The sequence below is a fragment of the Euphorbia lathyris genome, chromosome 3 (assembly GCF_963576675.1).
Source record: "Euphorbia lathyris chromosome 3, ddEupLath1.1, whole genome shotgun sequence".
Classification (NCBI taxonomy): domain Eukaryota; kingdom Viridiplantae; phylum Streptophyta; class Magnoliopsida; order Malpighiales; family Euphorbiaceae; genus Euphorbia; species Euphorbia lathyris.
Window position 1 is genome coordinate 25589937 of NC_088912.1, and position 72089 is coordinate 25662025.

The 72089-nt window shown below is 35.8% G+C and overlaps 2 protein-coding genes and 1 long non-coding RNA gene across 9 annotated transcripts; 1 reads left to right on the forward strand and 2 right to left on the reverse strand.

Annotated features, from left to right (window-relative positions):
* Nucleotides 1-4231: 4231 nt before the first annotated feature.
* LOC136223920 (uncharacterized) lies at nucleotides 4232-12058 on the reverse strand. Of its 2 annotated transcripts, XR_010686203.1 has the most exons (4): nucleotides 10357-12058; nucleotides 9941-10072; nucleotides 8895-9011; nucleotides 4232-4648 (listed from the first exon to the last, which is right to left on the reverse strand). It is a non-coding gene; the product is annotated as an uncharacterized lncRNA (long non-coding RNA). The 2 variants fall into 2 exon arrangements; XR_010686202.1 differs by having other exon boundaries at nucleotides 4233-4648; nucleotides 9941-12058.
* Nucleotides 12059-13722: 1664 nt separating this feature from the next.
* On the reverse strand, nucleotides 13723-17150 carry LOC136223919 (uncharacterized). 4 transcript variants are annotated; one of them, XM_066012091.1, is made up of 3 exons: nucleotides 17019-17150; nucleotides 16337-16481; nucleotides 13723-16233 (listed from the first exon to the last, which is right to left on the reverse strand). In XM_066012091.1, the coding sequence occupies exon 3, from the start codon at nucleotides 15954-15956 to the stop codon at nucleotides 14061-14063; it is 1896 nt and encodes a 631-aa protein (XP_065868163.1). In that variant the 5' UTR covers nucleotides 15957-16233; nucleotides 16337-16481; nucleotides 17019-17150; the 3' UTR covers nucleotides 13723-14060. The 4 variants fall into 4 exon arrangements, with proteins under 4 accessions (XP_065868163.1, XP_065868165.1, XP_065868164.1 ...); XM_066012093.1 differs by having other exon boundaries at nucleotides 13723-16272; XM_066012092.1 differs by having other exon boundaries at nucleotides 16332-16481.
* Nucleotides 17151-39803: 22653 nt separating this feature from the next.
* Nucleotides 39804-48065, forward strand: LOC136222269 (CMP-sialic acid transporter 2). 3 transcript variants are annotated; one of them, XM_066009851.1, is made up of 16 exons: nucleotides 39804-40138; nucleotides 40572-40781; nucleotides 41369-41485; nucleotides 41676-41732; nucleotides 42650-42727; nucleotides 43105-43149; nucleotides 43776-43835; nucleotides 43971-44093; nucleotides 44249-44326; nucleotides 45180-45249; nucleotides 46367-46474; nucleotides 46613-46746; nucleotides 46839-46909; nucleotides 47233-47278; nucleotides 47372-47453; nucleotides 47540-48065. In XM_066009851.1, the coding sequence occupies exons 2-15, from the start codon at nucleotides 40614-40616 to the stop codon at nucleotides 47420-47422; spliced, it is 1206 nt and encodes a 401-aa protein (XP_065865923.1). In that variant the 5' UTR covers nucleotides 39804-40138; nucleotides 40572-40613; the 3' UTR covers nucleotides 47423-47453; nucleotides 47540-48065. The 3 variants fall into 3 exon arrangements, with proteins under 3 accessions (XP_065865923.1, XP_065865922.1, XP_065865924.1); XM_066009850.1 differs by having other exon boundaries at nucleotides 39805-40134; XM_066009852.1 differs by having other exon boundaries at nucleotides 39805-40134; nucleotides 47569-48065.
* Nucleotides 48066-72089: the final 24024 nt, after the last annotated feature.

The following is a 72089-nucleotide window of genomic DNA, read 5'->3' on the forward strand; positions in this document are numbered from 1 at the left end:
AAAATAAAAGATTTAAGTAAAGCTCAGGTTTTACGTAAAACTTTATTTTTTACAAAGTTACTGGATTTTTTCTTATAAAATAACATGTTTACGTAAATTTAATCTAACTTTACGTAAATTATGTCCAAAAATAAAAGATTTGCGTAAAGTTTAAAGGTTTTACATAAAACTCTATTTTTCACAAAGTTTGTGAAATCTTTCAATAAAAATAACATGTTTACGTAAATTTAGTCCAACTTTACGTCAATTATGTTTAAAAATAAAAGATTTACGTAAAGCTCAAAGGTTTTACGTAAAACTTTATTATTCATAAAGTTTGTGGATTGTTTTAATTAAAATAACAGATTTACGAAAATTTAGTCCAGCTTTACGTAAATTGTGTCTAAAGATAAAGAATTTACGTAAACTTTGATACTGAGATTTAATTTTGTCACAAAAAAATACCTGAACTTAAGATAATTGGACAATCTAGTACCTTTTGACCTGCTACAGCCGGTTAGCCATTAAAAATGTGGATAAATTGTGGTACCTGAACTTTAACTACTTTCATATTTTGGTACATATACTTCATTTTTACATAAGAAACATAGTTTGACAATATCTCGTACTTAAATGTGGGACCCACTTAAGTTGTAAAGGCAATTTATCCCTTCCTTTGTATCTCTAATCTTCTCATCTCTTTCATTTCTTTTCTCTCTGTAAAACAATTTCTTTCCATATTAGAACCTAAAGTTTAGGTACTATAGTTATAATTTACCTATATTTTTAATGGTTAACCAAATGTAGCACATCAATAGGTACTATACGGTCGAGTTATCTTAAGTTCAAGTATTTTTTGCGACAAAATGAAATCTAAGTATCAAAGTGTAAAAAAGAAAAATTTCAGATACTATGGTTGTAATTTATCCAGATATTATTTGACTTCTCTACTTTCCATCCTAATTAAGTATTTTTTATCTCTTATTTTAAACAGAAAAGCAATTTAGTTCTATTTAGAGCCTATCATACACGTTGTGATATTCTCAATTAGCAAGCTGGGTAAGTATTTGAATATATTTCACTAGAATTAGGTCATTAATTCTTTTATAAAGAGTTTCTTAAGAGAAGAAAGAATTTAAGGGCACTTGGGTCTCCCATGGTGGGTCTTCATATTAGCATAGCAAGGACAGACTTGCAGGGTAATCAGTATATGAATGATCTTTTACCTAATCCAAAAATTAAAAGGAACAATTACAACCTCAACTCAACAAGTGACATATACTTATTTCATAATGACTTCAATATGCATACTTACAGGGGAGGAACAAGGGGGGTTGGGGTGGGCTCGAGCCCCGACATGCCATCGAACAATTTAGAAAAAAAAAATTAGTATTGATGTCTGGTAATATTTTGGAGAGAATTATATTGACACTATGTAGTATTATTTTAATGTTTAAAGGCAGATGTTCAACTCCCTCCAACCTCATTTTTCTTTTTAAAAAGTTTTTATTTATTTTAATTTTATTTTTCAATAATTATAAAAACATGTTACCATTATTAATTAATTTAAATGGACTCTTTATTTTTATTTTGATAACACTTTTGAATTCATTTTTAATATGTCTTTACCATTAAAAAAAATAAACATATTTAATTTTCTATTAGTTCAATGCTAGTTTCTAAAAAAATGATAACATTTTTACAGTTTTAACGTTTTAGAGGCTAAAAAAATTTTGCCGAGCCCGTCGCGTTGGAGGCTAAAAAAAATTTGCCCATCCCTAACGGATTGGACTTTGAAAATTTACCGTCAACCGCACGGTTAATTTTGAATTTTCTTTTGATGTTTCGAAATTATTTTTACTGATATGTTTGAGCCCCGGGTCATCTGGGGTCCTGGTTCCGCCACTGCATACATAAATAACTGCAAAAACAAAAAGCTTCACAGAATCCCCATCTCATGCATGGGCATTAACAGCTTCCCAAACGGAATTCTTTGAAACTGGGTTTGTGAGATCCCTAGCTTGCCAGGCGACAGTTTGGAGAGTCTTCAATGTCATTTCGTTAGCCTTGAAAAAAGATGCAGAAGTGTCAGGAAAGTTATGCTTCTTGCACAGCTTGACGACAAACGACGAGATTTTCCTAAGATTGCGTCGAGGCAATCGGGGAAACAGATGGTGTTCAATCTGAAGCTGTAATCCACCATGAAACCAATCCATCAAAGTTGAGCAATTTATATTAATTGTTCCCATTGTCAGCTTGTCAAACCAATCATTCCCATTGGGAGCACCAAGATAAACTCAAAGTTAGAATATAGTATATATAATCTACCGTAAGAACACAACTACATAGATTCAATCATGTCAATTCACATTACTACAAAACAACACAACTCAATTATGTCCAAATCTCGCGGGAAAAAATATATGTCAAAATCTAATGAATTGCCACCAGTAAGGATGCATACTACAGAGGAGAAAATGATTCACTTCCTTGGAGAAAAAAAAAATCAATCAAGTAGCCATTGATCACTAAGGCGGTCACGGTGAAATATGCAAATACAGAAAATGAAGTTCGCTTTCCCAAAATCCGAACTTCAATTATTTTCTCGATAATGAAAGAAGCATGGACAAATTAATATATGACACGTTTCTGTTAAATTAAGTAATTGATTAAAACAACCATAATTCAATAAGTTGTCTAAACATGAGAGTCTAAGCAAACAAGCAAAGAATCAACACAATATATAAAAAATAAAAAATAAATAAAGGTTTAAGTTGCAAAAATACCCCTAATGTTTTGGGTCAGGAGTAATTTTACCCCTAACATCTAAAATGGTACAATTTTATTCCTAATGTTGGAAGTCAAGAGCAGTTTTACCCTTAATGTTGATAAATTGGGTCAATTTGAGAAATAATTCATCAAACTATCTTCTCGGTCATGAATCTGGTAATGTTTTGGGTCAGGGGCAATTTTACCCTAACATCTAAAATGGTACAATTTTATCCCTAATGTTGGAAGCCAAGAGCAGTTTTACCCCTAATATTGATAAATTGGGTCAATTTGAGAAATAATTCATCAAACTATCTTCTCGGTCATGAATCTTGTCATTTATACTTGAGACCATGCGTTATTTTATCAGTAACAAATCACAAACATATGTTGGGATGTGAAAAAAATAAAAAAAAATATTAAAAATATACTGCCTTTTATACGAATTAGAAAAAAAAAATTCAAAAAATTCACCGAATTTATAAATATTAATCTCCAATTTTATTATTAAATTACAAAAAAACATTATATCCTTTTTTAGAATTGTTCTTGGCTACAAACATTAGGGTAAAATTGCACAATTTTAGATGTTAGGGGTAAAATTGCTCCTGACCCAAAACGTTAGGGATATTTGATGCGTAACAATCCGAGAATCCCGGAAATAGATGATTACGAGTCGGAAAAATTAAAATTTATGTTTTTTATCAAACAAATCATGAAAATAATGCATGATAATTGAACGATTTTGCATTTTTCGTCACACAAAATTGAACAATTTTATATTTTTTGTCATAAAACATTGAACAATTTTGCATTTTTTATCAAAAAAAATTTACGTAGAATTTTGCCTCCTCTCCCTCAAATTCTGGATTCGCCACTGGTTGCAAAACACACCAAATCATTTAAATTGGAAATAGGTTCGGGTATTAATATTTAAGAAACTAGTAGAGTTATTTGCAAAGGTGTTTAACAGTGAAATTTTTATTTGTACACCATGAGTATTAAAGGTCAATAAACAAATACCAGTGGAAGTTGATAAAGGAGCTGTAGAAATGATACCAGAAAATCCAACACTACAAAAAAAAAAAAAAAAAAAGGTTTTTACCGACGGTTTTATTTCACTGGACGGGTTTAGCTGTCTCTATTTTTTTACTACGGTTTTCATAACTGTCACAAAAGTGTTGTAATTGCCTCTGTTGCTACATTAAGACGGTTTTTCTCAGGCGCCGGTGTCAGGTTTTTCTTAGGGACGTTTTCTTACGTGCGGTTAAACCGCCTCTAGTAATGATTTTTAAACGCTTCAAGAAAATCTTCACGGACAAATATTATCGATAAACCGTCAGTAATCCGCTTCATACTTTTCGACAAATATTTTCTTTTAAAGTAATTGCCTTAAACGGAAACAATGAGCCGCATTACTAACTTTTTAAGGTCATCTCATTCAAAACTGAATTCTTTGTCAATAATGATAAAAAAAAATTGATTTTTTTTTAGATTTTAATATATTGTTATTGGTAGCAAACATATATTTACATTCAAAAACTCAGTACAATCAACAATCTATTTAGAAAGTACAAAGACCTTTTTCTCTTAAGAGATACACTGAACGTTTTTCTCTTCGTAAAAGGAATACAACCTATACCTATTCATCATCTATTTGTATTGTACTGTACTGGTTTCATTTCCTTGGTTAACTCACATTTTACCTGTGCAGCACATCTCACCAAGTGTCCGTCCATCTGTCTGGGTCCGGGTCTGTCTTAGAATTCCTTTAAATTTTTACAGTAGAAGAATTTAAAATATCTGGAAGAATAAAGTGGTTGATCCATAGCCAAATGATCTCAGATCTGCAGGTTTCACCAACACCCTGCACAACGAGCACGTTCTCTCTCTTTCAAACCTGAAATCAGAATGTCACTCAGCAAAATGATACTAACAACAAAAATAAAAGAATATTATTAACTAACCATTCTGATACACAATCTTCACAAAGTTAGATATCTAGCTTATACGACTTTATCACTCAAATGAACCTTTAATTGGTAAAGGTGTGTTTTTCTATATTAATAATTCAATATATCATCCTCAAGGAATTAAATAACCATAAAAAAAAAAAAAGTACTGTTTCTTTTAACATAGCTTAGCTTAACACATTGATATGAAGCTGTAAAATAAAGACACATGTCAAAGAACTTTGCTTGTTTCAAAAATAAAGAACGTCAAATGATTTGTAAAGGCACAAAGTATCACAGCAACAACAATACAAGCTAAATTTCCAACAGACTTGTGAATTAATAGAAACAAGAGGAAAATTTGGGAGTTAATTTAACTCCTTGATAATTTCGAGTTCCCTTTCATTGGCAGTATTTTCAATTATTGGGACCACAACCTCTTCATAATAACCGTGACCTCGAATTTAGTTAAAGCAATTGAGAAATCAAGGATGCACCTCATACTTGTTAGTACCATACCATGGGGAAGGATACACTTGTATGCCCAGCTCAACAACAACAACAACAACAAAGCCTTAGTCCCGAAATGATTCGGGGTCGGCTAACATGAACCATCATATAAAACCGTGAAAATCAAGTCGTGTCAGCGACACAGATTCGCTCCCTCCACTCCGTCCTATCCACTACCATATTTTCCTCAATTCCCAATAAACTCATATCACTCTCGATCACCCTCCTCCAAGTTTGCTTAGGTCTTCCCCTACCCCTCACCACTACATCCCTTTGCCACTCTTCGGTTCTCCTAACCGGCGCATCAAGCGCTTTACGTCTCACATGGCCAAACCACCTTAGTCGGTTTTCTCTCATTTTATTCTCAATAGATGTGACCCCTACTTTTGTCCTAATTATTTCATTACGCACCCGGTCCTTTCTCGTGTGACCACACATCCATCTCAACATACGCATCTCCGCCACCGACATCTTATGGATGTGGCAGTGTTTCACTGCCCAACACTCCGTACCATATAACAATGCTGGTCTAATTGCCGTCCGGTAGAATTTTCCCTTCAATCTATTAGGCATGCCGGGATCACAAAGGAAACCCGTAGCACTCTTCCACTTCGACCAACCAGCTTTAATCCTATGAGCAACATCTCCATCTACTTCTCCATCCGTGTGGATAATAGATCCTAAATACCGGAAGCAATCCGAGGCCTGAACAACTCTCCCATCTAGGGTGATTGTCCCTGCCTCCCTACTCCTACGGCCGCTAAACTTACACTCCAAATATTCTGTCTTACTTCGACTCAACTTAAAGCCTCTAGATTCTAGAGTTTGCCTCCATAGTTCCAACTTCATCTCCACTCCTTCTTTCGTCTCATCAACCAACACAATATCATCTGCAAACAGCATGCACCATGGTATACCATCTTGAAGTGAACTTGTTAGTTCATCCATAACGATGGCAAAAAGAAATGGGCTTAGTGCGGAACCTTGATGCACTCCAATCGTAATAGGAAACTCTTCAGTCTTCCCAACACTAGTACGTACACTCGTGCATACTCCCTCATACATGTCCTTTATGATGTCAATATATTTCCGCGAAATGCCTTTCCTTGTCAAGGCCCACCAAAGTACTTCCCTTGGTACCTTATCATATGCTTTCTCCAAGTCAATGAAAACCATATGCAAGTCTTTCTTCTTACTTCGATAGTGCTCCATTAATTGTCTCATTAGATGGATGGCTTCCATAGTTGATCTTCCCGGCATAAAGCCAAACTGGTTTTCCGAGATCTTCACCGTCCTCCTTAGCCTTTGTTCAATCACTCGCTCCCAAAGTTTCATAGTATGACTCATTAATTTGATTCCCCGATAGTTGGCACAATCTTGGACATCGCCTTTGTTCTTATACAAAGGGATTAAGGTACTTTTCCTCCATTCTGATGGCATCTTATTGTTTCTCCAAATTTTGTTGAAGAACGTCGTCAACCATTCGATTCCTCTTTCTCCCAAACATCTCCAAATCTCAATAGGGATGCCATCAGGTCCTACTGCTTTCTTCAACTTCATCTTACTTAATGTCATTTTGACTTCACCCTTTTGAATTCTCCGCAGGCATTCATGATTTATCATATCGTGCTGGATACTTATATCTCCAACATCTTGTTGGCGATCTCCATTAAATAAGTCATCAAAATAGGACCTCCATCGTTCCTTGATATCCTTATCTCCAACTAGGACTTTCTGGTCCACATCCTTCACACATTTAACTTTTCCGAGATCTCGCGTCTTCCTATCTCTCATCCGAGCAATTCTATATATGTCTCTTTCCCCTTCTTTCGTATCCAATCTTGTATACAGATCCCGATTCACCTTTGCTCTAGCATCTCGTATGACCTTCTTTACTTCCCTTTTAGCCTCTTTGTATTTTTCGTAGTTCTCGTCACTCCTACATTTCCCCAATAGTTTATAGGATTCTCTCTTACTCTTTACTGCTTGTCGTACTTCTTCTGTCCACCAAGATGTGTCCTTACCCGGTGGCATGCTACCTTTAGATTCCCCTAGAACTTCCTTCGCTACTTCCCTTATACTATGCTCCATCTTATTCCATATCGAATCTATATCTGAATCCATATTGCAAGTCCAAATATCTTTTTTGGTCATCTCATCCACAAATTTTTGTTGATTCTCCCCTTGCAATTTCCACCACTTAATCTTAGTCTCTACTTGAGGTGTTTGTTTTCTTATACATTTCCTACTTCGAAAATCTAGCACCACCACTCTATGTTGGGTTGTCGTACTCTCACCAGGGATCACCTTACAATCAATATAACTCTTTCTCCAAGCACTCCTTACTAAGAAGAAGTCAATTTGGCTCGCATTACCGCCACTCCGATAAGTCACTAAGTGGGATGTTCTCTTCATAAACCATGTGTTCATGATACTCAAGTCATAGGCTGATGCGAATTCCAAAATATCATTTCCTGCTTCATTCTTATCTCCAAAGCCATACCCTCCATGAACACTCTCAAACCCATCTCGCCTAGAACCCACGTGTCCATTGAGATCACCCCCTAGTACCATTTTTTCATCCCTAGGAACCTGTTGCACCACTTCCTCTAAGTCATCCCAAAAAGCTTGTCTTATAGACACATCTAATCCTATTTGTGGCGCATATGCACTAATGACATTCACAACCTCATCCCCTATCACTAGTTTAACACTCATAATTCTATCGCTCTTCCTAGACACCGCTACTACCTCATCAATATACTCCCTATCAATAAGAATACCTACTCCATTTCTACCCTTATCCTTTCCTGAGTACCAAAGCTTATAACCCCAAGGAGCTATCTCTCTAGCCTTGGCTCCAACCCACTTGGTTTCTTGTAGGCATAATATATTTATTCTCCTCCTCTTCATAACATCTACAATTTCAGCTAATCTTCCTGTCAAAGAACCTATGTTCCATGTCCCAAAGCGTAACCTACTACCCTTACCCCTACCCCTACCCCTACCATTACCGTGGACTAGCTTATTTACCCGCAACCCTTGCATATTTGACACCACCCCCGGGTCCTGGGGTGGCGCGCCGCTTCGGGGCGACGACCTAGCAACCCTTGCACATTTATCACTACACCCGGGTCTAGGAAGTGCAGCGCGTCGCTGAGTAGGGAACGCCCCAACGGTATTTATATTATGGTTCATGTCATAAGATGTGGCTAAGTTTTACGCTGGCCGCCACAAACCTACCGCAACCCTCCTCCTTTGTCCGGGCTTGGGACCGGCTGTAAAGGCCACCAAGTGACCCTCACAGGCCACTTGTATGCCCAGCTCATGAAAAAAAAAATCAGAAGCAGATCTTGAAGGGAAAAAAATCTCTAATTGGAGTACTTGTAACATGATAGTCTCATATATGTATGAGAAGGATAAAACGTAATTTAAAAGTCACCTTTGAAATACCAAATCCTCTTAAGTCTAAAATTCATTTCTCAAGGAAATGATGAAAATCAGTCATAAAGTTTGGTCTCGCAACTGCCAACGATAACGAACATCCCATTAATTGAACAAACGAATCAATTAAAATTTTGAGAGCTGAAATTGTGCTAGTATCGGTAATATAAGCTAATGCTTATACATACAGATATATATAAATAAAGTAAGGCATGTAAAACAGAGAAGATGGAAGCCTACCTGAGCAAAGGGCTGCCAAAGCCCATTTCTTTTGTAGTGTCTGCTAATTCCTACGGTGTTACTGACTTTTTTCTTTTCAAGATGCTCAACCCAAACAAACGCTAACAGCGACGGATCCTGCACCATGAGAAAAGTGAATTTATTAGCAATCGAACTGAAGGAAACATCAATGGAAACAAAAGTAAAAATAACCCAAATTTGAATATATTTCTAAGAATGAATTAGCAAATTAGAAAAGACTAGTCTTTCTGCATACAAATGTGATGTTTGGACTTCCAAGCTTCCACTGTATTCTATCAATCTAGTGTTCCAACCCCAGCAAAACACTTGCCCCTCGAGAGTTAAGCGGTCAAACTTATGCAAATGCAGAAGTCAAATTTAAAATGAAGAACTTTAAATGCATTTGTTGAAAAAAGCTTTTTAGTTGTTGCCATCATAATTCATTCTCCACAAACATATTAACTAATGAAGGCCAAATGCATGCTAAAATAACATGGTTTAGGCAATATTTTCTTTGGAGTGATCCAATATAACTAACTTTAAAGAACTCATGTATTTGGATAACGGGTAGGGATATAGGATTTGGGTTTTATCCAACCCAACCCGTTGACTAGTAAAGTAACCTAGTTGAAATGTGAACATTGTTGTTAAAACACTAGGTGAGAATATCAATAGCTGTTTACCTCCTTCAAAAACATAAAATGGTTCCAGAGTCAGGTCTACTTCATTCCTAACGGACGAAGCACCCTTATTGAAACTTAGAAAAGTATGCTTCACATACGCATTCATGCCACTAAGAAAAATGTGGATTTCCTTCTCAATCCCCACCACAGGATAAAAACAAATCACCAGTAAAATAAAGGTGGTTCAACTTCATAGTTTTGCACCCTTTATAAATTTAAAATAAAGGGCAGCCATACATCTTAAGTAAATGGCACAAGTGAGCAACCATACATCTTACTCGGTCCAGAATTTTCAACAATGAACAAAAAGAAAGGTCACAAACAATTTGAAATTAATTTAACTAAAAGGAAAATTGAGCTCACATTGTCACAAACAGGAGCAATACGGCTAAACAAAGCCTGATATTCGTTACTGCAGAAAGTTGTGCGAGAAATTGAATGGCTAGGCATACCTTCTACTCACAGAGTCACAGCTATATGCATACCTTCTTCACTCTGAAGAAAACATTAAATTCAAAATTCAAAAACATTTCAACATCACATAGATCATTTTATAGTACACAATAATGTCTCTGAGGAAGCTGAGATTTCCAATAAAAGGAGATATGGAACCAATCAAGGCTTTTGAGGTTAGATTGATAATTTGTCCATAAAAGTTAAATTAGAGATATATGCATGTCTAGAAACCTCAAGCATAGGAACTATAACATAGCTGAGAATGAAGAGGCGTGAAACAAAGAAAAACGAAAACAAAAAAGATAAAATGGAGAGACCCAAACCTGGAACCTTTAGCAATCCAAACTGCAAATATCTTATCCAAATTGCAAATTGCTGTAAACCAAAGTTTGAAATCTAAAGTAGAAATTTCTGGAGCCTCCTTAAAGAGCATTTTGAAGATCAGATTGCATCAGCGATGTCGCCATTTTCGCAGTTTCCTAAACTCTCTGTGGACGGCGAGGCAAAGAGCCGTTATAGTTAAGAGAAACGATAAGATAAAAACTCGTCTGTCGAAGATGATGAAGGTTTTGGAGAAGAGAACGATGAAGGTTTGAGAGAAGAGGGACGAAGGTTTGTCGGCAGAAAGAGGAAGAAGACGGGTGAGGTGGTGAGGTAGCGATCGCATGGAACTGGACTATTAGGTTAGAGATTATTTTGGGTTGGGCTTCATACACATTTAGCCCAAAACAATTATCACATTAAAATAGAGTATTTTGTAGCTACATTTAAATAAAGTGCTGCTACTAAAATGTTGGGGAAAGAATACTTTTTTTGTAGTGCAAGTGACTATATGATGCACACATCAGACGTGAACCAGCTGGAAACTAGACTACATGCTCTAGAAAGTGAATGAAACTCCTGCTATATTTTTCTATGAGGTATGTAAGAATATGAGAATTATAAACACATTGCACCTATGCATCATAAAATGTAAGAATTGCAACAATTAGCAAATTATACAGATGGCATATAGGCTGATTATAAGTGAAAATGAACATTAGAGTCCATTAATTCCAAATAAGCCTTAGGATCAACAATAACTACGGTGCTTAATTTTGAAATTTACTAAACTTTTAAGCACAGAAAAGACTTCAAAATTGCACAATATAGAGTATGTACCATAGCAGACATGTAATACTAATTTACACTATTTGAAATACCCAACTGAGCTAGGCAATAACACTAGGGGTGTGCATCGGTTCAAAACTAAACCGAAAAACCCTTTGGAATAGTTGTTTACAAGCTCTCGCTATTGAGACTGAAAGAGCCTGGAGGTCTTTTCAGCTAGTTATATCAGTTAAGTCTCCACAATGGCATCGTCATTTAGCATAACTAGAAAACAGAAGTGTCAGAATTTTGACAACAACAAAATTTATGGCAATAGATAACATTGCTTGAAATATGTCATCAAGTTCCTAATTGATTGAAAAATAGATGCATGGAAGGACGACCGAAAAATGCCTAATAGCTATAAAGACGAAGATAAATATGACTTTGATTACTATAACTACTGGAGTAGCATTCCAGCCAAAAATTCAAAGCTTAAGTGAAAATGAACTTCCTTGATTCTCTTGTGGTGAATTGAAACATAGTACCACATTGACTATATAGTTAATACACTCTACTCGCTGAATTGAAAAGATTAACACCGTATTGTTGTAAAGGGAAACAAGATCAACTAGCTATAAAACATCATATCTACCAACCAAAAACAAAAATAATTCTATAAATATGATACTCAATGAAGAATTTTACTACTATAATATTTATGCAAAGAGATCCAACAGTACCACACAACTAGCAAAGTGAGGGTCCTCCACCTCCAACGATTTTCTACAGAAGGTATCATATCAAATGTTCATTCTTAGAAGGCTCAATCAAACTTATATTCCTAACAACTTGCAAAGATACTGCAGACATTAGTGAGTTTGTTATTATGCACACACAACTTCCTTTTATAACTTATCAAGAGAGAAAGCGGAAAATTACCCAAGTCCTTAATTTGCAATACGTCCAATATGACAGCAGGCACATAAGCCTCAAGAGGATCAAGCCTTTTCCTGGTAATTATCAAACAGAAACTCAAAACTATCAGTAATTAAATGCATTTGGACTAGAAAAGCTTGAAACTTTGTCACAGTGAAAAAACTCAAAAGAAAATTTAAATAATCAATCCTTACTTTGTTACATACTTATCCAAATAGCAAATGTAATTAAGAAAATGTGAATCTCCTTTGCAAAAACAACAAATGGTGAAAGATGAGCAAAAACTAAACTACCTCCTTTATGAAGCCATGAATAAGCATCCAAAAATCGATGAATTTAAGTCATAAAGAGAAATTGACAAAGTAAAAGCTAACCTTAACTGCTTCAACAATCGGTGGAGAAGGCATGGCTTCATCTTCCTCAACAATCAACGAGGTTTGCATCTTCAGTAGAGAAGGCAGGGCTTCGTCTTCCTCATTGCTAGTACAGACATGCCAATAGCTCATACTATTGCTCTGCTCAGGAAAAGTTGGATGTGTAGAAGAAGAAGCAGCAGAAGCAAAAGACGAGGTACAATTAGAACAGGAAGAAGACCATGACATGAAGCCCCTATGTTTTAAATCAATTGTTAAGATGGCTCACCTCAGAATTTTTTTTCGAGTACATGATGACTCGGAGGGGACTTTTTCTGGCGGAGCTTCACACCTCGGTCACTGTGGTATGATTGCTCAACACTCCTTGTTCCTGACAAATTTCTTCCTAGGAAGGGTTAAAGCTTCGGCTCAAAGAATTAATGGAAGATGAAGATGGATTTCTGAAACTCCGTAATGACTGGAATCTTAGCATCGAAGTCGAACGTAGAAGATGGAGGCGTTTAGCAGTGGAATTGAATGTCGAGATGAACGTGTAGAGTCGAGAAAGAAAGAGAAGTTGAGTTGGAGAAGAAGAGGCGTCGTGTGGAAAAGGGATGAGAAATATGAAAGACGGAAGAAAAGGTAACCAGTTAAAATAATTTGTATAAACGTTTAAAGAATTGAATGGTTGAGATTAACTCTAATTATATTGTACTGTTAGTTAGACAATGTAACTCTTACTTTGTTTTTCAACAAAGTAACCATAGCCTACACCTCTCTTTAATCCTTGATAACCAAAAAAAAAAAAAAAATTTGGACATAAAACTCGATTAATAAAGCGTTATTCATTGGACTTGCATTTGAAATTCGTACTTTTTTCACTGTTTAAAAGCAGTTTTGGATGTGTAATGTAGTTATAGGAAACATGTAAAATCTTTAATTCAAACTGTAAAAAACATATATTTTTATAATTTCAAATACATATGAAATTAATAACGTATTTTTAACAGAATTAGATGTTCACAACTTACTAATTTGGTAAGCAAGGGCTTAATGGGACTAAAAATAAATGATCAGAGACAAGGACTTGGTGTATCCAAATAAATAAAAGATCAATGGCTTAATAAACCAAAAAATGATACTTTTTTGCCTAAAAACAATCCATTGCTACTAACAACAGTGCATAACCCAACATTGCATAATAATCCATTAGTCTGATTAAATTTGAATATAAAGTTTGAAGCATTCACCACTTTCCATAGTTATTACTCAATCTATAAATAATCAAACTTGAAGGAGTTTCACACCAGACAAAAAAACCATCTCGAGCATAAAATCTTTTGAGACAAAACAAGACACAGAGAAAGGAACTCTCAACTCATTTAAAATGAATTCATGTCCCAAAGATGTCCCACAAAAGGCGAAAAACTGTTATTAGCAGAAGTTGCACAAAGAAAGGAACTGTTATTAGTTCACTTGATCGTATAAAGCAGTTGCAACTTCAGAAAAAGAATCACAATATAATCATTATATGATTATACAAATAACCCCTTAACTCTTCTTTATCTACACAAGTATACTTCATATTCAGGGGAAATCATGCTGAAAAGCATAAACTAGTATCTAAAGAAGAGAAAAGTCATACCCTATTGCATCTTTATTTTCCTCAACCTGTACATGAGTGATTCTATGGCTTTTTGTACTCTTGTGCCATCTGTCTGTTCCATGTTCTGAGATGCCCGATGCAAATTTTGAATTCCACGACCCAAACTAGCAATCGATGTGGCTGCAGGAGCAGATTCAACTACACATTCAATTCCCTCCCCATGCATAAGTAACCCTGAGCAAGTGGCAACACTGCAGCCAAATGTTGCCCATGGTAGGAAACCCACAGGTTGTACCTTCCGTTTTCTCATTATCTCGTAGAATGCTGTTCTCATAGCTGAGAGACTCGTCTTCTCAGCAGAGGCTATAACGCTGTGCACCACTGCTCGGATTTTCTCAGCAGAAGCAGTTGCTTTCAGGATAGATGTAGTATTGATCCCAGACTTTGCCAATCCTGGGGCCATCACTTTTGATGAAGCAAGCGTCTTGCTTAGAGATATAGCAACTGCTCTATGGGTTTGGCTTAGCACAAAATTAACAGCAGAAGGCAACTTAAATGTTAAAACCTTGAATAATGATGATGTGGGAACTGCCTTAGATAGAGATGAAACTCCTAAAACTGCTGTTGCTCCAGCTCCAACTGCCATCATAGGCTTCTTAGAAAATAACTTCTTTTCTGCTTGATTTGAATCCCCATCCATCTCGTAATAAGTGACAAGCTGGCCAACTAATTCCTCAACTTCTGGAGGGATAGAAGTGCCCCAATGTTTCCTGAGACCAGCTAAGCCACTACTATCTACTACAGCTACTACAGTCTTGAACTGCCTAGTCTGACTTTGAAGGGCGTGAGCAAGGAGTGCACTTGATTTGTCTTCAACTGGAAGCTCTGAAAACAGAGTCTTAGCCTTGTCAAGCTTCCTTGTGCTTTGAATTGGTATTCGGCCAGCATTGTTAAGAGCAATTCTTAGCCCCTCAACTGCAACTCGGAAGGTGTACACTTCAGAAATAAGTTGGGCATCCACATTTTCCCCTCTACTTACATCATAAAGCATCTTCTGTGAAGAAGCTAGAGCCCTTCCCATTGAAGGAAGATCAACAAATATGTTATGCAAATCCAAGAGCAATGGGAAAAAAGATTGGGCAAAGGACGGAACCTGATAAAGGCTTCCCGGGTCAATATCTTTTGGTCCTGCCTCTGATACAGAACTTGAAGTACCTAACTTCTGCAAAGCTACATCCATATAGGAAGACAAAACCTTCACCATCCGCAACTGATCATCATCTGTGATACAAAATTTCCTTGAACTTGACGAAACAACTGAAACAACATTATGTGGAATCAAATTATTAACAAAACCATGAAACTTGCTGCTCAAATCAACTTCAGGAGAATAATTATCCCTAGAAGATGTCAGAACATCCGGTGTTTCAAGCAACAAAAAGGATGAACCAACCTCCTTAGCCACCCCCTTAGCAGCCATGATATGGCCATAGAAACCAGTCCCAAATACTTCCTTCAAAACCAAGTTTCCAGCCACATTTTCATATCTGTCCTTATTGATCTTATCAGTAAAACATCTTCTAAGCACTTCAAATGACGAAGTAGGAAATTGATCACCAACATTGCTTCCCAATTCCCTCTCTTCTGATTGAATTTCACTCACCGCAGCAGGAGACACCTGAACCACAACGGCTTCAGGTCGAATCTCCCTAATAAGGAACTCAGCATCTATAGCAGACCGCTCAGACAAATTCTGTACACAAAGTATGTAGATGACTGATAGGGATTCGGGATCACGAACTGCATACACGAATCTCTTGGTATTTTCAGGTATAGATAGTTTGCTAACTAACTGATCAGATGCCCTCAGATCATCATACTTGAAAATTGATAAAGGCCATAAATTTTGTAGGCTGTAAATAAACGCCACCGCCATTTACATTCGTCTCAGGCATTCATTATCCAGAAAAACCCAACTGACGGCCCCAAAAAAGTAAAATTACCTAAACCCAATTCAAAACCCTAATAGCACTGATACTTCAATCTTCAATTACAGAGAATAAAAAAAGAACGAATATATCCGGATGATTCAACAAAAAGAGAAATTAATGATAAGATAAGATAATCTTGAAATTAATGATAAGATAAGATAATCTTGAACATGATCAAGCATGAAGCTCCAACAGAAACTCAATGATGGTACCCCTATTTCACTGCAGACGTGACCAGAAAACAACAAGAAATGAGATTTTCTGCAAGAAAACCCGGAATTAAATCGAATAGATGAGAAGAATCAGATAAAGAACATTACATTACCCGAGACAAATTAGGGTTTTGTTTGGGGCAGATAGAAGTAACTCTCGAATGTAGAACGAAAACAGGTCAGAGAATCGTTCCGTCTCGAATCCTCAACTCCTTCCTCCTGCGCTCGCCTACTTTCGATTCCAGAACTTTTCTTTAACTGTTTAAACTCCAAAAAATACTAATAATTTCAGTAAATAAATGGATGGAAAAAGTACAAAACTAATCCATAATATTTGTCATATTTGCAAACATATACATGTAAATTAAAATTTTATAATTAGATATCTACAGTGGCGGACGCAGGATTTCCGAATAGGGGGGGCTAATTTAAACCCAACATTAAAAAAAAAATCTTACATATATGAAAAAAGTAAAATCAAACAATACAAAATGTTAATTGTATTGATAAATAAATGCTAAAAAGTACTTGTTACATGTACTATAGGGGTGGAAAATATACCTATTTTTTGACAACAGATTAGCTATAAATCCCCAAATCAAAACCCTAAATTAAATCCCCAAATTAGCTAAATTAATAAGTTTAAAACCCCTAAATTAGGTCCCAATCAAAACCTTTAATTAACTTCACCTAAATGAACAAGTTTAATTTATATCCCTAAATTAATTTCACAAATTAAAAACCCTAAAAAAGATAAACCTAATTTTAATTTTAAAAAAAAACAAGAGAACTTACTTTGTTGCGGTTGTGGCCGGCGGCGGAAATTGAAGGAGGAGATGGTGGGCGGCCGGAAATTGAAGGAGGAGAGGAGGGGGAGAAGTAAAATTAAAAGAAATGGGGGGAGGAGGTGGGCATATAGAAGAGAGCTGTGAGAGAGAAGGGATTGGGATCGATCCCTTTTTATTTTTCAATTTGCCCAGACAGAAAACGACGTCGTTCGGGTTTGGGCAAATTTGAAAACATAAAATAGATCAGGGACCTCCTGATCTCTTTTATTTTTTTAATTCGCCCCATATAAAAACGACGTCGGTTTGGGTCTGGGCAAATTAAAAGAAGAAGCCCAGCCCATCCCTGGACTTAATTAACCTATCTCCTTCTCTTATATTATTAGTGTGTGATTTACAAATGACATGTTTTGTTAAAAAATAGTATTAGGGCATCTTGCAAATTTTTAAAATAAATTTCAATGTTTGCAAATACATCAAATCACAATTTTTTTTATAAAGTGCAAAAATATTCATAAGATTTACAACCAAAAGCAATTTTACCTCTAACGTTTAAAATTGTGTATTACCCCTAACGTTATCAATTTGAAAAATAATTCATCAAACTGTCTTCTCGATTATGAATTTTGGTATCTACACTTCACATGTCAGTCGTTTTATCACTTGTTGGTAACGGATCATAAATATATAATTAGACGTGAAAAAATTACAAATAAATAAAAATATATTATCTATTGTACGAGTTGGATAAAAAAAATCAAAATATTTCGGCGAATTAATAAATATTAATCTTTAATTTTATTATTAAATCACAAAAAATATAAAATATATTTTTTTAAACGAGCTGATATACAATTGATGCAGAACAAAAATCCCAACTTGTCAACGTTAGGGATAAAATTATTCTTAGCTGCCAACATTAAGAGTAAAATTACACTATTTTAAATATTAAGACTAAAATTGTTCCGACTCTAAATATCAATGATATTTTTGTATCTTATCCATGTTTTTTCCAATGTTATCAGAATCGGACAGGACATCAAATCGGATTTGTAAATGGGTCACGGGTCATATCGGATGGCTCGAATTGGTCGGACCGGATGACGTAATAGATAAATAAATATATATCTTTTAATTTAATTTAAATTATTAAATATATTAAAAGTTTTAAATTTTATTTTATGTATATTTAAAATTTAAATACCAGGTAAACTTTGTTTATATTGTAAAAATCAATAAAAAAATTAATACTAATATTTATTAAAATATATAAAAAATAAATACTAAATAATATTTTAAGTTTTAAAATTTTAGTATTAGTATAATATATAAGTATATAGTGTTGTTATAAAATGTAGGTTGAAAGTTAGCTTAATGGTAAGGTGTATATTGTTATAACTAATGGCCTAGGTTCAAATCCCTTCTTCCACATATTTATTTATTTTAACTAAATATGGATGAATGGTTAACCGAACTAATTCAGGGTTGATCCGACTGGTTCACATGGTTCAATCTGGTTTGTCCAGCCTCCTAATAATCAGTTTCAATCGGATCGGACACTTCGACCGGTCCTGTCCGATTTTCATTGATTTTTTCATACCTTTTCCTAAAATGATTGTGCCTTAAATGTTTGAAGAATGAGATAAAGTCAAGGGCTACCTAATTTTATTATTATCTTAATATAAGCTTTTGAACTTGCTTTAAAAAATCGACTTGTCTTCCTAAATTTACAAAATATTTCATTAACTTTCTGAACTTGCTTAAAGTGATATGAAGTTCAATTGGCATAATGAGAGATGACTTAAATACTGTAAATTGGAATTTATATCATTTTATGTAAGTTAATACATTAATGTAAGCAAGTTCATTGAATTAATAGGTCAATTTAAACAAATTTAAGTGGTGAATAAATTACTTTAAGCAAGTTCACATGTATAATAATATATTTAATAAGTTCAAGAGTCCATTAACTTTTTAGATCAAGTTCAAGTCCTTATGATTTTAGAAGTCGTTATTTATTTTCTCATTTCTTTTAGCATCGGTTTGGCTAGTTAAAAATTGAATTATCAATTAATGAAATCAATTTTTTTTTTTTTTGTTATTTAGGTCTGGTTATTCACAAAAAAATTATTTAATTCCTTTTTTTTATTAAAATCTAGATTTCATTATTTGTAGGAAAATATTGTGTTTGGAAAATACTATGTGAGAAAAAATGTTGAAAAATAAAATATCTTTTGGTGTTCGAATGTGACAACGGAAAATATTTTAAAATGCTTATTTGTATCATAGAAAAATATTTTACTATCATCAACTTAAAATAAATAAAGTTATATATATTCATAATTTTTATTTTCAATTAAAGTTTATATATTATGGTAAACGAAAAAACTTGAGAAAGTGGAAAAAAACGTGGAAAAAATTAAACAAATAAGATAAAAACACGAAAACATGTGAAGAATGTGAAAAACGAAAAAAAAAATATGAAAATTTCAGAAAACATGAAAAACAAATGAAATGTGAAAACGATAAAAAATCTAAAAATGGTAAAAACATGAAAGAATTGTAAAAACACGAAAAACTGAAAAATGGTAAAAACTTGTAACACTAAAAAAAATCGTGAAAAAACTTGAAAAGACGAAGAAAAAAAAAACATGAAAATAGGATAAACGTAAAAGCAGTACAAAAGAGGTTTTTTCGCATTTTACTATTTTTCTATTTTTACATTATTATTTTTAACATTGGTTGAACCTTTAACCTGTTGACCTTTTATCTTTGCTAATTCTTTTACCGGTCTGGTTTTAACAACCATGTTAAAGACAAGCTCAGCAAAAACATTAGCACTTGCGTTTTAACATGAAAGACTTTTTAGGATATTATACACTAGTTAGAAGACAACAACTATAAAGGATCATACCAAAATAAGAATCATCTTCAACAATAACATCGAAGCTATCCACCACACTCTTAGCATTCATTTCCCTCCAAACTCCTTCCCCATGAGATCATTAGGCATATTTCATTTAGGTTTAGTTGGGTTCTTAACATGAACATGATAAACTTTAGTGTATTGAATTGTTTGCAGTAAAATGAGTTAGTTTTAAGATATATATATATATATATATATATATATATATATATATATATATATATATATATATATATATAATTATGTTTATTAACTAAGCACTTCACCTCTTGTCGCCTATTTATCACGTTAGGATCACACATTCTCTTATTAAGTAGTTTTATGAGATTTATCCTATATTCAGTTCAGCCACCATAGACGTCTTATTACTATTAGTATTTTCATCAACATTTGATTATAATTTATTATATTTCTAGATTGAATAATTTTGTTTAGGTTTAAGTGAATATTATAAATTGATTAAATTGAATTTTTATCTATTTCTTTGATTATGGGATTTATGATAGGCTAATAAAGGGTAAATTTCATCAATGGTGTACTACCTTTGGCTCATTTCACACTTTGGTATACAACCTTCGTTTTGTCTCACTAATATGTAAGATCTTATGGGTGACATCCCAATATGGTGTACAACAGGTAAAAATGACCGGTCAAACCTGCCATGTCATATTTTTTCAACTTATTCCTTATAAAATATAGGACCCACTTTATGTTCAATTACCATTATACCCATCCCTTATTTTCTTCATTTCTTTCTCTCTCCCATTTCTTAATTCTTTACTTTCTCTTCCAAATGAACCATCTCCTCACCTTCCCCTCCTAAATCCAACGACAATCAACTTCCATTGCAAAGAAAACCACTGGTTCTTCTAATTTCATAACAATATATGCTTTCCACCCAAAGTAAACTACTAATCATATGTCTTCTTCATTGTTTACGACAACTAATCTCGGATTTGATTATCCTTCGAATCGACTGTATCATCGTCCCCTTCAAAAGTTGTAGCAGAAATCTAAGTAAGTCTCATTGACGTTCCTGTAACTGCACATGAGAGGAAATGAGATCGAGACTCCGACCGACCAGAGGATGAGACGAGATCGTAGCACTGATTGGAGGAGGAGACTAAATCGATTTAGGTTATTACTGCACAAATTTACTAATAATGGTGGCTGGCCAATTTTTTTTTATAAATTGAAATTCATTTTTTATAGGGTAAATTCCAAAAACAACCTCTGTGGTTTGATGTTGTTCCAAAAAAACTCTTGTGGTTTGTTATTACAAAAAAAAGGACTGTGGTTTGCGCCGTTAACCAAAAAACGGAAAATGACTTAACGGTGTTAAAATGCTGACGTGGCACAGGGGTAAGATTGGAAATTCGATTTTTTTTTTCTTTTTATTTTTATTTTTTTCTTTTTCTTTTTCTTTTTCTTTTTCTTTTTCTTCCCTTCTCCCTTCTTCTTCCTTCTCTCCTCCTCCTTCTTCTTCTTCTTATTCTTCTTCTTCTTCTTCTTCTCTTCTTCTTCTTTTTTTTTTTAAATTTCTGAAATTTTATTTTTTTTAATTTTTCTTTTTCTTTTTCTTCTTTTCCTTTCCCTTCTTCTTCCTTCTCTCCTCCTCCTTCTTCCTTCTCTCCTCCTTCTTCTTCTTTCTTCTTCCTTTTTCTTCTTCCTCCTTCTTCTTCTTCTTCTTTTCTATTCTTTTTTTTTAAATTCCCTTGCTCGAAGAAATTTGGAATTTTCCCGAAATCTGGAATTTCCAGATTTCGGGAAAATTCCAGATTTCTTCGAAAATCTGGAAATTTTCCAGATTTCTGGTCTGGAAATTTCCAGATTTCTTTGATTTCTGAAAATTTCCAGATTTCTGAAGAAATCTGGAAATTTCCGAAACTTAAAAAAAAGAAAAAAATAAAGGAAGAAGAAGAGGGATGAAGAAGAAGAAGAATGGAGGAGGGGAGAAGAAGGAAGAAGAAGAAGAAGGAAGAAGAAGAAGGGAAGAAGGAGGAGGGGGAGGAGGAGGAGGAGAAGAAGAAGAAGGAGGAGGAAAAGGAAAAGAAAAAGAAAAAGAAAAAATAAAAAAAATAAAATTTCAGAAATTTAAAAAAAAAAAAGAAGAAGAGAAGAAGAAGTAGAAGAGAATGAAGGAGGAGGAGAGAAGGAAGAACGAGGGAGAAGGGAAGAAAAAGAAAAAGAAAAAAAGAAAAAGAAAAAAGAAAAATTAAAAAAAAAATAAAAAAAATCGAATTTCCAACCTTACCCCTGTGCCACGTCGGCATTTTAACACCGTTAAGTCATTTTCCGTTTTTTGGTTAACGGCGCAAACCACAGTCCTTTTTTTTGTAATAACAAACCACAAGGGTTTTTTTGAAACAACATCAAACCACAGGGATTGTTTTTGGAATTTACCCATTTTTATATTGAAATAAAATCCCTGGACTGGTTAGCTCCTTGTTTCTTCATCTTTCACTTTATTCTGAAAATACCCATGAAGATCCTCCCACAACCACCGCAAAACCCCTTTGAACGACAAGATCCGGCGACGGTGAAAAAGAGAGCCACAATTGAGAGAAGGAGAACAATGGAGCCGGAAATGATAAGAGTCATAAAACTAAATAATTGGCCGGATTTAGGGGTGTAAGCTTGGGGAGAGAGAGAGAGTTTAGAGAGAAAAATGGAAAATGAGAGAGAGAGTATTTGCAGGTTTTGAAGTTCTTACTTTACAGAAAAAACAAAAAAAAAAAAATTACATCCATGTTCGTAGCATTTCAACTTTGGCCACTTTGAAAATTTAATGATCAATAGCATTTCAACCTGGTTTAATTTGAAAATTTTAACTTACTTGAAAAAATGACATCGCATGGAACTTGAAACCTTTTTATAAAACAAAAAATACTTGCAAAATGGATAAAAATGTTTTGAAATATAAAGACTTGTTTTTTTGAAGGTTGAAATATAAAGCTTATGAAATATAATTTGTAAAATTAAAAAATGAGGGTATTTTAGGAATTATATATGTGGTGGTTAATTTTTGACTTTTTGACATTACGAGTTGACTTTGCGTTGACCAGTCACTTTTACCTGTTGTACACCATATTGGGAGGTTACCCATAAGGTCGTACATATTAGTGAGACAAAATGAAAGTTGTACACCAAAGTGTAAAATAGGACAAAGGTTGTACACCCTTAATGAAATTTACCCGGCTAATAAATAAGATGCAACTTTATTGATTTTACATTTAGGTTTGTGATTGAATTTGTGAAGAATAGTTTGAGTACTGTGTGTATTTAGGGGGTGTTTGTTTACCTATTTTTCACCTCGTGTTTGCATTTTCATTTTAAAATGAAGAATTTTAGGTGTTTGGTAAGAAATCTCCTATTTGCCTTTTGTACATGAAAAGTAATTTTTTTATAAAAGCAGATAATCTCTGTTTTTTGGAAAAGCAATTTTTCTAACAGCAAATAGTAAACATCAGAGAAAACAAACGGACCCTTAATTGATTAGAAAATGGGTTACAATTACACATATTCATAAATCAATACTTTTAACATATTTTAAGGATTAGAATTTATAAATTAAAAGTTTAGAATATATTTCTAAGGTTTATAATTTATAAATTGGAGTCTAAAATTTTTAAATTATGGTGTAAAATCATAATATATAGAGAAAAATAACATATTTAAAATTGAGTTTGATGATATGACTTAATTGTAAATTTATATTTAATTATGATATTCATGTATTTAACCCTTATTATTATATATAGAAAAACTCTGGTGGGACTCGACTCCTGATTTCTGTAGGCTTTTACTTTTTGAGAATGCTTGTGACTGAGTTGTTGTTCAATTCACTTAGTTTGCTTTAAACTTGTTGTGCTTTGTATGACTTTTTCCTTTTCTTTTTTAATAATACTGGATCGCGGGTTAGCGGTTGCAGGGGTGCTATCCTAGCTGGGATGTCCTACTCCATTATTCCCTCCTCCTCACTTTTCATTAAAAAAAACCCCTTAGTGTCCGTTGGTATGCCGTAATACAATGTAATGTAATCAAGGTCATAATGTAATCAAAGTTGTAATGTAATGGAATGAAATAATGATTCTATTACCATGTTTGTTTGACAATTAAAAAGAAAATGATGGAATGTAATTACCATTACAATACTTATATTTTTCTAATTAAATGTAATCATAAAATTTTATTTACATAATTAAAATCAACGAAAAACATGAAAAACGTGAAAAGCACGAAAAATCGAATCGAAATCAAATACAAAATTAGATTAACCGAAATCAATAAATTAGCATATAGTTTTTCGCTTTTTCATATTTTTTTTTACATTTTTCTCGTTTCTTTTAATTTCCATTTTCACCGTTTTTTTAATTTCCATTTTAAACATTTTTCACCGTTTTTCTATTTTCTCATTTTTCCGGTTTTCCGTTTTTTTTTTCATTTTTCTCGTTTTCAATTTTCACGTTTTTCTACTCTCTTTTTTGACGAAATGAGAAGTAAGATTGAGATGTGAGATTTGGAAAATTGGAGGTTAAATGACAATGTAATGAGAATTCAAGTCATTTTTTATGTAATGGGGATTACAAAATTTGTTAACAAAATTTAACTTAAAGTTTTCTAATTCCATTACAATAAAATTGTAACATACAACCAAACATGATAATGAACCTTAAATATATAATGGTAAGGTCATTACATTTTACCAAACGGGATCTTATTATTATATTTAATCAAGTCCGAATCATACTGGACCAAACTAAAAATAATAATTTCCAGACCCAATTCAATTCGATCTGTCAAAGAATTTTTTCTGTTTGACAAAAAAAAAAAAGATTGGGATTTTGGTGTAATGGAATCCAAACAAGTTGTGCAAAATCGTGAAGAAAGAAAAAGAAACTGGAAAGGCTACTTTGAACTTAATCCCCACGGAAAAAGGAAAAATAAAAATAAAAATTCAAAGAGGATTTTGTTTGCATTGCACTTTTCTAGAAGCTCATTAATTATATATCTTTTGCAACCAATAGTGTTAGATACTCATTAATTATCATATCTTCTATTTCAAACTTATTTCATTAATCTTATTTCATTAATTGTAGGGATAAGGTACCAAAATGGGTTTAAAGTTTTTGGGGAAGTACCAATTTAAGGTTAACATTCAAAATAACATCAATATAGGCTTAACGTTTATAACATAATATCAATTTAGGCTTAACGTTTATAATATAGCATCAATTTAGGCCTCACGTACAAAATAGCACAAATATACGCCTAACGTTTACAAAATAATACGAACTTAAGCTTAACGTTTACAAAATATATCAAATTTAAGCTAAATGTCACAATTAAATTAACGATATTATATTCTTTTCCTATTAACTTTATATGTTATCTTTTATTTAGGTCTATTTTTGTATTATTTTGTAAACGTTAAGCCTATATTGGTGTTATTTTGTACGTTCGGCCTAAATTGATGTTATATTGTAAACGTTAAGCCTAAATTGATATTATGTTGTAAACGTTAAGCCTATATTGGTGCTATTTTGAACGTTGAGCCTAAATTAGTATTTCTCCAAAAACCTTATGCCTTTTTTGGTACCTTATCCCTTAATTTTAGAATAACATGCAAAATTAATTTTATTCCTAACATTTAAAATAATGTAATTTTATTTTTAATATTGACAGTAAATTTTATCGCTAATATTTACAAATTGGATTAATTTCAGAAATAATTCATCAAGCTATTTATTTTCTTATTGATCTTGTCATCTATACTTTATATGAAAGTCATTTTATCACTTATTAATAACATATCACAAAAGAAACTTAAAATAGGATACTAAAACAAAGACGCCGCTCAACAGCTCTGCTACAGTAAATCGCGAAGCTTCAGCAGGAACCCCTGGACTCTCCCTCAACCTTGTCGCTGATTTCCATCCCACCGGCTCCGGATCCACCCGATGGGCAAGATGGCGACCATGAGATGCAGACCTCCTCCCCTGTTTCTTACCGGCAGGCGGTGGCTGGCTCACAATCGCAGACCCTGCCGAAAGTTCCCGTTGATTTACAAGCCCAAAGCCTAGTCCAGGTAACACATAAGAATGGTAACCCATTGCACCCTAAATTCCCAGTCTCACCACAATTAATTAATCAGTGGGTAGAACGTTGGAAAGATACTTTGATTGTGAAGCTTCTAGGAAAAAATATCGGGTATATTGCACTTAGTACTCGAGCTCTCCAAGTCTGGAAGCCTAAGGGCAAAGTTGATATGATGGACTTGGGTCATGGCTTTTTTCTAGCCAAATTTGAGAACCCAGATGACCGGAATAGAGTTATGCAGGAGGGCCCTTGGACGGTTCAAGGGCACTACTTAACAGTTCGTACCTGGTCTCCGGATTTTGTCCCGGAGGAAACTGCAATTGAATCAACCTTAGTTTGGGTAAGGCTTCCTGGACTCCCACTTACTTACTATGATGAAGACTTCTTAATGTGCATTGGCAACTCTCTAGGAAAGGTTGTCCGTGCAGATAAAAATACCAGTGATGCGAAACGAGGTCAGTTTGCTCGTGTATGTGTGGAGATAGACTTGTCTAAACCCCTTGTTGCGATGTTTGAGGTCAATGATCAGGTCTACAAGGTTGAGTATGAGGGGCTCTACACAGCCTGCACTAATTGTGGCCGATATGGTCAGCTAGACCCTCTTGCACGTTACCTTGTGTCATCCCCACTCAGGCAGCGGAAACTATGATTAGCTCCGATAACACTAATGCTGAAACCACTACAAAGGATGGAGAGAATGGCGCGCAAAATGACCAATCTGAGAGTGTCAAACCTAGTGTTTACGGGTCATGGATGATTGTCCCCAAGAGGAAATATAATCCATGTGCTAAACATAATAACCAAGCCACCATCACAACTGTAGAAACTCTTGAGAAGCCTGCTCAAAAGATTAGTGTTACTACGGGAAAGGAGAATTCTCTCCAGTCGAATGCTACTGGGTATGCCGTAAAGCCTTCGGCTCTGAGCACTGGTTCTTTGCACACTACTCATGGGGGCGAGGAGGAGGCCGTGGCGGTTCCCGTCGCGGTTCCCGTCAGGGCAGACTAGTTAAAGCTCTTAAAGATATTAGCAATCACAATATATTCGGGGACCTTATACAAGATATCTCGGACCAATGCATGGAATTGGAGCTTGCTCACAATGGTTCAGCCTCGGGGGGTGATTGTGTCGATCCTCTTAACAATAATCGTGGTAAGCGTGTCTGACATGAGAAGGGAAATGATGTTGATGTTAATGGTGTCTTCTCTGCAACAAAGCCATCCAATGCCCCTAGCAGCTCCGGTTCAGCGCAAAATCTGGTCCCCCTACGTGCTTTGGGAGTTGATTTAAATGAGAAATCTCGAGCGACATGTTTGAATATTGAGAGGGTTGCTGCCCATCTTAGATGATCTTTTTTGTATTTGCCTGGTGGTTCCTGTCTTTTTGTTTCTCTCCTATGAATGTCATAACCTGGAACTGCTTTGGAGCCGGTGGTAATGAGTTTCACCGGGCTCTCCGCCACTTGATACACACTTCTGATCCCTATGCTTTGGTTCTTCTTGAGACTCATTTGCTAGGGTCTCGCACCCTTGAGCTTTGTAGGAAGCTCAAATTCTCTCACTTTGATCTAATTGAAGCTGAGGGATTTAGCGGTGGTATTTGGCTCTTTTGGCACTCTGACGAAATCTCTTTTAAAATCTTGCATCGGAATCGACAGTTTATGCACACTAAAGCCACCATTGTGGGTGGGTTGCTCGATGGTATTTGTTTCAATATCTCTTTTGTTTATGTTCGCCCATATTTTACTATGAAAAGGTGCTTTATGGCCGACATGCTTTCCTTGAAAAGTACGATTGGTTCCCCTTGGGTTGTCATGGGGGACTTTAACTACATTAAAGACATGGAGGAGAAACAGGGCGGGTCAATGCATATCCTTAATAGATGCTCCTTTTTAGCTTACTAGATTAATTGTATGGATTTTATTGATTTGGGTTTCACAGGTCCTCACTTTACTTGGTTCAGAGGATTGATGCCTAGCACTCGGATTGTTTGCAGGCTTGATCGTGCTTTTTGTAACTCAACCTGGAGACACTTGTTCCCTGAAGCTGTGATCCGCCACCTTGCCCGCAACAAATCTGATCACGCTCCTATCTGCTTAGTTTGCAAATGCCTCAAGCTCTGCCTGTTGTTAGGCCTTTCAGATTTCTTGCTTCCTGGTTTCAGCACTCTTATTTCCTAAATTTTTTCTATGAAGTCTAGGATGGTTCTCTTAACATGCAGTTTGCCCTGCTCTCTTTTACTTCTCATGTTTGTGACTGGAACAAAAAGGTGTTTGGGAATATTCTGCACTGCAAGAAAATCACTCACCACAGGATCGAATGGGTTCAACACTGTCTGAGCCAACGGGTTACTAGTGGTCTCCTTTGCTTAGAAAGCAAGCTCTTGAAGGAGTTAAATATCATTCTTGAAGAGGAAGAGATCCTTTGGTATCAAAAGTCTAGAGTCAAGTGGATTCGGTTTGGGGATCGTAACTCTACCTTCTTTCACACTTCGACCATCATACGACGCCAGCGTAATAAAATTGACGGACTTCGTGACTCCAATGGGGTGTGGGTTTGGGATGCCCCTAAGCTCCGAATAATGACCCGTGATTTTTTTGCCAGCTTGTACACTAAGGAATCAGCTTGTCGACCAGCCTTATTGTCGGCCCATGCTTTCCCTCCTTGGAACAGTAATAATTATAGAAGCTTGTTCCACCCTTTTGAGACCAGTGAGGTCAAGTCAGCCTTATTTTCCATGGATCCCTCCAAGGCACCGGGCCCGGATGGTTACCAATCTATTTTCTTTCAGCGTTTATGGGACAAGGTGGGCTCATAGTTAAGCGTAGAGGTTCTCTTAGCCCTTAGCAGTGGGAATATCAGTGATAGATGGAATGAAACCCTCATCTCCCTTATCCCTAAAATCCAACATCCTGAATCCCTGTCCCAGTTCCGCCCCATCAGTTTGTGTAATGTGACTTACAAGGTTATAATTAAATGCCTTGTTAACCGCCTGAAGCCTCTCCTACCAAACTTTGTCAGTCCCACTCATAGTAGCTTCATTTTGGGGCGACAGATTTCAGATAATATTATTCTTCTCCATGAAGTTGTGCACTCTATGAGGCATAAAACAGGCAGGAAAGACTATATGATTTTGAAGCTTGACTTGGAGAAGGCCTATGACAGAATTAGCTGGGCCTTCCTTCGTGATACTCTTGTTTGCTTTGGTTTACCTGATCTCTAGGTCAAGATTATAATGAACTGTGTCTCTGCCTCGCATATGAGTGTCCTCTGGAATGGTGAAAAACTCTCGGGTTTCACTCCCTCTCGTGGACTTCGTCAGGGAGTGTCACACCCTATCCAAATACGACCACAATCGGCATCGGGTGCGAAATAGAAATACCACTATCGACACTTAATAGTCTCCAAATTATCCAAATATCATAAATATCACTTTTATAGACATTCCTCTTAAATGTATATTCTAAATAAATCAATATTCCTACTACATTATTCATTCAAGAACCTCAACATATTTACCAACTCTCCATCATATTACAATTGAAATACTAAGGTTCTAATAATAATTCTAACAATAGACAATAACTTTCAATCCTTGCCTAATCAGTCGGTAATCTTCTCTATATCCTGTACTTTCACCTAAAAACATTAAAACATTTAAAACGGTGAGACAAAAATCTCAGTAAGTAATTATCAACTACATAAATTAATTATACTCAAAATAGTTATATTTATAGTTTAATTTTCAAAATGCATCATATAAAATTTATATTCTTAAAAATGAACTTTTATGGATTAAACCATGATAAAAATACTCAAAACAGTACCTTTAACCAAATATGCATTTTAAAATATCAAGTTGCTATCATTTCTCAAAATACTATTTACTCAAATCAACCTTAAATCAAGAAATACTTCATAAATCGTATTTCGATGAATACTTCATAAACCGTATTTCGATAAATACCTCATAAACCGTATTTCGATAAATTCATCACAAATCGTATATCAATAAATACTTTATATCATATCTCGATAAATACTTCATAAATCGTATATCAATAAATACTTTATAAATCATATCTCGATAAATACTTCATAAATCGTATCCCAATAAATATTTCACAAACCATATCCATCCGAGAGATAATCCCCGTATGTATCAATCCCCATAATATAATAGAATCGAGATATCTCATAATTTGCCTAGCCCGCATGGTCTTACTCAACACTTCTTTGCCATACCCGATAGGTCTTTCAACTGTGTACACAAACCGTATTTCTCACTAAATACGGACTTTAATAAGAACCACCTATCCGGATTACTCTTGATGGATACTAAAAACATTATAATTTCATAATGTAACTTAAAATCGGAAATATATATATACCCCTCATAATTCAACATCATAAATTTTTTTAATACCTTTACTCAATCAATTTCCAAAATATTAAATCATAAATCATGATTGAACTAAAATCACCAATAAATAATTTAAAAATATACTTATCAATAGTAACTTCAATTTCTTAAAAATAACACATAAATCATCATATATAGACTTTATTTCAATAAATCATAATTTAATCAAAATTAATATTTTAACAACTTTTAATTAAAACTCAAATTTACTTTGAGAAATAAATTTATAGAAAACCACTTATTATATATACATATACCTTTGATCACAAACCAATTAACAATAAAGTTTCTCAATACACTTTCTTTTGAATTCTACTCTTCAAAATATCAAATCTTACACAAATATTAATCAAATATACTAAGTTCATCAAACCAAACTCAAATCATGTATACATAAACATATATTATAGGTTGAAATTGACATGCAAATACATATATAATTACTTGAACTTAACTTTATAAGCCCATGTTAAAGACTAAATCATAAAAACTCCAATAAATCAAATGCATGTCAAAAATCACCATAAAAATTCAATTTTCTAGAAAATATAGAGTTATATATACATATATATACATAAAAACTCAAAATGGTAGTTGATAGTTACTTACTTTAGCATTAATTGAGAGAAAAACCACTAAAAACACCAAATCTTCCATATGATTCTGCCTAGGACGAACCCATGCTTAAGATCTCCAAATCAAAATCACACCATCTAGAATGTGTATTAGGATGTCTAGAACCTACTGTAAAAAAAAATCAGCTCAATCGGACCACAGAAACTCCAGATATCACAAGATCATTGCATGTAGGTAGTTTTGGGGTAAATGAAGAACATAGAAGGAGATGGGGATGAAAAGAAGATTTGAATGCTGATTTTTTTCTTCTTCTTCTTAGATATTCGAAATACACATCTTGAAAGTGCAAATTTATGTTTCCAATGAAGGACAATCTTCTTTTTGGTCCCTCTAAACTTTAACTTCTTTTAAAACTTACCCTAAACTTTTAATTTTACACTTAAAGTATGAAATTGGTCTCCAAACTATATCCATAATACCCAATTAGCTCTCCAATCAATAAATAAATATAAGGTAACATAATATTAGTACATAATAACTAAAATTAGGGACACGGATGTGACAGGGAGACCCTCTCTCCCTGTACCTCTTTGTGCTTTGCTTAGAGCGGCTTGGACACCTAATTGCTGATGCAGTGGTCAATAAGCATTGGAATCCTCTTCCCATTTCTCGCTAGGGACCCCACCTATCCCATATATTCTTCACTAACGACATTATTTTGCTGGCTGAAGCTTCCCTAGAGCAAGCTCAGAACATCAAGCATATTTTTAACTGCTTTTGTCAAAGCTCGGGACAGCGTGTCAGCATTGCTAAGTCTCGGATTCACTTCTCTAGCAACACGAATGAAACTTATAGGCATGTAGTGTGTGACGAGTTGGGATTTACTGCCACATACAATTTTGGTCTTTATCTGGGGATGCATATCATTCATAATCGGGTTAGTCGTGAAACCTATAAGCAAGCGGTGGATAAGGTGTACTCTAGGCTTTCGGGTTAGAGAGCTACCTGCATATCCCTTGCGGGGCGTGCAAATCTTGCGAAGTCTGTGACTTCATCCATTCCTTACTACTCAATGCAAACTACGTTTCTTCCGTTGAGTATTTGTAAGAAGCTTGACTGTCTTAATTGTTAATTCTTTTGGGGTAGTATGGGGAGTCATAGGAGAATGAGCCTGATAAGGTGGGATAAAGTCTGCCAACCAAAACACTTTGGCGGGCTAGGCATCCGTAAGACTAAAAACTTCAATGTAGCCATGCTTGCTAAAACAGGCTAGAGGATGCTCTCCGAGCCTGCTGCTTTGTGGGTTAAGGTTCTAAAGACTAAATATTGCTTAGGTAAGTCAGGCTTGGATATGTTCTGATTAAAGCCTGGTTCCTCCTACACTTGGCGGAGCATTCTTTTAGGAACTCCTCTTTTGGTACAGGGCTCTGGGAAAGTCGTTACTGATGGCACTTCAACTAGCTTTTGGCATGACAAATGGTGTGGCTCCACTCCGCTGTCCTCTATTGCTACTGCCGATATCCCTCCTAATCTCCTTAATCTTAACATTTTTTATGCTTGGCAATCTACGGGGGGCTGGAAGTGGCCTTTGTTTGCGACGCTTCTCCCCAACTCAGTGGTCCTCCAGATTGCTTCCTACTATTTATTCCCTAATGCGGGTCATGGTGACGAGTTGTATTGGTTGGAGTCACGGAGTGGTAATTACACCGTGTCCACTGGTTATCAACTCTTAGGAACTTCTGCCCCTCCGCCCAATCTTGACCTCTGGACTACTGTTTGGTCCCTTAAAGTCTCGGAACGTCATCGCCTCTTTCTCTGGACTGTTATCCACAATGGGCTCATGTGCAACTCGAATCGTGTGCATCGCCATATCTCTATCAGTGATTTATGTGACCTTTACCGCTTGCCGGAGTCCCAATTACACGTGCTTCGGGACTGCTCCTTCGCCAAAAAGGTTTGGATCAAATTTATCCCCCATATAATTCTCAACCAATGTTTTTCAACTCCCTTTAATGGATTGGCTCCATGCTAACTATCACTCGGATGCCAAACATCTTGAAATTGAGTGGTCGGTCCTCTTTGTGGTTGTGTGTTGGTGGTTGTGGAGGTGGAGGTGGCGGAATGGACGTGTCTTCAATAGCGAGTCCCCTAATATAGACAAATCTTTGTTTCTGGTTAGTCAGGCTTCTGAGATTGTTCATGCCTTTCAGAATGATTTACTGCAGCCCTAGAGTGTCCCTGCTACTGTTTGGATCAGTTGGAAATTCCCCAAGTCTGGATGGGTCCGTTTAAATACGGATGGTGCGTGCAAGGGTAATCCAGGCCTGGCCTCGGCTGGTGGTCTTGTCAGAGACAACAAGGGGGCCTTCCTGGCTGGTTTTGGGGTTAATATCGGTGTCTGCAATGCTCTTATGGCGGAAATATGGGGGCTTTATTTTGGACTCAAGCTTGTTTGCGATAGCGGGTTCCGGAATGTGGAAGTGGAATTGGACTCTAAAACGGTTATTACATTTATACAGCATAATCTGGATCTTCGGTATCCCTTTGCTTGGCTTATCCATCAATGTTATGAGCTTAGAGACCGGGACTGGAATATTACCTTCTCTCACTGTTACCGCGAAGCTAATCGAGTGGCAGATTGGATGGCGAACTTTGCAGGATCTTTACCTCTGGGTCATCACGAGTGTGATGTGCCTCATGCAGGCATCCTGAATATTTTAAGGGAGGATTACTCGAGTTCTTGTTTGAGCCGAATTGTTAAAGTGTAGTTGTTGTTTTTTCCTTGCTGTACTGGTCTTTCCTGCTGTTTTTTTTTTGCTGTTTCTTCTGGGCTAGTTCTAGCCTTCTTCAATTTACAAAAAAAAAAAAACATATCACAAACATATGAATAAACGTGGAAAATAAAATTAAAATATTTTACTGTGTTTTGTACGAATTGGATAAAAAATTCAAATAGTTCGTCAAATTTAAATTTACAAATTTATTGTTAAATTACATAAATATATATAAAAAGGAAATTACAAAAAACTAGTATGCAACTGGTGAGGAATAATGAAAAAAATATATGTGATTTATAATGATGTTGGAAATTGAACAACGTTAAAGATAAAATTATTATTGGGTGTCAACGTTACAATTACATCATTTTAGAGATTATGGATAAAATTACTTCTGGCTATCAACATTAGGGGTATTTTTATACTTTAACCCTAATTTCTTTTTATGCTCTTAAGACCTTCTCGAGTCATGAGTTGGAAATAATCTCCTAATCCGAAAAAAAATTTAAAACAAAAAATAATGACGTGTAATAGAAATTTATGTATTGTCTTTGTATCTATATTTAAATTAGAGATCTCGAGTTTCAATTATAATAAAGAAAAATATCACATTTAAAGTGTTTAAGGAATTTGTTTTGAATTTTTTTTTGGGACAAGGTGTAAAAGTACCCATGACGTTTACACTTAGAAGCAATTTACCCATAATGTTGACAAATTGGGTCAATTGGAGAAATTATTCATCGAATTATCTTCTCGATCATGAATCTTGTCATTTAAACTTCACATGTGCGTCATTTTATAACTCATTAGTAACAGATTACAAACATATGATTAAACTTGAAATAATTTTAAATTTTTCTAAAAAAAATATACCGTATTTTGTGTAAGTTGGACAAAAAAAATTAAATATTTCACTGAATTTAAAAATATTAATTTTCAATTCTATTATTAAATCACAAAAAATATGAAATCTAAAAATATTAATTTTCAATTCTATTATTAAATCACAAAAAATATGAAATCTTTTTTTTAGAATCAACTTACGTGCAATTTGGTGCAGAATAAGAAACAAACTATATGTGTTTTATAATAATGTCTAAAAGTGATCAAACTTGCTAACATTATGGGGTACAATTATTCTTAGTTGTCAATATTAAATGTAAAATTGTATCATTTTAAACATTAAAATAAAATTGCTCTAATCTATAAACGTTAAAGGTATTTTCGCAGTTTGTTTTAATTAAGATTTTTGCATTTTTTTTAAGTACTACTATTTGGTTGTTTTTCTAGTAAAAATAAAAGCCGTTTATTTGGTTACCCTTTAATTGTTTTCTACTACATGAAAAATTAATGACACTAATATCATGCCAAAAATGTTTCTTAATTTATTGCAGTTTATATGTATGGAATAGAATATGGATCACAATCACATACTTTAATTACAATATTCAAACTCTATGTTATATATATGGTTACGAGATTTAATGAATTACTTTATGCTTTTTTGGTTGAAATTAATTACTTGGATTTCATAATTTGAAACTAATTTGGATTTTAGTCTTTTGTGGAAATTCAAAACCATATATATCCACTCTTTTTCTTGGGTTAACTCATAATTTATACTCCCTCTATTTCATAACATATGTTTTTAATTCTTAAAGTATAACAATTAAAATTTAATTGTAATTAATTTTAACTAAAAAAAACTTTATTACTCTCGTATTAATTGCATCCACTAATTAATTTTTATCTATTTCTAAAATGAAAACTTAAATAGAAAAAAAATCGATTTAATACATCATTTGCCCTCTAAACTTGTCTAAAAAGCTTGATTGGCCCCCTGAACTTTCAAAATGTTCCGATAGCCTCCTGAACTTGCATAAAATGTTTAGTTAGCCCCTTGAACTTGCGTAAAATGTAATCAATTGATCACTCAGTCGTAAAAAAGTAAGTTAAATGCGAAAGATGTATTCCACGAGTCTTAAGAAAAGTAAAACAACCAAAATCAGAGTATAAAATTCTAATATTAGAGAAACCAAGTTGTGTAGTTGAACAAACAATAACTTTCTTTTTAATCTATTTTTTAATTATGTAATAACATTCAAAGGTGCGTGGAATACATCTTCCGCATTCAACTTACTTTTTGTACAATCGAGTGATCAATTGATTACATTTTACGCAAGCTCAGTGGGTTAACTGAACATTTTATGCAAGTTCAATGGGCTATCGGAACGCTTTGAAAGTTCAGGGGGCAATCAAACTTTTTGGACAAGTTCAGGGGCAAATGATGTATTAAGCCAAAAAAATCATTTAGGCATTGTTTGGATGAGGGTATTTTAAAGTAAAGTAAAGTAGGGTAAGGTAAGTGAAGTGAATGAAATAAATTGTTGTGTTTGAATAGAAGGTAAGGTAAGTGATGGTTTAATAATGTAATTGTGTTTGGTTTGATGGTAAGGTAAAGTAAGGTAAGGTAAGTTATATACAAAATTACTTTTATATCCAAACAATGTCTTATTTTAAAATAAACTATATAGGGTAATTTTGGAAAAGAAAAATCTGTCACCTCCCTACCCTCCAATTTGGGGTGTAAAGAAAATCACCCAAATTTCACCTCACCTACCCTCACTTACTATTACATTAAATTACACCTCAAAACAAACAAGATTAGCTACCCTCACTTACCCTCACTTACTTTAAAATACCTCCATCCAAACAAGCTCAATGTGTATGGATTGAATCAAAACATTATGTATCATGGACAAAAAAAATTCCTTAGAAATACATCTATTGTGGAATGGGGAGTATAATGGTATTTCACCTATAATCAATTATAGTTAATTAATTGGTTATTAAAATTAGTTAATTACTTATAGGAGTATTTTGAATACACTACGTCGATAACCCTTTCAGATGACGGTTCAAAACTATCATCCCGAAAAATATAAATTTGTCATGGGACTCGCTACCGTTTGATGCCCCTTTAGACGACAGTTGCATTCTGTCATTTGAATCAACCTCACATAATATCAGCCTATTGGTACGCTGTCATCCTGCGCGTATTTTGATGACGTTATATTTCTTATTCTCGTCACCTTTATGACCCTTGAATGGCGATCTACTAAAACAAAATGTCAAAAAAAAAAAAACTATGGGAAATTGGCGTCTTAGTAACAATGATGACAGTTTACATGTTACAGATGACATAGTTCTTAATCAATTATATAAATTGATTTTTATTCAGACAACAGATTTATGTATTATTTGTATTCCTATTGTTCTTTATATGACATTTTTTTTAAAATCAATATGACTTGCTTTCTTTTTTGTTTGGTATTTCAATGAAATTTCTGGGTAATATTCAGATTGGCATATAAGCAGACTTGCTAAATGAACATCAATTTTTATATGTCAAAGATTTGAAATCAAATTACAGAAACTAGTCAAGAACAAATAAAAGCAACATACACGAATTATTTTTAATTTCTGAAACTATAGTCAAGAACAAATACAGATCATAATTGATATGAATTACATAATAAAGATTAGTCTTCATTCCCAAAAAAGAAATCCTCATATGTCTTATTTATCTACAAAGCAATCATTAATTAGGCAAATAATCCATAATTCCAAAGCAACACACCACCGTTTCATCTTCAGCATGACTTTTCACACTCTCCATCCCCAACCCATTATAAATAGAACATTGTTTCTACCTTGAGCGTTTGCCCTAATCTTAAAGACCCTCAAATGAAAGAGCATACAGTAAATGACTACACTTCTAGTTCTGCATAGACAAATTTAATTGGATTTGTGCATACTCGCTCGTGAGTCACTAAGATGGCTTATAAGTGTTGAAGGTATCTCAGTACACATACTTCTGCAAATTTCTTCTTACTGTATTTCTTCATCTCAATGTTTGATATTCATGCAGAACCTCTGGTTGTTCACCTGTTAAAAGGGACATTCACTATTAAAGGTCCCAAGTACACCCCTTATGAAGGAGGTGTATTCAAAGTACACATCCTCTACCCTCTAAAGTTTCCAGCCAAACCTCCAATAGTAATATCACAAAACTCATTAAGCATTCATTAGTAATATTACATATAATAGCATGGGCATATATTTACACTGATTAACCTATTCTTATCCTCAGTTTATCTCCATGACTAGGATTTATTATCCTAATGTTAGTCCCCAAGGGCTGGTCTCTCTTCCCCTACTTGTTTTACGCCCTTCCTTTCCCACTGCCACGGTTAGTTCTTATCTATTTCTTTGGTCCATCTAAATTTCATGTTTCCATCTAAATTATATATTCATCTGTTAGTTGTTGTGGCATATATATGACCTGATGATAATGTTGTACATTGAGGGTTCATATTTAGGACAGGAACCAGTTGCTGAGCAATACAACAGCAACAGTGTATAATACGATGCAACTGCCCAGAGATGGAAGGAATAGCATGTAATGGAGGCATGATGTGCAAAAGGGAGAGCACTAAGTAGTACCACAACTCGAAGATTAAGTTCCCCTTAGTTTTAAACTCGAATATAAGTTTTTTTTAGATTTTGTATAATGCACAACTTAATGTGTAATTAATGAATTTATTTTAACAATAAACTAAAATAGTATTTATGACATTAATATACTAGTTATGATATTTCAATTTCCTAATTACTATTAATATAAATAATTTAAACTCATATATTCTCTCCTACGATGCCAACTAAGCGAAAAGTCATCTAAAACACTCTTTATCAATTCTCTCTGCTTCCGCTATTATATATAGGCCCTGTTTGGTAAAGAGCGTTTTGGGATAAAAGAGCGGTTTTGGCCAACTTTAGAGGTTTGACCACTGAAACCGCTAATTGGAGTGTTTGATGGAGAGAAGTTTGGGAGAGAGTTTTGGGATGAAAACGCTAATTTAGAAAAAGCTCTTAAAAGGAGCCTTTTCAATTAGCGTTTTGCAATATTAAAATTAATGGACTTTTTAACCCTAATAGATAGACTCCATCTTCTCCTGCGCCAAAATTAATGCCCTTATTCGTCTTTTTGCACAAACCGCTATTATCAATCAGCTAATTTTTACCAAACAGGTCTACATAAACAGCTAATCAAATAAGCTAGTCAAATCAGCTAATGTAATCAGCTAACAGCTAACGGCTACTTCCCAAATAGGACCATAGTATAGATATATTATATTAGTCTGTTAAAAAAAGTACATTATATTAGTGGATATTGGATACGTGACTATCGACAGTTAATCAACCAAGAGAACACTTGGCATTCAATGAGGACACGAATAAAGATAAAAGTTTGGATATAAATAAAGATAAAAATAAAATAGTTGGAAATTATTATCTCATATTTGGTATATTGAATATGTATATCAATAAAATAATACATTTTACTATATTATTTAAATATAATAACAGATAGAGATAAAACAAAATTTATGATTATATCAAAATTACAGCAACTTATATCACTATCTTTTAATTAATTTATTTTTTTATCTATATTCCATCGCAGGAGCCTCCAATGTATTTAATTGGAAATGAAATTCAATGGAAATTCTGCATTTGTTATTCAATACTCAAAGTTTACTTCCTAATTTTATTAGAAAGCCCCACCATGTACATACATTTTGCAGAAGAATTTTTAATGAAGTTACCTATTTAGCATAGATTATGAATCACTAAAATTTAAACCTTTTCCATTTTAAGAACAAATACAATTTCAATTTCAATTGAAAGAAACACCCGACCGATATTCGAAAAAGAAAAATAATAATTCTTCAATCACCTGCACGCACTCCCACCACTAAAACGTACACTCGAAATATGATTAGCTGAGACCTACTACAAGTATAAATATATACTGTGATCTCAGTAATTTTACACACTAATCTGACGCCTTATTGGACCGTCACCTCCGCCAAAACGAAAGTCGTTTTCCGTTAATTAGAAGAAAAACGCCATTAAAGAGCGCCTTCTTCCATCTTCAGCCAAGGCCGTGTAGTAAATTCAAAGCAAGTGAAAAGAAATTTTTTAATTTAATTAATAAATAAATGTTTTCATTTTTCTCTCTCTCTTTCTCTGCATATTCTTCGCATCTCTATTAACTTTCCGTGGGAATTCAATTTCGTGTTTCAGCCCTTAAAATTTCTGATTTCTTTTTGGGAATTCGACTCTCTCTTGGGCAGCTGTTACACCTAGGTTGAGGCTGAGAGTGAGAGGAAGTTGAATTCTGGTGGTTCTAGCTGTGGATCTGCTCGGTGATTTCACTGTCGGCGATCTTACTCTCGCCAATGCTTGATTAAGAAACTGTAGGTGGTGTCGAGATTTTTTTTTTATACGTCGTTTTTGGTTTGGTTTCTATTCAATTCTTTCGTCTCCGGTGTTTTACGCGGGGTTTCTAGCGTCTTTGCTAGCGGCAAGATCTGATTTTTTTTCATTTGCTTAATTGTATCTTTGGATCTGGGTAGTGGTGGTGTTTTGGGATAGTGAAGATTTGTTTGTGTGATGGCTCTAATTTTGTTTATTTGGTGGTATTAAGAAGCTGGTTGAAATGATATGATGTAGTGGATCAGTGAGGATTTGGGTAATATTGAATGCTTTACTCGTCAAAATTTGTCTGCTCTTGTATAATAAACACATGTTTAGTTTGAAATTGTAGCTGTTTTTGCGTTGAAATCAGGTTCTTAATTTTTGTTATGGGTGATTATCGAATTTTTGTTCATTTCATCTATTTTTTGGTTGGTAGATTCTGTTTTCTTCAGACTCTGCTAGTAAGAGGGGTAAACCAATGAAAAACGGGATGATAGAATGCAGTGTCTGCCATTCGAAATTGGTTTCCCCTAGTACCAAAGCTGTTTCAAGAGCGTATGACCAACATAAGAGCAGGTTAACTTCTAAGCAGCGGGCGCTCAATGTTCTGTTGGTTGTTGGTGATTGCATCCTAGTTGGTTTACAGGTACTGAATTTATCCTCAATCGTATTGCATCTGTTGTTTTACTTCAATGCTAGACTAGATCTATTGTGGAAGGCTATGTGAACTTCTCATTTGTCAGGCATAATGCTGTAGACCCATAAATTTTTATTTTTATTTTGGGACACGAAATGATTCTGGCTCAATATAACCTCTTTAAGTGGTTTTCTTTCTCTATTTCTGTCACTAAAATAGCACTTCATATTAATATATATATATCTATATATCTATATATATATATATATATATATATATATAGTGAAATATTTGCTCATTATATTTTTCCTGGAAGATAAATTGATGCCAGGCTCTTAAAGCTTACACTAGTTATTGTTCTTCAGTATTAACCAATTTATATAATTTCTTGCTGATTATGTAAGCTGACTTTTGTGATTCAAATGTCAAACTTCTCAAATGATGAACATATTTTTACATTCTAATATTTCTTTCTTTTTAGATATCATTCTGTTTTTGTTTATAGACTGATTGGAATCACAATAATATTTTTTTGGAACTTAATTCTCTTTTCCATTCAAGATTAGCTCACATGTGCAATTTACTGTTTCTGCCAGCCTATTTTGGTATACATGTCCAAAGTGGATGGGAAGTTCAAGTTTAGCCCAGTTAGTGTCAACTTCTTGACAGAGGCTGCAAAGGTTGTATTTGCAGTTGTTATGCTCATTATCCAGGTATATTTGATTATTTTCAAATCATATCAGTTGTTTTCTTTATTTTGTTTCATAATTCAATCATGGGCTTGCTTGATGGAATGGGCCATTGCTTAGTGAAGTAATACTAGTTGTGTAAATTGGAGATTCACTACTCATGGAAGTTGGAGTGTTGAGATTTAATCAAATAATATTGCTGGTCATGAAACAGGCAAGGCGCCAAAAAGTTGGGGAGAAGCCTCTTCTCTCAATTTCTACATTTGTACAGGTACTTATCTTTCTGTATTGCTTAAAGATTTTGAATTACAATTAGATTAAGTGGATTAAGTTGTTATCATAAAGCTTTGAGTAGACATTTCTTCCTGTGGCAACAGCAACAGGATGCATCAGCATCTTCCTGAATATAAATATTTGTGTCCTGTGGAATTTATTATTGATATATGTAAAATTGGTTCTGTCTGGTTGTTGTTTTCCACCGCTTAAATGACCTAGTTCCATGTTCATGGAAAAATTATGTACCATTCCATCTCATTTTTTCATTACTATATTAATTGGATTATAAGCAATATCTGCTCCTTTTGTTTACGGGAAGTGTGACTTACATTTTTACAAGTGGATTATTTGTGTTGCTAAGTCGAGAAATAAATGTGCATTTTGTTCTTAATGGTAACATAAATGAGAGAAAACCGACTAAGGTGGTTTGGCCATGTGAGACGTAGAGCGCTTGATGCGCCGGTTAGGAGAACCGAAGAGTGGCAAAGGGATGTAGTGATGAGGGGTAGGGGAAGACCTAAGCAAACTTGGAGGAGGGTGATCGAGAGTGATATGAGTTTATTGGGAATTGAGGAAAATATGGTAGTGGATAGGACGGAGTGGAGGGAGCGAATCTGTGTCGCTGACACGACTTGATTTTCACGGTTTTATATGATGGTTCATGTTAGCCGACCCCGAATCATTTCGGGACTAAGGCTTTGTTGTTGTTGTTGTTGTTGTTGTTGTTGGTAACATAGATGCCTAAAAGTTTTGATTCTAGAGTTTGTAATTGTTAATGGGCTGACAACATAATGCTTGCTTGACACAATTGAAATTCCACTGATGAGATTTGAGAGTTATTATGTTGGTTTTGGTGATTGCCTGACATTTTGTGAATCCTTATTCAAGCAATGAGTTGTGGTTTTTTTGCAGGCAGCCCGTAACAATGTTCTTCTTGCAGTTCCAGCATTTTTATATGCTATCAATAACTATCTAAAGTTCACCATGCAGGTATAGTTCTCCCAAAAGAACCATTGTTGTCCCCATCATTACTAGCATGTTTGCAGCTTTCACTGTTTTACTTGATATGTGTCAATCCCATATCTAGGCGATAACTGACGCTGAAACCTTCTATTGGTTTAGACTTTTAGTAGCTTTTGATAAAATCACATGGTAACTTTTGATTTTGTTTTCAAGATTGGTTCAGGTGAAGTAAACCAGGCATTGTCTTTCCAAACACATCTTAGCTTGTTCAACATTGTTTTGTTTGCATTTTCTGGTCCAAATTTTGGCTTTAGTCTTCGTGTATACTTTACTATTATCAGAATTGAAGGCTTAGAAGCTCTCTTAACACCACGTATGGTAACAGTAATTATTATTTTTTGCAGCTGTACTTCAATCCTGCAACAGTGAAGATGCTGAGTAATTTGAAGGTATGTTGTTATTCATGGCATTAATATTGGTGATGTAGTGAAGTTACTTGAAGTGCTTTGGTTACTTATCTCTAGATTGGTTTTACCTTAATAAGATTAGTACTTCAATCTCTGGAGGGCTTCTAATATTGGTTGCACGTCCAATATAATGCTTGTTGCACAGTTTTTTGTATCATTCTCTACTGAAGTAGTAGTTTTCATGGCAGTATGCTGCATTATACAATTGGTTTGTTTGGGGGAGCCCACCTTAAATATTACTTAGATGCCAAAAGCTGATAGCTCTACCATGCTTGAGCTAAGTGTAAATGGTAATAACGTTATGAATGGAAAATTTGTGCCTAAACTTATTTTAGGTATGCAAGGTAATAGAATCTTTTTGGATTAAAAAGGTACATCACATCTGTGTGTGATAGTCTAATATTCTTGAATGCAATTAGCTGGATATTTAGAGGGGTGCTACTCTGCATGTGTGCAGATAGGCTAGAGCCTAGAAGGTTGTTTTGACACCTCATACATGTGGCTTTTCTTAGTTTTACTTGTTGAGGTTCCTCCATGGCAAGGTGTTCTTGAGTTGGATTGATTTTCTTTCATTGTTTTCTAAAGAAATGCTTGTAATTTTCATTCAGGTTTTGGTGATAGCTGTTTTGCTAAAGTTTATAATGAGGCGCCGATTTTCTGTGCTACAGGTTAGTTCTGAATCCTAACTAAACTGCTCATGATCAGACTTCAATTCTCTTGTTGATGGGCCCTATTTTGTTTATAATTGTCAATATTATTCTAGTTCTTAGTAAGAACATTACTAAACTGTGGTTTTGTAACAGTGGGAGGCTCTCGCTTTATTGCTCATTGGAATTAGTATAAATCAGCTGCGTTCCTTACCCGCAGATGCTGCTGCAACTGCCATTCCACTTGCAGGAATTGCATACGTTTATACATTGATCTTTGTAAGTAATTTATATAATTTTTGAAAGTAATATTTGTTCATTTCACACACTGCAAATCTAGTGTGCGATGAGTTTGGGTCCAAATTGGTCTGTTCAGAAGATTGTTTCTTAAAGTATTTTTGTGCATTTGAGAAGCTTAATGTGGAACTCTATAGGTGACTGTTCCATCTTTGGCCTCAGTCTACAACGAGTATGCTTTGAAGAGTCAATATGATACAAGCATATATCTTCAGGTAATATGCTAGGTTGAACGTGTTGGTAATTGGATTTATTTTATTCACGTTCTTATTTTTATAATTCTCAGATCCTTACCCATGAATAATTTTGGAAGAAGAACTTTTAACTATATAAATTTTCAAATGGTTAATATTTCTTTCTACCTTTATTGTGTACTTGGTTGGAAGGATGGATGGCATTAGGTAGGAGAGGATAGAAGATGGGCAGGATGGATAAGGATTTTCCCCTTGAGTTGTTTGTTTTGAAGAGGGTGGAAGGGAGGAATTTTTTTTGTAATAGTGATTTGACGAATTTAAAATAAATATTGTTCAATTTACTAAATTATCGTTATTATTTATATTGACAATTTACTGATCTTTAGGATTAAGGACTGATTTACCAAAATATGGTGCACTTTTTTTCTCTCAATCGGAGGTATTGGAAATTGTGGGCCCGGATGAGAGAGGATAGAGAATGAGCACTCCATCTTCCCCATCATCCTTCATAAGAAATGGAGGAAGATTCCCCCCCTTCATCATCCTCCCAGCTTCCTCCAAAAGAAAGACCCTGTTAGTATTGGGAGGGAAAAAGTCAGAGGTTTCCAGAGTACATTTGAAATGAAAAATTACTTTTATACTAGGTGATCGAGAGGCTTGGTCTTAAAATTTGAATTTCTCTTAATCATATCAAAGTCAAAAAATCCCTCTGGTGCGATTTTTATATTGAAGTCCAAATCCCACCATGCTTTTGGAGGAATCTAGTTTGGATATCATATCACGTTCTGTTTTGAAATGGTGACTGCAGTAACAAATTTATGTGGTGATAATTGAATTTAGTAAGATCCTAATTCTGACTATTTTTGGCTTTCAGAATTTGTTTCTCTATGGATATGGTGCTTTCTTCAATTTTCTAGGAATTGTGGCAATTGCCGCTTTTAAAGGTAAGAGCATGGTTACACATTATTATAGACTGGCGTCTTATTTTTATTGTTGTCCCATTTTTAATATGCTGCAACCACTTCAGATTGCCACCAGAGTTTGTTGTGCAACTTATACCTTTGATACAGCTTTGTGCTTAACCTCATTTACCTGCCCATATTGATAAACACTTCATGAAAAATTCTATTGATATTGGTGAGAACTTTTAAGCATGAGAACCATTCTGGTGGGAATAGGGAGGTAAAGGAAGGAAATAGGGATATCTCGAGACACGTGTGTTTAGATACATATCTATTTCCTTCTTTTCCCTCCCTAACAAACAAACTCTTACTGCTGAAAACTTATTGTTCATCCGTCCTTCATTGAATGCATTAAACTTCAATGAATTATTCGTGATCCCTATTGCCTATAAAGAATTAAACTTTTTAATTCAATTAAAATATTCATGATCCATATGGTCCAAAAAAAATGTAGAGGGTGCCTGAGTTTTTGGTGAACTTCAGCTGAGAAAAATGTATCCAGGGAATTGCAGTTTCATTTTTGTGGGGTTCGCTTCCTTTCTATTTCTGTTTTTTTTTTTCTTTTCTTTTATTTTTGTTGGAAATACAAGTTGCTAACTATTGTTTCTTTTTAAACTATGAAGTACATGCTTTTCCTGAGTTTTAAGCTATTATTCTTCAGGGAAAGTGTCTCCTTTATGGCATATAAGTATATATGTTTCTGTCAGCTGATTGAAGAAATAACTGTTGAAACCGAAGTACGGCATTTCTAATCACAAGCAGTAACAAGATCTGATGTGGATTAAGTTCCAATTTATTACATTTCTAATAATTATTGGCAACAAGAAATAGATATTCATATGTATTACATTCTCCTGCATTGTATTTTATTGGTAGTCCCAACACAGAAAATGTTGAATTAGTCGATCACAGTGCTATTAATTTGGTTGTAATTCTGGTTGTTGTCAGAACTCCACTTTGACCAGGCTCTTGAATCTTTGTTCACTTGAATTGTATCCTTCCGTTAAATTTGATGACACTGAAACTATTACAGCTCTAATAATTTTCTTTCCTTTTGTTCTGTATGGTGGTTGGATTGAACTTATGCTGAATGTTGCAGGTCCCAGTAGCTTTGACATTCTGCAAGGTCACTCAAAAGCTACCATGCTTCTGATATGTAACAATGCTGCCCAGGGGATATTGTCCTCTTTTTTCTTCAAATATGCAGGTCCACTTCTATGATTCAATCCTGTTCTTTGCATCTGATACATTTGATTCCTTTTTTCTTTTGCTAAAAAGTTTTTAATCATGTCTATTTGTATAAGTTGTATCATAATGAATTGGCGGCATCATTTGTCTTTTTCAGATACAATCTTGAAGAAATACTCTTCTACAGTTGCCACAATCTTCACAGGCTTTGCATCTGCAGCTCTGTTTGGTCATACTTTGACAATGAACTTTCTGTTGGGAATTTCTATTGTATTCATCTCAATGCACCAGGTGGCCTTCTTAGATGTTTGATTAATTCGCAGAGTATTCAGACTTCTGAGCGAAAGAAAGTAACTTCTCTCTGTTTTCGTTTTTCCTTTCAGTTCTTCTCATCCCTTTCAAAAGTTAAAGATGAACAGCAAAATGGGATTGTGGAAGTTACTGATACCAACAGGTACAATCATCGTTCCTTTAATTTGATCATCATTCTTGAAGTTAGCCATTGCCAGCTGGTTCATTCATGATGGGGAATCTAGATGTCGTACTCCGCTTAATTAGCTTAAGCATTTCAATTTTCTCCTCCTGATTTTTTTATTCTTTTTATACATATATATAAAACCTTGAAATTGCTAAGAACTCTGTTATCTAGTTCGATTAGTGCTCAGAAGAAGCCTGCCCTAACCATTCCAATCCCAAGTTGTGTTGAATAACGGACAACTTGTCCAAGTAACTTTTTCTTTGTTGAAGTTGGTGTTTACTATATTGTTCCATGTTCAGGTCAAAAGAAGCATTTATAAATATGGCAGCTGGAGCAAATGAAGAGGTAATTTGATTGCTGTAAACCATGTTTTGCTTCCAGTTTCAAACGTGTTACTCAAATCTGATCAAATGTGTTTCCGTTTCACTTCATCTTCAGACTAGTCATCGTATAGGACATGACGAGAGGCAACCGTTACTTCCCACCTAGACTGGAATCAAGTATATGTTACATTAGAAAGGTGATTATGGAAGCATTTATCTTGTTCTTGGAATTATTACCCTCTAGATACTTAATGATTTGGTTTCTCTCTAAATTTTACTTCAGGAACTTTCTTGAAACAATTCTTTTGACAGGACTTACTGTAAGTCGGTTGTCAGAATGACGAATAAAATTCAAATTCTAAGAATTATTTTACACAGTTGAGATCCATGTCCTACTTCTTCGATGCTCCCTAGTTCGTAGCTTAATTCAACCTTTCCATCACACATACAGAGTCATCTGGGTTGTCTCCTCCCCTAGAGACTGAGATAGAGAGATAAGCGAAACAGGTAATTGGATATCCAGGTCTTGATTCCAAAATACCAGTTCGCTGTTACTGCTAGTATTGTTAATCTTTTACCACAGTGAAATATTTTGTTTTTGTTGTTGGAGATATCATTATTTTTGTTCCTCTATAGGTTGAGGGGTTTATATGTGAGGCTACAATGAAAAAGAGAGAAAAATGCCCTTTTTTCTTCATACATGTAATGAATATGCTATTATTACATCTACAGAATAGTGAGATTTTGTTACAGGAAATTTTATGTTGCTTACTGTATATGTATATGATAGTGGAGATTGTGTTTTTGAATTTTATGCCTTCTTATTCTGGATAACTTGAAAGCTGGTTAAGTCTATTTAGGAGTGTTAATCTTCTAATTATTAAAATTGTTCACTCTATTTTTTGATTAATTAGACCCATTAATCAATTCGAGACGCTTTTAAGTACCCTCGAGGTTACACTATGGCTAATTTATTTTTAATAAAATGATACCACTATTCTAGATTCTTATATATTTAACAAAGTTTTTATTTAAAATTAATTACATTTCTTATTTGTTGGACATTAACTATAAAAGATATCGCTATGCTTACTTTGTTTTTAACAAAGTAAGCCGTACTTTGTGTGTTTTTACCATTGAATTGATTTTCTAATCCATCATCCAATGGTGAAAACACACCAAGTAATGCAACTTAATAAACTTTCAAATTTCGAACATGAGGGAATTTATTTGATTTGATTTTCAACATACATTATTGTCCTTATAGTTTAACAAGAAAATTCCAGTTTGATTAAAGATATTTTGAAAATCAGGTATTTTTATGGGCTGAATTGGATTGGAATTTAGGGATTTACATCTAAAATATCAAGCCTAGCCTGTTATCAGTTTAATTGGACTCATGAAAATCATATTTAATTATAAAATTATAATTAAATCAAATTATAAAACTTGATTCGTAATTTATAAATCTTAAAAATATAATTTAGACCTTTAATTTATAAAATTAAGTTTTTAAAATATATTACAAACAGTAATTTTCTTAGTTTAACATTATTTAAATTAGTATTGGATAATCATTTTTCAATCAATTTAATCGGGTTCCTATGTAATTGAGTTTGAATATCAAATTCTGACATCAGATATAGTTATAGTAGTGTTCAAATAATCTCTGAGTGACAAAATGAATTTAGTCACTTACTGTTAGATATAAACTTATTGAATACAAGTCTTACGATGAATTTAATCTCCACCGTAAGATTTTAAGTTAAGTATGTGATAAACTTAGTTATTCTCATTTTGACATGTTTTTTGTAATTGTGTTAACGACACATTAAGTATCTTAGACGTAATCAATATTTGAAAGGTCTAATGTGATATTTAAATATCGATTAAACATGTATTTTCAAATTTTTGGTAACGTGGGATTAAAATTGACATTGTTTGAAAACGTTAGTATTAAATTTGGACTATCTCGTATGTTAGGCTAAATATACACTTCCTCGATACATTAAGGTCAAGTTTGACACATATCTTTTAAATAGTCTCATTCCAAAACCTTTTATATAGTGTTTAGATATCCCATTAGGAATGGATAATACTGAGTATCTCTGAAATCTGTAAACATTTCCATCCCTTATATCAAGAGTGAATTACATACGTAATGTACAATCTTTGCACTATTTCACACTTTGGTGTATAACCTTTAATTTGGCACACTAAAATATATAACTTTATATGCGACCTCACACTATGATGTATAGCCTGAAAAAATGACTAGTCAATGGCAGTCATTGTGCCACATCATTGGTTTTTCATCTTATTCATTTATAAAAATAGGACCCACGAACTTGGCAATGACTAAATACCCTTAAGTGGGTTTCCCTCCCAAATAAGAAAATGTATAAATTCTCATTATTTCTCATTTTTTTTTATCTCTCTCACCTCCATTTCTCTTCATTCTTCTTTGTTTTCATGGTTGTGTTGTAACTAATTGAGTAAAAAATCCCAATCTACAAAAACACAAGCGATTTAGTAAATATACACGCATGATGTCTTCAACCACGCATAATCTCCATCGATTTGGGAGCGGAAGGATCTTTCATTATGGAATCGAAGCTCATCTCAAAACTTCTTAGAGTGATTCGAATCCAGGCAAAAGATACTTTAACTATATGAATTTTGGGGTAAGAACTCAATTTTTATATTCATCTTCATCTCAAAAAAAATCTGACTTTTTTCCTCGTTACAATAGAAACCAAATGCATGCAAATTCTTTGAGTGGATGGATCCAACTATGGGTCAAAGGGAAAAATCTGTCATCCTTAGATAATTGAGGAAGCTAGATAGGATTGAAAAAGAAAGTGAAAGACTGAAACATGAATTAGAAAAAGGAAGCTCATGTGAAGAAGCTTTGAAAGAGAAAAGAGATTTGGTGATTGATATAGAAAGAAATGGGGCAAGAACTTGTAAATGGATATGCATTGTTACTGCCCGTAATAAGTGATTGTTTTGGGTTGAACACAAAGCATTTGAAGTAGGTGTTAGATGTTATTTTGGGGTGGTAACCTGTATAAAATGGCTTTATTTATCTTAATAAAATGAAATGGATTTATTTTGTATCAAAAAAATGCATCACTTGATTTTAACTAAACTATGTATCCTTTGTTAACATAAAGTATTACATGTATCTTCTGTTCACAAAATAACACAAAAACTCTATCCAAAACTACATTAACCAATACAGAGCATACATATAAATCAAATATAAATTATAACATGTTCACAAACTGACACACGAAACTGTATAAAAAACAGGTTTCTTATGTTAACAAAATAACATAAAATGTACATACTGCTAACAAAATATGGCCAAAACAAAATAACACAAAATTTACATACTTCTAATAGAATATGGCCAATTCAAAAAACACAAAAAGTACATTATGCTGACAGAATATAACTAATCCAGAAGAACCAAAATACTGTCATACTTATTACAGAATATGCCAAACCTACCCTACACAACAACAAACTATCCTAACGCCATGACCTTTGTGCATTTATAGACGAACTTCTTGTGAATGGTCTTCTTCCTAGTGCATCATGGGGTCTAGCATTACGTTGTCTTCGTCCTTATGCATTCAGGGGTGTTGCATTTTGTTGTCTTTTGCTTGGTACAACCTACGGTCTTGCATCATTAGTGACATGGCTAACAGATGGTTGAATTGATTGACTAGATGAGCCAATAGGTTGGCTAGATCCCTATTCAAATCACAAAGTTATTAGCAACCAAAGACTAAATACTAACAATAAATAACTAAAAATTACCACTTACATCCATCATCTAACAAACCGTGGGTGATGTTGGTGGCCTTATAGTAGTAGAAGGCGTGGCCTTATAGTAGTAGAAGGCATGGCTTGTGATGTGTTTCTAGATCTATTTGGCTAAAAGACACATGTTATACTAATAAATCGCACCCATCATAGAAAAGATCAAACCACATTCAACAAGTAATACATGCAGAGCAGTTGAAGGTGTGGCATATGATGTGCCACTTGCAAGTCCTCTTATTGTGGGTTTTGCCTCCACATTTCCTACATGTTATATACACATTGCCCTTCCTACTTAATTTTCCTTTCTTAACAGCTTCAATCTCATCTGCTTCTTTCCCTCTTGCATTTTGCCTTCTGCCACGCTTTATCTTCACTAGATGGAAGCTCAATTGGAACTGGTAGATTTTCATTTGGCCATTGATCCATGCCATTAGTTGGTTCAATGATAAATTTGTACACCTTCAAATAAGTTTCAATAGAATAGCAATCTGCTAGATAGTTCTCTAGATTATCGTCTTGTCCGATATTGGCAGCACATCCATGACTGCAAGGAATACAAGTTAACTGCCATCTTTGACAAGTGCAAGTATGGTCATCCAAGTTGACCACAAATTGCTCTCCTAAGCCATTAATTTGAACTCTTGGACCCCTAAATATATTGGTTGATAATGTCTAGCCCAATCTTTTGGCTTCCGATTTCTTCAATATTTTGATGCACCATTTCTTATTACTCATTCTTACCAAATCTGCACTGTTCTTTATCCTCTCATTAGCTTCCCTTTGATCATCACATGCATTGTGATTATTCTCTTGTCCCTTGCATCAATGATGTTTTGTTGAAGCATTCACATAGGTTATTTAGAAGTATATCATATTTAACACTGTTACACAACATAAGCATCAAAATTACACACAATATATGTAATTTATAGACAACAATTGAGCTTAGTTCTAAAATTACCTATTAAAAAACTTGGTATGGCCTAGTGTTCACTTAGTCTCTGTCTTAGCCATTCTATGGCTTCAGGTGATTTCTCTTCATTTTTAAGCCATTCCTCATGTTTGGCGATTTATGGAGTAGGGATGGCAACGAGTAGGGTACCCGCGGGTAATGTCATTCCTAAACCCTTACCCTTTTATTTTTTAATTACCCGTACCCGTCCCATTACCCTAACGGGTATACTTTTTGCATCCCATACCCTTCCCATTTAATTCGCGGGTACCCGCGGGTACCCTTACCCGTTAAGAATCAATAAATAAATAAAAAATATTACAAATTTAACAAACTATAAATTTAATAAATCATCAATCTAAAAATTGAATAAATTGAACCTTAATTAATAAGAATAAAGTAGCTTAGTGGTATCACTCAATTGTTGAAAAATAAATGGTTGGGGTTTAAATTTCATGTCTTACATCTAAAAAACAATGATATTTATTAATATAATTTTTTTTATGACGGGTAACGAGTACCGCGTACCCTAGGGGGTATTCCCATACCCGTCCCATTACCCTAACGGGTAATGATTTTAATCCCATACCCGTCACATACCCTTTTATACAGGGTACGGGTAGTCCCATTAGGGTCGGGTAGTGCCGGGTACCCGCGGGTACACTACCCGTTGCCATCCCTAGTATGGAGCCTTTACTACACTCCAAAGTATATCTTTCAACTCTTTCCCTTTAAACTTATTTTTGAAATTTGTGTACCTATTGCGTACACATAGCCTATGTTCAGCATCAGGGAACAACATCTCAACTGCCCCTAATACTCCCTATAGGTAAGGAAAAAAACATATCCTAAGTTAATGTCCAACTAAAAAACTAATACAATCAAAACAATTATACCTTTTGTCTATCTGACATGAATGTCCATTGTTTGTTATCTTTAATGTCCAAATCTTAGGCTAGTAGTTTCAGAAACCATGACCGCATTTCGCTGTTTTTGTCTCCACTATTGCATTCTGATCAGCCATATCCCTAGGAGCATTGAGTTCTAGATACCGATGCCTTCTGCCTTCATTTTCAGAATCTGATTAGGAATATAATGCATATGAGTCTGCATATTTTGATGAATTTTCTTCTAAATGAAAGTTCTGTGTTGGATCCCTCCTACTGATGCTAACATGTGGTGCATGCGGTGCAATATTAGGTCTCCCTCTCCTAGTATCACTACAACAAATCAACACTTGCGCGACGGTTAAAACCGTGGCCCAAGTGTAATATTTTCATGGGTATACTATTTAGCCACGAAAATTCAAGATGGGTACTCCCGTGGAGCAAGTGAGCATGGCTAGGTAGTTGCCACGAAAAAATAATGGTCGTGGCATAAATTTGTTTTTATGCCACGAGAATATCGGTGGCTAATCATATCCCTTTGCCACAGATCAAATTGTGGTAAAAGTAAAATAACTGTGGCAAGAGATGGTGCCCCATGGCAAACAACTCCACTTAGCCACAAGCATTATCGTGGCAAAAATATTACTTAGCCACGAGTATAAATGTGGTAAAAATAGAATAGTCGTGGCTACAAACCTTACTTAGCCATGAGCATCACCGTGGCAAACTTAATCAAAATTTGAAAATTTATTTTTATTATATGAGCTTTTGGATTGGAGGGAGCTACATTAAAATCAATATGAACAAAGAAAGTCCAAAATTTTAACATTTTTAATGAGAATAAATAATTATTAAATAAATATTAATTGTTCTATCATCCAACAAACAAATATAATATCATAATTTGAATATCAAAATTATACATGTTTTATTATTGCCAAGAGTGGTTGAATCCGAGTTACTAAAGCCCAACATATGTGTTGCAAGCGAAATCCCAATAACAGTAATAGTCACAGACACAACAATGCTTCAGAGCTCCTAGCTTCTGCACAAACCTGAATATATTGAATTAGTGTCTGCAAATTGAAATACTATATGATAGCTTAGTATCATGTAATAGATTATTGTGGGAAAAACTAAGGAAATAAATCCATATGATTACTCCTATTATTCCTCTATATAATAATCCCTTAAATCATGCACTGGTCTTACAAAAGGGTCCTTTAATTGTTGATCAGTAACATAAAACAAGGCATAGAATCATAGATAAAACACAAGATGGAAGTATGTAAATAAGAGGCTTATCACTTGCACTCATGGAATTCTACTCAAGAGAATGTAACCGAATGAATTTCCAATATTGTAACGGCATTATTTAAATGCAAAATAAAGAAAAACTGAGCGAAAAAAAGTGCACCTGAAGGTTGCAGAGTCGAACAGAAAGGTTAAGCAAAATGGGCTCAAACTGCATCATTGGGTGATCAGGCTAGGACCTATGGCATGTTAAAGGTGGGAAAACCAAACAAAAAAGTGAGTAAAAAACGTTCAATATATGTGAAACAAGAAACATAGATAAGTAGGCCAGAGATGATGGGTCAATCACAGTTAGTAAGCATGTAACAACAGTTAATTAAACATATTCATCATAATCAAGCAATGTTACTATGACACCCATAATTTGAGTGATGAATATGAATAAATGGTATCTGAAAGATGAAAATAAAAATTATCCATGATTAAGAGAATAATTAAAGTTAAGAGCTTTGATTTAATTGTACTAATCAGTTTGTTCAATGTTGAGTTTAGATATATATATATCAAAAAGAAAGACAGGATAAAAGACAGCATGATACTGCACAAGCTGTACTCAGCATCATAGAAGGAAAATAATCTTCAAGAGAAACGTACGAAGATAAAGTTGAGTGAAGATTGGAACTCAGCATCAAAGAAGAGAACTCTGCTTTAGAACAAAGTCTTGTAAAACGAAGCTGACCTAGGAAGCTGAGTGAAAGAAGACTCAGCATGAACTTTGGCAAGCAAACAATGACAGTTTCTATCAGAGTAAAGCTGAGTGATCAACAAGACAGCATGAATGATCCGTTAGCTAAAAGACAAATTCGACAACTGTCTGGACCAATAATAGTAGCTTTGAATTACGCAAAAGCCAAATTCCAAGATGCATGGGTCAACTGTTCATTGCTAAAAGACAACTGCCGCAAGAAAACAAAGTCTGCAGGAAAATGACAAATCTGACGTCTGAAGAATTCAGAAGACAGGATTGGCCTGCACAACTAAAGCTGACCAGAAGTTTGTCCCCCCAAAAGAGCCATTTTGGACTCAGCGGACAAATCAAATTCAAATGATTTGTCCCTCACATTTCAACTATAAAAGGGATAGGGATTTCATTTGGAAGATTGCCGTTTAACAGAAAATTACAAGTGAGAAAGATACAAATTCAAAGCACTCAAAACAAAAGAGAAAGCTTACACCAAATCTTCCATTCTCTGTGTAAATGCTAGATTGATTGTTTGTAATCATCTAAAGTGTTCTTTGTTTTAAAAGGAACAAGTGTGTGATCAATTGTAATATTGAGAGCGTGCGTGCTGAGTACTTGGTATTTAGTACTTAGTAGTAGAGAAATCTAGGTGCTGGGTTGTAGCACTTAGTAGGAGTTGAGTAGACGAATAGAGGAAGGTACTCTTGCATATTCAACTGCCTGTAATCGGTTTGTGCTCTACCCTTAAAGAGCTCAGTATTGGATTCTAAAAGCCCGGAGGACTCTAGGGACTGGACGTAGGCAGAGAGGCCGAACCAGGATAAGTGATACTGAGTAATTTCTAACTCTCTCAAATATATATATATATATATATATATATGTGTGTGTGTGTGTGCTTGTGTTGATTGTTATATTTACTCAGCATATAAACTGTTAGAAGCTAACACTGAGTAAATTGGAGTGCTGAGTTGGAAACTGACCACACAAGTGCCAATTCCCAACTCTCAAGTAAAATAGTCTTAGTCAGCATCTGACTAAAGTTGTCTTACGCTAAGTTCGGCCAAGCTGACCAAAGCTGAGTTAATCAACTCATCAAAATAATTAAGTCAGCAAGATTAATTAGCGAAAAAGTTATATTAGTTCCTAACCCCCCCTTGGAACTAATCACACGGGACCAACAAGTGGTATCAGAGCCTCAGTTCACTACTCTAAGATATAACTATCTTGAGCGGATCCCCATAAATGGCTGAGAACAGCACTCATTTCCTTCCAGGGAACCAAACAACACAGATACTCCCGGAGGGATTATCTATTAGTCGGCCTCCCTTATTCTTTGGATCCAACTATACATTCTGGAAGAATAGGATGAAGAACTTTATTCAAGCCACAAACATGAGTGCATGGCTTGCAATAGTTCAAGGCCCATACGTGCCATATAAAACTGTTAACAATGAGAAAGTTGTTAAGAGTGAAACTGAGTGGTCAGAAGATGACCTTAGAAAACTTCAAAATAATGCTTCGGCTATCAATATGCTTCACTGTGCTTTAGATGCTGCAGAATACAATAAAATATCAGGTTGTGAGTCAGCACATGAGATATGGAAAAAGCTCGAGGTGACCTATGAAGGCACAAGCAAAGTCAAAGAGTCAAAGGTGAATCAACACATGAGATTGTATGAGCTGTTCGAAATGAACAACAACGAGCACATCTCCAGCATGAATGCTAGATTCACTAATATTATAAATGAGCTAAAAATACTCGGCAAGAACTGCACCGAAGAAGAACAAGTGAAGAAAATCTTGAGAAGCTTACCAAAGAGCTGGCAAGCTAAGAAAACTGCAGTAGAAGAAGTTCAGGACCTGACTACATACAAGTATGACGAGCTAATCGGATCTCAAAAGAGATAAGAAGGGAAACAAGAAAGCAATGGTAGCAACATGGAGTGACAGTGATGAGTCAACATCATCCGAAGCTGATGCAAATGAAACGGCAAACATATGCTTCGTGGCCGATGATGCTGACCACTCTCAATCTGAGCAAGCTGACCTCTCTGATGAAACTGACCAGGAGGTACATAACAATGAGGTAACATCCTTACTTTTGCTTAGAAATGAGATGTTAAATGCCCTGAGTGATTTATATGCATTAACTAAAAAGTGCAATAAGAAAGTAAAAGCACTCAGCAGGCGGTGTGATGAGATTGAAGAGGTCAAGCTGAGTGACCTCTGATATCTTCTCCAAGACAACTCAACGTTGCATAGCAACATGGAAATTATGCAAAATTTTGTCTCGGAGGTCCAATCAGATTCAAAGAAATTGAGAAAGGATGTCACTACCTTACAGAGCCAAATAAGAGGCTCAAATAAAAATAAACCCCATGCTGAGTACTCAAGTACTAGTCAGCATAAACAGTTCACACAGTGTGACTGTTGCGGGAAAAAGGGACACACAAGAGAAGTGTGTTGGTACAATAAGCGGACTGTCCAATATGACTTCTGCGGAAAGAGAGGACATACCACAAAGGTATGTTGGCATGCCCAGCACAATAATGCTGACCACCCTCAAAGGGTAATTCATTGTGACTTCTGTGGCAAAAGTGGCCACACTATCAAAGTATGTCGTCACAAATTAAAATATGACTTTGCACCTGTTTATGCTAACAAACGAGGACCCAAAAAGAATTGGGTACCTAAAGATGAATAGTCTAAAATGCAGGTGAGCCTGAGATGCGTGGAGAAATCAAAACTGTGGTATATAGACAGCGCATGCTCGAGGCACATGACTGGTGATGAAACTCAGTTCATCACACTAGAGCTTAAACGAGGTGGAAGTGTAAGCTTTGGAGACAATAAGAAGGGTAAGATAGTCGGCTCAGGTACTATTGGAGGTAACCCAACTATTGAGTCGGTCTCCTTAGTTAAAGGTCTCAAATACAATCTGCTGAGTGTAGCTCAGCTTTGCAAGAGTGGCAGAAAGGTTGTATTTGATGATGCTAAGTGTCAAATACTCGAGGGAAAAACAAATGAATTGATTTTAAATGCCCCTCGTGTAGACAATGTATACATGCTGAGTTTAGAAAAACAGTTTTCTAAAAATATATGCTTAGTGTCTAAAGAGGATAACTCATGGCTATGACATAGAAGACTTGGTCATGTAAGCATGGATCTTCTTGCCAAATTAGCTAGAAAGCAACTAGTTGAGGGATTACCCAAACTTAAATTTGAAAAAGATCAATTATGTAAAGCTTGTCAGCAAGGCAAACAAACTAAGAAGTCATTTCAAAGTAAAAATATTGTCTCAACCAAGAGACCATTGGAATTACTACACTTGGATCTTTTCGGACCTATCCAGCCACTCAGCTTGGGGGGTAAGAAATTTTCCTTAGTTATTGTAGATGATTTCTCTCGGTACACTTGGATCATCTTGTTGAGTAGCAAGGATGAAACATTTGAGATGTTTACCACATTGATTAAACAGCTTGAAAATGATAAAGACCTAAGAGTAGCTCATATTAAAAGCGACCATGGTGGAGAATTCAAAAACCAACAGTTTGATGAATTCTCTGAAACCAGTGGTATTGACCACAATTTCTCTGCTCCTAGAACACCTCAACAAAATGGGGTCGTTGAAAGGAAGAACAGAACAATTGTCGAAATAGCTAGGACAATGCTGAGTGAAAATAGGCTTCCAGGTGAAGCTGTCCACACAGCATGCTACATTTTAAATAAGGCTTTAGTTAGACCTATTCTTAAGAAAACCCCATATGAACTTTGGAAAGGACGAAAATCCAACATTGGCTACTTTCGTGCCTTTGGGTGTAAATGTTATATACTCAACACAAAAGATAATCTTGCAAAATTTGATGCCAAAGCTGACGAAGCGATCTTTTTAGGGTACTCAACTAACAGCAAAGCATATAGGGTATATAATAAACGAACTCAGGTTGTAGAAGAGTCTGTCCATGTTGAGTTCGATGAAGCTGACCCTGCAGGAAAGTCAACTCAGCTCACTGAAGATGAACCAAGCTCAGCTTCCGCTGATCAAAACGGAGCCCCTGAGTCATCAATACAAGGGCTGACCAAAGGTAAGCAAGAAATTGAAATAACCTTTCCTGACCATTCTACTCATGCAGAGATTGTAGAAACACCTGTTCCAAACAACTCATCATTACCCAAAGAAATAAAAATTCCAAGAGGACATTCGGAGAAGTCCATTCTTGATGCTGCTGACAACAAACTGATGACAAGAGATCAGCTTAGGAAATATCTTAGCAATGTTGCCTTCGTCTCAGTGCATGAACCAAAGAATTTTGCCGATGCTGAGCACGATGAATATTGGATCAATGCTATGCAAGAAGAGCTTGATCAATTCACAAGAAATGAGGTATGGGATTTAGTACCTAAACCCAGGAATCAAAAGACCATAGGAACTAAGTGGGTCTTTAGAAATAAATTAGATGAGCAAGGCAACGTAGTCAGAAATAAAGCCCGACTTGTAGCCTAAGGCTATAGTTGATAGGGGTATTTTACCCCTATCTTTTAGCGTGATTTACGGGTTAATTTTAGAAGAAATAAATAAGTTTAATTACAAAAATAGAGTGTTTTAATAAAATAACGGAATGAAAATAAATTCCATGCGTTTAGTTAATTTTCTTTGTTTTTTTATTAATTTAAGAAATAAAAACGTCAAGCTAACTCGGCTCTCTAGATTTGTATTTCAGGTATGAGCAAGGAGTGAAAATCCACTCCATACGCGGGGCGCGTCACCCCATACGCGGGGCGCGTCACCCCATACACGGGGCGTGAAACATAAAGTTAGAAATGATTGCCTGATCCACAGACACCACGCGGAATCTAGTCAGCATACGCGAGGCGTACGCCAACTTACGCGAGGCGTATAACACATGTCAGAAATAATTGCCTAATCCTGAAAAGTCAGACTGCATGGTCTCCCTGAGTCAACAATCCATACGCGGGGCGTACCACCTTACACGCGGGGCGTGTAAGGGAGTTCTTCAATGCAAAAAGTTCAGAAACTCATTTATGCAGGGCGTGCCTCAAGCTACGCACGGTGTAAAAGGACCAAATCAAGCAATAAAAAGTCAGAGTCTCAAACACGCTAGGCGCAGTCCATTCTACGCGGGGCGTGTTTGAGACAACAAGATCCAGAATTGGTCCACATGCAGGAGATTTCTGACGGAATAGGCATACACGCAGGGCGTACACCACCATGCGCGGGGCGTATTATGGGATTTCTGCACAAAATTATGTTCCTCCATGCTTGCACCTTGTGGAATTACAATCTTGCCCCTAGTTTGATCTATAAATAAGAGTGACTAGCACTCATTGAGGAGATATAGACACTTAGACCTTAGACCATACTCCTTACATCTTGTAATTCTTATCATTTGTAGTTTAGATTTTGTTTTTAGGCTTTGTATAGCCAAACTCTTCCATCTTGAGAGCTTGTTCGTTGATTCCGGCATTCCATCAAAGTCCCGCTCCACTTCCGTGCACCAAGCTCGAAAGCTCCACCATCCAAGTCCTAAGAGACGGCTTTTGAGTCCGGTTAGCTAGTTCCGAGGGTGGATTCTTCCCTTTTACTTGCTAATTAGCTTGAACTCATCCTATGTACTAGGCTTGGCTGTAATTCACATTTACATTCTCCATATTTATAATTTATGATTCATAATCTTCTTTTCTATATATGTGTTGATGCTTGTTACTTGTTTTGATATTCATAATTGATTATTGTGTAGGAGAACGCGATTTCTGATGCCATTCGGGCTATCTTTAGGGATTCATATAGGTGTTGCCTTACCGGAAGTGACAAACCGGAAACCGTAGGAATTGCCAAGCCACGGAACTTACAGGCCCTAATTTCTGGTCCCAAGCATTAGACACGCCTTGACTAGGAACCACGTAGTCTAAGTACTTCACGGGTTGGTTACACTACACGTAGTCGTCTTTGCAAGAGCAAACCATCAACCGTATAAACATTAGAAGTCATTATTTGTCATAGTTATAACTTATCGCATCCATATCACTTCATAGAGTTTCGTTATATAAATTTGCCTCACCCGTAGTTAGGAGTAGTTTGTAGTTGGTTCCCCCATCAACCTCAAAGTATTCACCGCTTAAATAACGTATAAAACCGAGTCGTTTAATACTTGCAGTTATAAATCCCGCGGATTCGATACCCGGTCTTAACCGGATTATTACTTGATACGACGGGGTACACTTGCCCCTAAGTAGTGACGTCTAGTGAATTTAGAGCATTTAGAAAGACCACATCCATAGTCAACGCACTTATCATAATACACATTTCGTCGTAAGAAATACGACCACTAGACGTTCATCACATCAAGTTTTTGGCGCCGTTGCCGGGGATTTATAATATCTTGCAATATTAGACAAAAACGTTTTATTGTTAGTTGAAACATTCTTTTTGTATAAATTGTTTATATTTACTAACAAAATTCTTTCTTGTTGATATTGTGTTTTATTTCACTTATTTTATGCACACCCGATCTCGGAGTGATTCTCTTATTCCTATTGATCCTGAAATTGAACGTACTCTTTATAGGATTCGAAAAGAGAAAATGGCAAACCCCAACGCTAAGGTCAACCAACCTGAAGGAAACCAAAGGCCACACGTGAACAACATTCGCGGGGGCAACGACACACGCTCGATGATGGAGATCCTTGCTCCGCACCGTCCCCAAAACCGTAACGGAATTGTCACCCCCACAATACCGACCAACACGTACGAGATAAAGACCGGCATGATCCAGTTGATACAACAATGCGGTCAATTCGGAGGGGAACTCCACGAGAACCCTAACGAACATCTCGATAAATTCCTTATGTGTGCCGACACCTCTCGGCAAAATGGTGTTCCCGTTGAGGCTGTTAGACTAAAGCTGTTTCCTTTTTCTTTGACAAGGTAAACGTTGGAGTGGCTACACTCTTTGGAGGCAGGATCCATCACGTCATGGGAGGAGCTCGAGAAGGAGTTCCTTTCCTACTATTTTCCACCGTCCAAAACAGTCAAGTTACGGACCGATATCACGTCCTTTAGGCAGTTGGAATGCGAGGCCCTTCATGCAGCTTGGGCTAGGTTTCGGAAGTTGCTCCGAAACTGCCCCCATCATGACATCTCGAAGCACGACTTGGTAAGCACTTTTTACCACGGGTTAACCCCTACTAACCGTGCGACTGTCGATTCCGCTGCAGGTGGGGATCTGTTTCGGAAGTCAACTAGTGAAGCCTATGAGCTCATGAGCTCATGAGGAAAAGCGTGCAATGGCAAGAGGATCGGCTTACCGGCCCGTCGCGACACCAAATGTTTGCTGTGGAGAAAGAGGCTCCGAAAAGCTCCATAGCAGAAATGCATAAGAAACTTGACTCGTTAATTGCCCAGCTGAGCCTCAACAAAAGTGCACAGATCCTGATGTGCAATCACTGTGGTGGAGACCACGACGGACTAAATTGCCAAGCCGGTAGCCCTTTCGCCGGCGACATCGAGAGTGTAAGTTACGTAGGAGGAAATCAAAGGTATAATCCTAATCAGAACTCCTATCACCACCATAATAATAATAACAGCGGTTGGCGGCCTCGGTACCAACACCTGAACTTGTCATATGGCAATAATAATAATGTATTGAGGCCCCCATCCGGCTTTGAGCAAGAATATCGGGAAAATAAGCTCGGGCAATCACAAGCCATGCCCGGTAATCGGAACGCTCCACCTCTCGACAATGTACATGGCCAATCGGTCAAGTCTTTGTTGAAAAATATATTAACCTGTCTTTCCGATAGCGAGGTGTTTTGCAGGGATCTTAGCCGCCAAGTAGCCCATCTAAACCGTTAGCAATAAGAAAGGCCACTAGGAACCCTACCGGCAAACACCGAACAAAATCCGCGGAGCAAAAATCGGGAATCCGAACAGGCGATAACGCTCATGAATAATGAAAGTTCGGACCCGTCAAGTTCCAACTTGGACAACTTACATTGAGCCGCCGCACGAGAAAGTCGAGCTACGTCGACTCTAAACGTAGCATCGGTTTGAATTTCTCAAACCCCTTGTTTATATGTACTATAAACTTATTTTTATTTCTTTTCTCTTTTATTTATTTATTTTTCCCCTTTTTGAATTGTTGTTGTTTTAAATTTTATTTTCATTTCTATTTTTGCTCATCTTTCTGCTCTTCATTTTTATTTTATTTTATTTCTATCTTACTTTCTATTATTTTATAAACTCAAAAGAAAAACAAATCCCATGTAAATCCAAAAACTTTTTAATGACACGCGGGGTGTACGCACCTATACGTCCCGCGTATCTACGTGTCTGATCCTAATTTCTAATAAAAAGACACGGTACACGGGGTGCCCCTCCTACCACGCCCCGCGTGCACTTTAATTTTTGACACTCTTAAATAAACGCCACGTGGGAGGACACGCGGGACGTGCCCCAGGGCACGCCTCGCGTATCCTCGGGGAGTTGTGAATCACAACTCCCCATGGCAACTCTCCTTCTCTCAAACTTCCCATCACTCCTCTTCCCTATACACATTTCCCACTTCCACACTCCACCTCCTCTTCCATCCAATCAACCTCCATCTTTTCAAATTCAAATTTTCAACTTCCCTCCGCAATAAATTTTGAATTAACTACCCCCCTTAATTACAATTTAAATATTAAAAAGAGTTAATAAATAAACATAAAAATCATAAAATCAATTAAAGACTCATTAAAAACTCATAAACAATAAAATTAAAAATCAGAAAACTGATCAAAAAAACCGAAAAAAATCCTTCACCTTCCCCCTCTTACGCGGGGCGTATCCCCATTTACGCCCCGCGTCCCCACCCTTTTTTCATCAAAAAGGGGTAGGAGGTGCGATACGCGAGGCATGCCCCCTTTCACGCCCCGCGTACCGCACAGTTTTTGCAAAAAAAATAAGTTCAGGGGGATGGATACGCGTGGCGTGGCCCCTTCACGCCTCGCGTACCCCTCTGGGAATCCGAGTTTTACTTGGATTCCCCACTTCTCCCCTATATAAACCCCTCCTTTTCTCCTCATTTTTCCTCACAACTCCCTCAACCTTCTCACAACCTTCCTCCACACTGATGCTCGTAAAGTATATAGCATTTAATAGGAAAAGTGTATCCTATCGCAACAAGTAATATTGTGCTAAGCACGAGATCGAACCACACAGACTATTCGTTATAACTAGTAAATCTACCTAGAATGATCTAATTGTTTAGAGGGTTGGATAAAAGTTGGGTTTTTGAATAACTAACTAATTGAATTAAAAGCAATAAACATAACAAAATAAAGTGAGCAATTGACAGGGTAGAAGGTGAATTTACGGATGACACAATATAGGTTGAGGATTCCTTTGATTAAATCCTAGGTATGGGTTTAGGGAGTTCAGATTTGTGTTTTACCAATGATTGAAGGTAATTGTCCTAAGTGAAAGACAAATTTGTACGGGATTTGTCTAACCTATTCACATGCATTCGGGTGACGGCTTGATTAGGCATATACCCTAGGTCATGCAAAGCATTAGGTTTATTGACAACTAAGGCTAAAGCCGTAGCCCAGCCACAAAGCGTCATTCCTAGTGGTCTCTAGCGAAGTCAGATTTACACAAGTTCGGTATAGACGATTCCGTGGTCAGGTTCTCATCTATCTATAATCCTATTTAATGTCAGGGTCACAGGCATTAAGCACATTATATACATAAACAGGCTAGTTGATCATTATCAATATTCATTCTAGCATAAATCATGTTCCTAACAATATCTAGGCATTAAGCATGCATAAACTGATCAATCAAAGGTCCTAGATCCCTAATCATACATATTCTTACAATCAATTTCATCCCCATCCCAAATTGGATGGGGATTAATTCATAGACAAATTAATCATAGCAATAGGCATATAAGAATAATGGGAAAAGTTTCAATTAAATATAAAAGGAAAAGATAAGAGGGAGAGATAGAAATCCAAAACCTGCTTGTCGATTCTGATTACAAAAATAGAAGATCTGGAGCTTCTTCCATCAATTGTTCTTGAACAGAAATAACAAAATAGAAAATAAATCTAATCTAGAAACAGGAAAATAAAACTGAAATAAAAGCTAAATCTACATTGTGGAGGAGAGAAAGCCCTAGCGGCTCTCCAATTTATTAAGTGGCTAATCCCCCCTGAAAGACTAGAATTAGCTCCCTATTTATAGAGTTAGGAAGGAAACTCTAATGCCTCAGGGGTAAAAATCGCATTTACAAAGTGTTAAATGAGCTTTTAGGGTCCTGATCCGCGAATTTCAGCAAAGGGGAAGGCGCAGGCGCGCCTTCCCCCGCCTCGTCTCGTCGAGACAAGGCCTGTCTCGACGAGACGAGGGCCTGTCTCGACGAGACAGGTGATGTCTCGCCGAGACAGGTCCTATTTGAGGAACTGTGGCTCCGGCTTTTATCTGTTTAGGTCCATGGGCTTCCGAAAAGTGCTCTAATGGTCCCTAATGAATCCCAAAAGTGCTCTGACGGTCCCTGAATAATCCGAAAATGCTCCAATAGGCTTGGGTCTGGTTCGAAAATGCACGAAAGGTCCCTGGAAATCCATGAAAACACCAAAAATACCATAAATAAAGGAAATTACTAATTTTAACTAAAAAGTAATAAAACGATACTGAAATTAAATAGAAATAAAGGGAAAACAAACTAAATTAATCCTAAAAACCCTATATAAATGGGAGCTATCACACACCCTCTCAACCCCTTACATCACACCATGGTTAGGTGAAAGCAAACCGTCGACATGCGTCCCCTGCGGTCCACCCGGGCTCACTCTTCCCGTTCCGCGCAAAACCGACAATCACCTCCACCTCCCGAACGGGAGGGAACTCCACCTCTCACTCGCCAATACCGGGCCCCTTTTCATCTCCTAACCGAGGAGGAGGCCCAAAGGTACGAAGATCTTTGCGCGGCCACGGTCAAGGAGCTTCCATACATTTCGGATAGCATGCTTGATCACTATGACCTCGGCACTCCCTTCGAAGCTCGCCTCCGCGCCCTCGGTTGGTACGAGCTCTATTCTACGCATCGGTGGGTGTATCCGTCACTAGTGGTAGATGTTGGGGTTTAGTGTCCTATAGACAATTGTTCTAGGATACAAACTTAATGTAAATGAATTGTTCTTTTATATCATTTGTTTAATGAGATATATGTTTTATAACTATATAAAGGCAATCCCTTTTAAGCACTAAATAAAGTCTAATAAAAGGAAATCCGTAAGTTTATTTAAAGTGATTATAAAGTGTTCATACAAGCATGAAGTGAGACAAAACTTTATAGTAAACTGATAAACTTAAAACCACCCCAAGTCAAGTGATATGTTTGGGGTTGACATATCACTGTTGAGACTTGTATGTAACAATGTCTTCTGTCCGACAGAAAGCTGATCTCACAAGCTTCATATATACAGATATCTGGACAGTTACATAGATCCGATGAAACGTTGTTCATTAGGATTGGGGATCCGATTTGAGATAACAGGATGGGTAGATTCATCCTTCTCACCTGTTCATCTCATTGGTATTAATAGGTATAACTAATCCTCAGACTCAAAGGAATATTAATTAGTATTCTGGATTACGAAATGTGATGCTTTGACTCTGGTGTAACACGATCCTTAACAGAGATGACTCTGGGGTGTGAACAGTAGACGTTGGGTATCACAGGAAGTAATTGCGGAGTCGTTATATATTGGATTGAGCATTTATCACTCCCGATAAATGGGAGATACATCCATGGATCGCTTGTGGAAGACTCGACTCTAAATCCTTACAAGGTGATAGCTTAAGAGTAAGAAATACAGATTTCACTTAACCTATCTTTTTGAGTTTACTCGGCCTGTACAAGTAAAATGAACGTTTCACTATATGTGACTTGACATCACCCATAGTCATAAGATTCAGTTCAAGGATGTAGTTGATAAAGGATCGAATTATACTGTAACTAATACGGAAAGGTTAACAACAGAATCACCATGTCTTCTTATAGCTCTGGGGGAATGATTACAGACTTGTTAATCACATACTCTGTACATCATTCCGTTATCCAAAGATTAAATATAATTCTTTGAAAATTAATTTAATAACGTTGCATACAGCTAGAAGCAATAAGAACCTAATGGATCACACATAAGACTTGGAACCTAAAAGAGAGATAGATGTTAATTAATTGATAGAAGCCCAATTGAGCCCAATAAGGCCCATGGACATAAGGGGTCGAAATTCATGTAGTGATATACATGAATAATTAATTTGATTTTGTTAATCCTAATTAGATTAGGAATATGAATTAAATTAATCAAGAGATAATTAAGTTAGGAGTTTTAATTAGATTAATATACTCCTATTATTATCCAATAAGGTTATTATTATTATCCTTAATATATTAGATATATAGTGAGATAATAATTAGGAATTCTATTCCGAATGGAATTCCTATTCAGTAACCTAATTCTATCTAACTAGGGATTAGATACAAGAGATTATAAATACCCCTTCCCTTGAGATTTTCGAAATCCAAGCAAGCCATACCCTACTTGTGATTTTCGAAATTCACCTAGTCCAAGAGAGAGAAAATTCGACACCCCTAGTTCGAGGATGAGATTTCTCTACGGCTTCGTTTGATCAATTGATTTTCATCTATTTCTTTTATTCTTGATCTTGTGTTGATTAGTTAGAGGCAATCTACTTTGGTTGCTATTCAACGGTTGATACTAAATTAATCTTCCCGTGTTTTATTTCGTGTTTGGGAACTCGAAGAAGAAAAACAAACAAAAGGGAGAAATTCATTTTACTACTCCTACATCAGGTCAGTTCACGATTTCGCGTATTCCCGGAGATTGAACCATCGGATCGTCGCGATTTTGGGACAGGAGCTTCTAGACATATTCTTCCACGTTTCCACCGAAGGGATTGTCGTTCGGAGGTCTGGAAGGTCTGTTTCGGATAGGGGAAGATTGGTAGACAGTTTCTATCTCTTTTGAAGTTGTGGGCACTTCGTTTGCAACGGTAGATAGAACTTCTAAAAGGTATTTCTTCTTATCCTTCTTTATATGAAATAACGGTTAACGGATCTTGTGGTTAAATGGAAATAGGTTAAAATTTTATATTTCCGCTGCTATACCTTAGCCTAATTTCCAACATATCAAGCAACACATACAGATATATATTGAGAGAGAGTTAGAAATTACTCAGCGCGACTTATCCTGGTTCGGCCTCTCCGCCTACGTCCAGTCCCCAGAATCCCTCTGGGCTTTTTCAATCCAATACTGAGCTCTTTAAAGGTAGAGCACAAACCATTTACAAGGCAGTTGAATATGCAAGAGTACCTTCCTCTATTCGTCTACTCAACTCCTACTGAGTGCTATAACCGAACACCTAGATTTCTCTACCGCTGAGTACTTAAAACCGAGTACTCAGCACAACTCTCTCAATTTTACAATTGATACAAACTTGTTCTTTTTCAGACAAAGAACACTTTAGATGATTACAAAATCAAACTAACTTTTACACAGAGATAGAAATTTGGTGTAAGATCTTTTTCTTGTTTTGATGTGCTTTGTATGTATGCTCTTTTTCTCTTGTATTTTCGGCAAAGGATCCAAGAAGTGTACTTGTCCTTTTATAGTTGAAATCTGAAGATACAATGATTTGAATTCGGAATTTTCCGTTCGATTCAAACGGATCTTTCTTCCGACATTGTTCTAGTCAGCTTCAGATTTGCAGGCCAACCCCGTCGTTTGAATTCGGAAGGCGCCAGGTTTGTCTTCTTCTCGTAGGTTTGTCTTGTAGTGCAGGTTTCGTCATTTAGCCAGCGGACATTTGATCCATGCCTCAAAACTATATCCATGCATAATTCCAAAGCTTCTGAATTGGTGCAAATCATTGTCGGATCTTGTCTTTTAGCAAACGGATCATTGGTGCTGTCCTTAAAATCATTCAGCATGACTTTGATAGCCATTGTCTTTGATTGTTGCTAATTCCGATACTGAGTTGCCTTTCACTCAGCTTCCACGGTCATCTTCGTTCTGCAAGATATAGTTCCGAAGAAGATTTCTCTTCTTTTATGCTGAGTTGCTTTTCACTCAGCTGTTGTGATCAGCTTCATTTGTAAGCTTCGGTTCTGAAGAAGACTTTTCTTTTTTCGTACTGAGCTATTCTTTACTCAGCCCGTGCTATGTTGTCATGCTGACTATGTTCTGTCTTAATTTGATTCCTGTTCTTATAAATATTTTTATACTCAACATGGATTAACTTAATTAATTTTGTCAAATCAAAATCATGTTGGAAAGGTGTTTCAACAAACTCCCCCATTTTGATGTTGGCAAAATTTTTAATTATGGAACTCAGTTTTGAAATTCTCCATGATTGAATTGCCTTACATTCTTCTGAAATTACTTCCCCGTAAGGGTTGCATCCATTATCTTAACTTAACTCTAAACCTTCCAAGATTTAATTGAGAAAAGTCAAAACATGCTTGTACTGACTAAGTTCAATTCTAGACCTTCTAAGATCTAATTCAGATGAGCTTAGGTCAGCTTTCAGAATAGGTCAATATGTTGGGACATGTATTTATTCACTTTGATACATGGTTAGTTTAGGTATCAGAGAGATTATATATATGGATTTATATATTAGAGCAAATGTATTTATGTATCAAAGTAAGTGTGTGTTGAGCAATGTTCTCATGCATGTTCCTTTTTAATTTTAGTGTGTTTGTTCTTTTAAGATAGTTCAGCATATAACACAACAATTAAGCATCACAAATAGATAAGTCAGTTTGAAATAAAAGATGCTTTTAAAATAGATAGTTTGGTCAGCAAACAAACAGATAGAATACGCCAGACAAATACTATAAGTCAAATTCTAAGATTAACTAATAACTAATCTATTTCTTCCTGTTGACTTGGGCTTGGTGGGCAGGATTAACTTTGCCTTTTCCCTTGGTGTTTCTTTGTTGCTGCTGACTACCAGATGCTTCTCCTGCTTCCCCTGATTTGTGATAAGTTCCATCAGCTTGTTCTTTCTCCCCCGTTTTGCCAGCATCGGGCGGAGGAGGAATGAAAGTGTCGTTGAGAGCAGCACGAGTTAATCTCACTGAGTACGCCTTAAGCTATTTCGTGCTTTCCCTGAGACCGTTGAAAACAGGCACGCCATCGTCTATAATGGATCCGGGGACTCGAATAGATGCACTAAGCATACTGAGAATATATTCTTGTGATTTTCCAATCCAGGTCAGCGTGTCAGTCAGCCTGGCATAAGCTTGATGCTACATTTTGAGCAAGGCCGAATCGTAGAACTGACGTTGAGCATTCGTGTGGCTCACATGTTTGAAGGTGGCTTGGGAGTATTGCAGGATTTCATTTGTTTTCACCAAGTCAGTATCCATCTCTTCTTTACTCAAGTTGAGTAGACGGATACCTTCGCTAATTTGCTCTATCGAACACTGGGAAGAGGAGGAAATTAGCGCACGAGTACCGATCAGCTCAGAGTGTAGCTTGGTGAAGTGGTGGTCAACCTCAGCAGAGGTAGCATATCCCGTGTTTACTGCAGACAGAGCATTTATTTGGCCTTGGAGGAAATCCATGTGATTCACCATCATTAACTGCAGTTCAGCCAGATTCACTATGGAGTCTTACTTGGGTTGTTAAGATTGAACAGTTGTCATGACACTCACAAGATCTTTGAGACCATTGATCTCATTCAGGAGCTGAGTGATAGAAGAAAGTTGTGTTGACTCAACATTAGCGAACCCAGCAGCATCGGCATGAGAGGGATTCAAATCCTGGAGAATGGATTAAGCTGAGTCAATGATTCGACGCCCAGACTCAGTAGCATTTAGGTAGGCATAAGTTGCCTCAAGAGTTCGCTCAGCGGCTGGTATTTGAGTAGGTTGCTTTCCAGTACCAAATGGGCCAGCATGATCAACAGCTGGACTTTTGTTCAGATCAGCAGCAGGGACTAACTGTTCAACATTCTGTGTTTCAAGATTGGGAAGAGGTGGATCGGCAGAGATGTTGACCTGCTCAGTATCATTCTGAAGTTGACTTGGTGTAGGAGGAGTTACTTCAGAACTTACATGGACAGGATTTTCCTTTGCTTGCTCACCTTCTTGAGCAGCTTGAACTTCGAGCTCTTGCTCGGTAGAGATTGGATTTTCAGGGGTTTTGGCTTGTTCCTCAGTATGAGTAACAGAGGCTTGCTTTTGTGTGAACTGATCCGGAGTTGGCTCTATGACGGAGGAGAATAATTCGTACTGAAGTCCAGTTAGGTCAGTAATTGGTTCTCTAAGTGGAGAATCAGCCAATATGTCTAGGGATTTAGACTTGTAAGCTTTGCGTTTAAAATGCTTTTCAGAACTGACTGTTTTGGTTTGAGGTGATGGTCAGCAGCGATTGAGTCAAGAGACTCAGATGAAGAATTTAGCTCTAGGTCAGCATTAAGGCTTCTCACAGTTTGAACTCTTACCATTTGGTCAGCTTGTAGTTCAGTTGGCTCAGCATCGACTGACTTAGTTTGCTCAGCAGCATTCTTATCTTGCTCATCATCAACATTGGCTGTTCGCTCAGCATCAAACTATCCTCCAAAATCTCCCAATTCATTTTCCTGGTCAGAAGGGGTTTTCTCAAGGTCAATCTCTTGGCTTCTCATGAAGTGGGAATCATCAGAGACGACAAAGCCAAGAGGGGCAGCATCAATTGGACTCAGACCAGAAGACCTCTTCTTCTTCCTCAGAGGTGTTTCTGGAATTTCCTCACTTTCGACTTCCTCAGGCTCAACTGGCCTTTTTCCAGCTGACTTAGCTTGCTCAGCAGCAACTTTCTGTTCGCTAGTCACAAAACGAATTTTCTTTGGAACCGTGTTGACATCCTTCGCGGCTTGGTCAGCTTTTCGCTTTTTATCTTGCCGAGTTCGGTCAGTATGGGGTTTCACCACCGATTTCTTTCCCTTCTTGGGTGGCATAGCTTGTGCCCCTTCCTCAGCATCAACTTCTTCCTCATTTTCTTCCACAACCCCCTTTCCTTTCTTAGAATTAAGAGGTTGGTTGTATGCTAACCCGAACAACAGGGCCGCCGTAATCTCAGT

Coding starts and splice junctions, on each gene's coding strand:
- LOC136223919 (XM_066012091.1), bottom strand. CDS start 15,956: ATGGCGGTGGCGTTTATTTACAGCCTACAAAATTTATGGCCTTTATCA.
- LOC136222269 (XM_066009851.1), top strand. CDS start 40,614: ATGAAAAACGGGATGATAGAATGCAGTGTCTGCCATTCGAAATTGGTT. Junction 43,150..43,775: donor AGATGCTGAGTAATTTGAAG/GTATGTTGTTAT, acceptor ATTTTCATTCAG/GTTTTGGTGATAGCTGTTTT. Junction 45,250..46,366: donor GGCAATTGCCGCTTTTAAAG/GTAAGAGCATGG, acceptor TGAATGTTGCAG/GTCCCAGTAGCTTTGACATT.